Source organism: Quercus suber, unplaced genomic scaffold (genome assembly GCF_002906115.3).
Source record: "Quercus suber isolate HL8 unplaced genomic scaffold, Cork oak 2.0 scaffold_773, whole genome shotgun sequence".
NCBI lineage: Eukaryota > Viridiplantae > Streptophyta > Magnoliopsida > Fagales > Fagaceae > Quercus > Quercus suber.
In genome coordinates, this window is record NW_027070209.1 from 381 (window position 1) to 72,469 (window position 72,089).

General features: G+C 33.3%; 5 protein-coding genes and 1 long non-coding RNA gene across 8 annotated transcripts; 1 reads left to right on the forward strand and 5 right to left on the reverse strand.

Moving 5' to 3' along the window:
• Positions 1-12,406: 12,406 nt before the first annotated feature.
• Positions 12,407-13,044, reverse strand: LOC136064830 (uncharacterized). The gene is made up of 2 exons (XR_010626475.1): positions 12,808-13,044; positions 12,407-12,646 (listed from the first exon to the last, which is right to left on the reverse strand). It is a non-coding gene; the product is annotated as an uncharacterized LOC136064830 (long non-coding RNA).
• A 32-nt stretch (positions 13,045-13,076) lies between these two features.
• Positions 13,077-23,401, reverse strand: LOC112034160 (laccase-15). Of its 2 annotated transcripts, XM_065767121.1 has the most exons (10): positions 23,051-23,401; positions 22,836-22,946; positions 22,491-22,739; positions 21,419-21,570; positions 16,618-16,862; positions 15,537-15,662; positions 14,821-15,421; positions 14,354-14,712; positions 13,473-13,684; positions 13,077-13,311 (listed from the first exon to the last, which is right to left on the reverse strand). In XM_065767121.1, the coding sequence occupies exons 3-9, from the start codon at positions 22,581-22,583 to the stop codon at positions 13,479-13,481; spliced, it is 1,782 nt and encodes a 593-aa protein (XP_065623193.1). In that variant the 5' UTR covers positions 22,584-22,739; positions 22,836-22,946; positions 23,051-23,401; the 3' UTR covers positions 13,077-13,311; positions 13,473-13,478. The 2 variants fall into 2 exon arrangements, with proteins under 2 accessions (XP_065623193.1, XP_065623192.1); XM_065767120.1 differs by lacking the exon at positions 22,836-22,946.
• Positions 23,402-30,806: 7,405 nt separating this feature from the next.
• LOC112034311 (uncharacterized) lies at positions 30,807-31,478 on the forward strand. The gene is made up of 2 exons (XM_024067130.2): positions 30,807-30,863; positions 31,047-31,478. The coding sequence occupies exons 1-2, from the start codon at positions 30,807-30,809 to the stop codon at positions 31,476-31,478; spliced, it is 489 nt and encodes a 162-aa protein (XP_023922898.2).
• A 19,980-nt stretch (positions 31,479-51,458) lies between these two features.
• Positions 51,459-57,829, reverse strand: LOC112034398 (uncharacterized). Its single transcript, XM_065767119.1, has 2 exons — positions 57,302-57,829; positions 51,459-52,006 (listed from the first exon to the last, which is right to left on the reverse strand). The coding sequence occupies exons 1-2, from the start codon at positions 57,812-57,814 to the stop codon at positions 51,794-51,796; spliced, it is 726 nt and encodes a 241-aa protein (XP_065623191.1). The 5' UTR covers positions 57,815-57,829; the 3' UTR covers positions 51,459-51,793.
• A 1,229-nt stretch (positions 57,830-59,058) lies between these two features.
• LOC136064829 (uncharacterized) lies at positions 59,059-59,424 on the reverse strand. Its single transcript, XM_065767116.1, has one exon. The coding sequence runs from the start codon at positions 59,422-59,424 to the stop codon at positions 59,059-59,061; it is 366 nt and encodes a 121-aa protein (XP_065623188.1).
• Positions 59,425-65,307: 5,883 nt separating this feature from the next.
• Positions 65,308-71,272, reverse strand: LOC112034005 (MA3 DOMAIN-CONTAINING TRANSLATION REGULATORY FACTOR 2). Of its 2 annotated transcripts, none has more exons than XM_065767109.1 (5): positions 70,973-71,272; positions 69,036-69,552; positions 68,538-68,632; positions 66,517-68,356; positions 65,308-65,689 (listed from the first exon to the last, which is right to left on the reverse strand). In XM_065767109.1, the coding sequence occupies exons 2-4, from the start codon at positions 69,313-69,315 to the stop codon at positions 66,554-66,556; spliced, it is 2,178 nt and encodes a 725-aa protein (XP_065623181.1). In that variant the 5' UTR covers positions 69,316-69,552; positions 70,973-71,272; the 3' UTR covers positions 65,308-65,689; positions 66,517-66,553. The 2 variants fall into 2 exon arrangements, with proteins under 2 accessions (XP_065623181.1, XP_065623180.1); XM_065767108.1 differs by having other exon boundaries at positions 66,513-68,356.
• Positions 71,273-72,089: the final 817 nt, after the last annotated feature.

Here is a 72,089-nt window from a genome sequence, read left to right on the forward strand (position 1 = left end):
GAAAGTACTTGGTTACAAAACCCTATGGCGTATAAACGCAGTAGCTTTTACAGAGAAAATTAAACTCTTGGTCACTGTATCCGTATGTGATGGCTCTTAAAATAAGCCTTATATATGTTAAAGTTGTGAGAAAAGAAACCTTAAACAAATACATTAACATGGGCTGAAATTCAGATCTGGAATTTCTGAATTCTAAAGCTCGATAGATTGAGCTTGTGTCGAGCTGCCCAGTAAATCTCGATAGAAGCATTTTGTCGAGCTATTTGTCGAGCTTTAGTAAAATAGCTTTTCTTCACTTGTTTCTTGGATCAATCTTCATGTTTTTAATCAACCACTTCATATGCATCAAACCCAACTAGATCTATCCAATTTATAAGTAAATTGCGTTTTGTCGAAGATTAGCCAATTATATAGAAAATATAACCTAACATCCTTTCCACATCTCAAAAGGTGTGGTATGTGATTTTTTATGTGGTACCTTATTCAAAACATGACATGTAATTAAAATAGCTTCACCTCAAAAAATGTAAGGTGCACTAAATTAATTAACATGGTATTTGTTAATTCAATTAGAGTTCTATTTTTTCTTTTAGCCACACCATTAGAAGCAGGTGAATATGGTGAATAGTTTCATGGATAATTTCCAAAACTGAACAAATTAGTTAAAGCATTTGATTCATACTCATGACCTCTATCACTTCTTGTTCTTTTTATTTTTCTACCAAATTGATTTTCAACTTCTTTTAAAAAATCTTGAAAATTTTCAAAAGTAGCACTTTTATTTTTCAATAAATAAACAATTTATATTTTGAGAAATTATCAATAAAAGTGAAATATATCTATTTCCTCCACTAGTTAAAAATTCCCTTGAATTCACATAAATCAAAGTAAATTAACTCAAGCAATTGGTATTTTTTTAAACATTTTTATGAGGCATTTTTTAATCTTAGCTTGACTAAAAGTTTCATATTTTTCAAAATCTTTTGAAGTCTTGGAATTAATCCTATACTACTCATGATTTCCACATATCTATTATTTATATGAATAAACAAGCATAACAAAAATTAATAGAAGAAACATATAAACTAAACTGGTAGATGCTTTATTATTCTCAACATTTAATTTAAATATTACATCACAAGCATAACCATTGCCCACAAATAATCCATTTTTAGTGATTACATAATTATCAGATTCCATAGTCTGCTTGAAGCCAGCCTTGTTAAGCAAAAACTTAACATCAAATTCTTCCTCATGAATGGAGTGTAAAGTACATCTTTCAATATTAGCACATGTTCAGAAGTGAATTTCAAATCAACTCACCACTCCCAAGAACCTTGGTTTTGCTAGAGTCACCAAGCATAATTGTTTTTTCTTCTTAAAGGGAGTGTACAACTTGAACCAATTTTTTCATAGTAAACATTTCTATTAGCACCAAATTTGCCCACCACCCTTCAACATATTGCACTATATTGATTTGTAATCATAGCCACTAAAGGCTCCTGTTATGTTAGCTTGCGGAATAGATTCACGCTTTGAGATTTGCAAAATCGAGAATATGCCCACTTTTGCCAAGACAAAACAAGATCTATAAATTGATCTTTGAAGGGGTTCTTGGTTTTTATTGTTATTTTTATTCGGGTTTTCCTTTCCTTGAGGTCTATTATTATTTTTGAAAACTCTCTTTTTAGGCTTCAATTGACCATTTCTAGGAAAATGATTTTTGGCATATTATTATTGGCAGAAATAAGGTTTACTTTGTGGTGGAATTACATTCTCTCTTTGTCATGAGTGCATCTTGTCCTTTAGCCTCCTCCTCCACACGGATGCACATGATCAAAGTCTCAAGGATGTCTCCTTTTGTTTGTGCTGCAAAGTTTTTTGGAACTCCCTCCAAGATTGTGGTGCTTTGTAAATCTTTCCAAATTTTCTTAGCTTGTGTAAGCTCCATGGGTTGATTCTCCTTAAGGAGATTGCTAGATTTTTATGGTGTTGTAATGCTATAATAAGAGGATCCAAGAGGCTGATCCGTTTTCATTTTTGACACCTCCTCCCGTCACATCTCTCTTGCGCACTATCTAACCCAAAAGAATAAAAGAGTCTCTCTCATTTTCAATGTGGGATTAAACATTTTCACTAACTCTTTATCTTCCATATTAGCTTCCACATCTTTACATTTATATTGTCATATAAATTCATTTTAATTAAATAATTTTAAATGCTCCAATAGAAATCAAACCAAACATTCCAAGAACAGGAGAGAAACCAAAAGAGAGAGAAAAATGGTGGTGGAGGAAATGTGAAGTTCAACCTTGGTGGAACAAAGCAATACTAATCCGCATACATCGCAAAGACCTAAGACGAACCAAAGAGATGAAATGGGGAAATGTGAAGTCTCAACCTTGGTGTACAAAGCAATACAATCTACTCCAACCCAAACCCAAACCCAAGAAGAATAAGAGGATGAGTTGGAAGAGGAAGAGAGATCACAGGGGGAGAAGAAGAATTGAAGGGAAGTGACTCACCGTTGGAGCATTTTTGGACCTTCTGGTTCAATAACCCATCCATTAATAAGTCAGGGTAGTTCTATGAGACCCATCTACACCTTCTCTACTATTGAAGAGTTTTAGAGTGTTTCTTTCTTTCTTTTGAAAAATTTATTTTAAGCACTTAAATATTTTTAAATTTATTTAATTACATGTAATACAAAAATCCATGTGTCATATTTTGATTGGATCAACAAATCACACGTGGCAAGATGACATGGCACTTAACGGACACTTCAACAAAAAATGGATAGAAGGGGTAACAATCCCAAAGCATATAACTTTAGGGGGTAAAACCGTAAAATCCAAATTCTTAAATTATAAGATCTTAAATTTTAAGGGTATTGTTTGCAATTTAGTCTTATTTTTATGTTGATCAAACAAACATGTCACTATTCAGTTATTTTGGTAGTGCTTTGATAGACATAAGAGCAAGGAAGTCAATTTCATACTGGATGTTGTTTTGGTTTGGCTAGTGAAACGAAATATTTCGGTACCATTTGATACCGGAATACCGTTTGGGATTACCCTATTTATATATTTCTATACATATATATATATATATCAAAAAATATATATTTATTTATATTTATATTATTTATGTAAGTATGAATTTATGAATTTTTATGTTTATCAACATAAAATTTAAAATCCATATATTTTATAAGCCTACATATTAGCTTAAGCATGTTAACCAATATATTAGATTAAATAAAATGTTTTTTAATAATTTTTTTAATTGTACGCCAAAACGCCAATCCCAACCTTACAGGCCGATACAGCTAAAATAGGCTGGTATAACCCGTATTTCTTCTGGTACGCTTTGGAGGAGTATCTACTGGTTAATGGCTGGTACGGTATATTTTCCCGTACGGCGGTACGATTCAGTATTGACTTTCTGCATAAGAGTCAAAGAAGATTGATAAGAGAGAAGAAGAAGAAGAAGAAGAAACCAAGCTAAAGCCAATAACTCCATCGATTGACACAAGAGAGAGATGATTGAGAAAAAGAAGAGAAGAAGAATAAGAAGAGCAGAGAGAGAGAGAGAGTAAAAGGGATTTTACACACAAAAAAAGTGTTGGAGAGAGAGAGAGAGGTACAAGAAGTTGGTGAAAGACATGATTTGTCTATGTTATAGATAATAATTGACTGCTATCACTTTCATAACATGAACTATCACTTTTTCTTCATCACTCATAATCAGTTACATAAGATAGTTGTGGCAAAAAATGTGTCAAATTTGTGGTACTAAATTTTTTAAAGGACTAGATAGAGGATGAGAGAATAGGGGGTCTTGATGCATTTGGGGGATTAAGGCGAAAATTGATTATCTTGTTTTATATGCAAAATTATTATTATTAACAAGAACCACGTAAATTTATTTTATTTTCTAAACACAAAATTTGACTAAACTTTTTACATTTGTTAATGTGGTAGATCGATGGTAGTAAGTAAAAGAGTGATGTTAGTGGTGGACCTAGATGAAAACTATAAAGTTTGCTAACTCAACTATTGTGAATTTTTTTTTTTTTGTTGAGAAGTGCAATATTCACAATATTTTTCAAACAAATTTTAAGTGTTAAGTTGCTTCTTGTTTTCTATTTGAACCCACCACTAAAATTATTTTTTTACTATCAATAAAGCCTTATAACAACCTGCTAAGGCTATTATCTAGGTTTGTTGTAAAGCGTTGTGAAAAATGTTGTAGAAGTAACATTTTTTTTTGTTTGCTTTCATTTGATATCATATAAGTTCTTTAAAGATTTTTTTTAATACCATTAATAGGAAATCAAGAAACAATATTAGAGTCATACACAAATATGGTGTTATTTATTTTTATTTTTTTTCACTCAGGTTCTCTTCTAAAATCCCTTAATCATGCATATATCACTCTTATCCCTTAAGTGTCTTCCCTGAGGATGTTACACATTATGTCATATTAGTCTATGCAATGTGGTGTATAAAGTCATATCCAGGATACTTGTCGATAGACTAAAACCGTTTATGGACAACTCAAAACCCCCTTCCAAAATGCTTTCATCAAAGGGAGGAATATTACAATAATATTCTTATTGTGCATGAGATCTTTGATTCTCTATGCAAAAAAAGGGAAGGAAAATTTTTTTTGGTGCCTTAAAATTAAATATGAGCAAATGATATGATAGAGTTGATTAGAATTTCTTAAAACCTGTTCTTTTATCCATGAGATTTAGTCCAAAATGGGTGAATTAGATTATGGAATGTGTTACAACTGTGTCCTACACTTTAGTCATTAATAGTAGCACTTCTAAATCCTTTATACCTTCTAGAGGACTTAGATAAGGAGATCCTTATCCTCTTACCTTTTCCTCTAGTGTGCAAACATCCTATCACTTTCACTATTGAAAGCTGAGAACCTCAAGAAAATTAAGGGTGTCCAAATTGGGAGAAATGGGTGTTCTTTCACCCACCTTCTATTTGCTGATGACTCACTCTTATTTTTTCAAAATGATAGGCACTCTTTGTCCAATTTGCAGAAGTTGCGGATTGGTATTGCTCAATTTCAGGACAAAGTATTAATTTTTCAAAATCTGATCTCTATTGTTCCCCTAATATGCCTAGAGAGGACCAAGATATTCTTGCCCAAACCCCTCCAGTTAATCTAGTCCAAACTCCAAGCAAATACCTTGGTTTAAATTTCAGGCTTAGGGGGAAAGAGTGGTTGATTTTCATGTCCTGGTAGATAGGCTCCAATCCAAACTACAGGGTTGGAAAGCAAAACTGCTATCCCAAGCAGGCAGAACAACCCTCATCCCTTTGCCCTGATCAGTGAAACTATGACTTCCCCAGGAAACCTGGAATTTGATTTGGAAGAAACTCCCTGTGAAAATCATTACCTTTGTGTGGAAGATTCTACATGACAGTCTCCCATTGAAACTATTCTTGAAAAATAGGGGAATGCCAACTCCGAGTATCTGTCCCTTATGTGAGAAGAGGATGAATCTATATCTCTTCTCCTTCTTTATTGCCCGTTTGCCAGAGCTGTGTGGCATGGATCCCCTTTGGCTGTCCATACTTCTGACTTAATGATTTAACTTTTGAATGTTGGATTGGGACTATTTTCCAACGATTCAAACAGCTTGACCAAGAGATGATGTTCCACATTAAATCTTTATCATCCTCTTGTGGACAATATGGAATCACAGAAATAAAGTGGTTCATGAAGGTATAAACCCCAACCCAATGAAAGTTATTCCAACAGCTCAGTGTTTGACTGCAGGTACCAAGATGCTTTCTCCAAAAACCAAGATCCTGACAGAGCCAAAGATCATCAAGCTCTGAGTTGTGGTAATGGGAGTAACTGGCAGCTAATCATTAAAGTTGCTGGAGCCAGAAGAAAAATGCCTAACAGAGGTGGATATGCTTATGAAGCTACCACTCTGCAAGGAAACATCATATTCACTGGTGGAGCAAGTTGTGCAGCTATATCAGTTCATGGTGCTATTCAAGAAGTTATTGTGGAGGCGTTACTTAAAGCTACAAGTCTTGGCTATAAATAGATCCTTATACTTATCGATTGCAGAGATTGATCCAAGTTTCTAATGGAGAAACTTTTCCCACCTGGAAGGAGAAAATCATGCTCACAGATCTACACTATCTCTCTCAGAATGGACTGATCTATCAATCTATTTGTGTTCCAAAGATGATAAAACACACTATTGACAATTAAATAATTAATAATGTCTTTTATTATGACAAGAAACATAATTACTGATGAGTATAACTTTCCATGAATTAGAAGGCGCCAAACATTCCATGGAATTTCAAAACTGTGTTTTTTTTTTTTTTTGATAAGAGAAAGCCCAAACGTACCATAAAAATTATCAATAAAAAATAGTATTTCCCAAACTCCTCCTTTTTCATAACATGTCTATTTAACATACACGTTTACTAATATAATTGCATAAAACAACACTATGTATATAACGTTCATTTATTAAAATGTTATAATGCAATATAAGCTTTTCAAAATGTGTCATGACTGACCAAAAGCTTATAAGCAATTCATGTACCTGAAAGCAGAAGAAGCGAGAGCTTGAACCTGAAGGAGCTCAAACATGGGTTCTTGTAACACCAAAACAAAAAATAAAACTTACTAGTTATTACTCTTAGTTCACAAATCTAAAGGAAAATCAAACATAAAACTCCCAACCTTAAAAGCATATGTAACTCAAGAAATTCCTAGCCCATCTAAATTAAGGTGGTTCCAATAACAAAAATTACATACATCAGATGCACTACTTCAAAGAGTATACATTTAACAAAGCTATATCACACACATTATTCATGAATCATGAAATATTAAAAGCATAGATAGCGAGGCTTATGCCTTTACTTCACATAGTAAACATCAAACCCAAGGCATAATAAACTTCAATCAAGTAGTTTGCATATGTAAAAATGCGGACATAAAATTACAACTCCAACCAATCAACATAATTCCATATAGTACTGATATTTTCAAGCCCTCTTTAAGCTGATCTCTTGATTGTCTGCAGATCAGTACTTTTATAAAATTCATCTGATGTGTTTACAGTTATTAACATATTGTTAAATTTTTACAGAGATGTACTAATTTATGTCTAAATTTTACGACAAAAATTCCAGCTCAAAATCAATTCTTTACAAATGATTAGAATATATGTATTTTGCCAAACTTAAAATTGTTATGACAGATTTAAGGTTTGAAATAAAAAATCAATACTATTTTAGTACTCAGCCAAATGACGTGAAACTTGATTGAAATTAAAGCCTCAGATGTTGGTCTAACCATCTTAGGCTTTCAGACTCAACTAATAGAATTTACTATTAGATTTTTAATTACTAACTGCACCAAAGCTCTCCTGTAGCCAACACTACAGATTATTCTTGAAAATTTCGCAATGTAGGATCAAATGGTCTTATTGGAATATGAAATTTTAAACCCACTTACTAGATAATATGATTTGTTAATCCTAAACAATCCATTTTATATCAATGCGATTAAAGTACTTAGAAGTTTAGGCAGTTGCACTGTGTAGCAAATGAGCAAAGAACAGAGTTTATTTTCTTTCAAAGGGAGCTCCAGACATCTATAATTAGATATTAAAATACATCCGAAATGATGATGTCATGGTATTAATCCCCTAGTGCCCTATGCTCGACCAAAATTCATCCCACTACCACATACATAGCGATAGCAAGAGAGCTAAGAAATCAACTTTATACTTTATATGCGACTTTTCTGGGATCGAGACCCATTTTATACAATTTATTTTCTATCATAACCCATGTGAATATGGATCTTGTTAGGTCATTTCCCATGAGCATATTTTTGAAAATTTTCAAAATTTCCAGGTTTTTGTTCAGCCAAATTGCCCTTATAATTAGCCAAGTCACATTTGTCCTCTGGCTGGTTGATTCCTCAATCCGGTTATGGACAATTAAGTATTCTAAAGACATATCACGCTTCTTATGTTTCAGATAATTTTTGTATTCTTTCTATGAGGGTGGCAGGTTTTCAATTAAAGCTTGGAATGCATCATTAATGACCATTCATTCAGAAAAAATTTCAAGAAAAATATCCTAATACTCATGGACTTTTTCCGTGATGTGTTTGTCATCACCCATCTTATAATCTAAAAATATACCAACCACATATTTCTTAGTTCCAGCATCTTCAATTGAATATTTCTTTTTTAAAGCTTCCCAAATTTCTTTTGCAAACTTATAAAATCAATAAATATCAAATAAAGAGTTTGACTAATATTGCAAAATATGACCATAACATTTGCGTTATCTTTCTCATAAACCAAAGCAGATGCAAAACATGCAAGCTCAGCCATATTAGTAGGGACACAATCATCAAACAAAACATAATTTACACAGATTGCTTCCAAATATAGGTTAGAGTAGAATTTCTATTTTGTAAAAAAATAAATAAATAAATAATCTGCCCATGGTCATTTCTTTTATTAGGGGATTTGTTTCAGTTAGGTTTCCACGTGCTGGCTGACTTATTATGTGGTGGGCTTGGATTTAATCCAAACACATAGTTGGGATTTTGGTCAAAGAAGAAAGTAGAAGGCGAGCGATGGGAAGAAGAAAAGCAAAACGGTTTGTTTTACTAAACTCTTCAAAGCTTCTAAAGGACAAGTTTAGCATAATATTTTTTTGGGTAAACAACCTGTGGTTCAACTAATCAAAAGACGATGCTAAATGCACCATATCAGTCTAGTCAAAATGGCTGGATAATTTAATAGTATTTGATTTAGAATAAATACTAAAATCATGACTTGAAGTCATTATATCAATTTAAAATTTTTTAACTGAGTTAGAAAAAAATTTACACACAAGTTTATGTGTTACCGGGTGTGTGTAATAAACAGTCTTTTTTTTAGCAATAAACGCTATCTATTGATTTAAGAGAAATGTTATGTTCACATTATTTTCACAATAAATCTTAAGTAGTAAGTTATTATAGGTTGTTATTGGTGGGGCAAAAAAGTAATTTCAGTGGTAGGTTTAAATTAAAACTAATAATAACTAACCAGTTATAATTTGTTGTGAAAGTGTTGTGAAAATATTATGAATGTAACACTTTTCTTTATTTGTTGGCTCAGGCTTAACACAATGATATATGACAAAATCTACTATTTAGTTTTTGTAATTTATTAATTTTGGTAATCTTTTTAATGTAATTTTCATTATTTTATATTTAGGCTATTTCTTTTCTTAATTTTAGGTCCTTTTAATGGTTTTTTTTTTTTTTTTTTAANTCCAAATACATGGCATACTTAAAGACCACCTCTTATAGTGATTTCCATCAAAAGGCTCAAGTTTTGACATATCCGGAACAACAGATATTTTGTTAATTATTAGGAGCAGATATAGCTTCTTAAGATTCTTGAAAAAAACGTTTGATTGCATAAATTAATTAGCTAAAGTGTAAACCAGATACAATGAGAAATAGAAATTTATCAATCTATTGAGCCTAGGCATGGAACTGAATCCGTTGTCTTTAAAAAACGATTTTGCCCCCACTATTATGTGGTGCAATGGCTCAAATAGTCATTTTCTATATACAACGGCAACTTTGTTAACGTGTACTCACAAACAAAGTTTAAACTTGTCACAAGATGCCCAATCAGAATTTTTACAATACAATATATACGGCTTTTCTGTCCAAAAAAAAAAATTACAATATAAGAACCCACGTGTGTAGACTCTAGAGTAGGAAAAAGCTAGATTTACGCAATTGGGTGGCTTGATTTGCAATCTGCTCCCTATGGAAATAACCCCAATTTAAAAAACAGTAGTTTTTCTGAATGTTTGAAACTCTTTAAATTTTTCAAGAGAGAACAGAGTGAGTAAGGAAAGAAATAAAATGGAAGCTTAAGGAGACCTTGCTAACAGAGGAGGAATTTGTGAGATTTCATTTCTTTGATATTAGAGCTGTCTAAGGTTATCATCGCATGTTCTTAGTGTGATGGTTACTCCACAAGTATAAGTGCTTGTGGGTATAGGAGGGAAGGATCGGATTTCAAGTCTTTAGAAGGGAGCTTCACACACATATACACTTAAATTAGGTTAGAGTAGAATTTCTATTTTGTAAAAAAATAAATAAATAAATAACTGCCCATGGTCATTTCTTTTATTAGGGGATTTGTTTCAGTTAGGTTTCCACGTGCTGGCTGACTTATTATGTGGTGGGCTTGGATTTAATCCAAACACATAGTTGGGATTTTGGTCAAAGAAGAAAGTAGAAGGCGAGCGATGGGAAGAAGAAAAGCAAAACGGTTTGTTTTACTAAACTCTTCAAAGCTTCTAAAGGACAAGTTTAGCATAATATTTTTTTGGGTAAACAACCTGTGGTTCAACTAATCATTTTTTTTTTTTTTTTTAAGTCAAATTAGGTTCCTATTATGATAAGATACTAATTAGAATTTATTTTAGGATATATTTTTTGTCTGTCAAATTTTTAGGAAGTCTTTAAATAGGCTTCCAAGTCAATAAACGTTGTTTTTTTATTTTTAACAATTTAGATTCAATTTGATGAAAATTCATACTTTTGACTCTCTATTTTTTTGGTAGATTTCAAACCCTTTCCCATTTTGGATTCCAGACCCTTCCATGTTCACATCCAAACACCCCAAACATGTGAGCATGAGCAACCAATGGCTCGACGGATAATAATGTTCAAACACTAAAAACTGTGGACCAAAAAAAAAAAAAGGTGCTTGATAATGATGTTTTATTATGGGTGTTTGGGTTAAAATTCTCAAATTAGGATGTTTAAAACATGTGTTATGAAAACTTGTCAATACCAGTTTTTAGTTTACAAGTAATGTTGTTGGATGGTCTTTTTGTAAATAAGTTGAAAATCATGGAGCCCATTGACAATACCAAACTCTCTCTACCTTCTTTTTTATTTTTATTTCCTCTTCTCCCTCCTTAAATAAAATAGCATTCTTTTATTATAAAATTATCTCTTAAAAAAAAAAAAATACACATACACATATCAAGCACACAATTATATTTTTTCACATTTTGAAATATGTTATTTGAAACATTGTAGAAAACACTTTTTTTTTAGAAAGGCATAATGAGTACTTTAAACATGTATTATTATAACACTTTTTAAATCACAGTTTTCACATCATTTTGAATACTAATACTTGAACATTGCTACCAGACGGGCCCTAAGCATGTAGAAATGTGAATATCCAAGAATAGGAGCACACATAAGCATTCAAGCTTGTGAACATATTGATTCATGAATGTAAAGGCCATTAATGCAACATAGTATAATTGAGCTTGTTACAGTGGAAAGCTGCTCATAAATCATGAAAGAAGAAGTACAAAATGAAAATTTCATCACAGGTCGACATGTGGTCTAGTGTGTATAGTTGAAGTCACCAATAGCAGTATGGGTATGGGCTAGGCCCCTAATTGCGAGAGTAATCCTTAGATTATTGTCGTTAACACAAAAGATAGTGAAATTGAAGTCATTTGAAGTATGCTACAAAAGTAGTATATGACGAAAGGCACAACTACTGTGAGGTGACAAAAATGTGTACACAAATTAGCTAGGTTCACACATTGTTGTTGATCTTTATGTATCATAAATGAGGGTGGGTTTTTGACATGTGGCAAAATCATAGGGAATATAATGCATGTTGATCGATGATTATACCATAAGTGGGTTTTTGACATGTGGCAAAATCATAGGGAATATAATGCATGTTGATCGATGATTATACCATAATATGGTGCATCCTCACACATGCAATAACCCCACTTGGTGAATGGATTTACTTCACAAATGCAATATGTTTTTTGGTAGAGAGAAACCAATTGTTGGGTAAGGTTACAAATCTTTGGGTTGATGCATATGTTCATACAAATGGGTCTATTCCTAAGGGGTGCAAGTTTGACTATAAATACCAAGACCCTCATTTTCATTTAGGCATAATTTCATTCTCTTTGTAGATAAAAAAAGATTGTAGTTTGTGATCACCTCCTTAACGAGAATGCCATGCACGTTTAGGACCAACAATTTTAAGGTTCCATTTCATGAATTGACAGTGTGACAAAATCATGCTTTTATTATAAAAGAGAGGTGAAGACTTAAAATAGTACAATTCCTAAAATTTTTTAGGGGATTATATATATATATACACACACACGTGTGAAGATTATTTATTTATTTATTTATTTTTTAATTTCAACATGTAGGTAAGAAGGATTCAAATCCATATTCTCCACATAAGAAGAACTAAGTAATTACAAACAGCTATTGGGGTTGAAAGAACTCTTTTACTATCATTACAAAATATAAGTTGAATTAATTCTTGAAATAAACTCTTTTACTTTGTTTTCATTACTTAACAATACTTAAGGTCTATTTAGATATCGCATATTTTGCTAAGAACTAAAAACTTATTGCTAAAAACATTGTAGCAAAATAAGTTTTAAAGCAGAAAACACTGTATAACACTTATTGTTGCGATTTTCCTTGGGTGGTTGGTCCGTGAACAATGCCGTGGGACCCGGGCTCCAAAACGCAAAACGCAAATAATCTGTTGGCAAATGCACGCTTAGTTGAATTAATAAATGTCCAATATATTAGACTATCTCTACAAAGAGAAATTCTACCTATAGAGAAATATGTTACTTTATTGTGAAATCATATATTTTTAAATAAAGTAAAGTCTAACCGAATAGTTTATTCAAATAATACCTGACATTATTTTCTTTCATACGCCTCCCTGACTTCATGAGAATCATCGAAGTCCTTGGGCCAAGCGAGGGAAGGTGGTGGTCTACATGGAGGCATATAAGTTGGGGGTGGGCGGATACTTGTCTCAGGTGTGCCACCATTTTTCACTATCATTACAGTGTTCATGCCCCAATCAAGATGTCGTTCAAAATGACAATGCCAAAACCATACACCTATTACAAATCATCCCATGTATGTAAGACTCAAGCAAAAAAAAAAAAAAAAAGAGCTGAAAACGTAAACGCGCAACACCCAACGCGCTAGCCAAACGATTTCTTAAGGTCTATTTAGATATTGCATATTTTGCTAAGAACTAAAAACTTATTGCTAAAAATATTATAGCAAAATAAGTTTTAAAGCTGAAAACACTGTCAGTATAACACTTATTGTTGCGATTTTCCTTGGGTGGTTGGTCCGTGAACAATGCCGTGGGACCCGGGCTCCAAAACGCAAAACGCAAATAATCTGTTGACAAATGCACGCTTAGTTGAATTAATAAATGTCCAATATATTAGACTATCTCTACAAAGAGAAATTCTACCTATAGAGAAATATGTTACTTTATTGTGAAATCATATATTTTTAAATAAAGTAAAGTCTAACCGAATAGTTTATTCAAATAATACCTGACATTATTTTCTTTCATACGCCTCCCTGACTTCATGAGAATCATCGAAGTCCTTGGGCCAAGCGAGGGAAGGTGGTGGTCTACATGGAGGCATATAAGTTGGGGGTGGGCGGATACTTGTCTCAGGTGTGCCACCATTTTTCACTATCATTACAGTGTTCATGCCCCAATCAAGATGTCGTTCAAAATGACAATGCCAAAACCATACACCTATTACAAATCATCCCATGTATGTAAGACTCAAGCAAGGAAAAATCAAGGTTAATCTTTAAGGATCAAAGCATGAACTAAAACATGTTTATCATTCAAAAATAAGAAATATACTAAAAATCAAAATTAAATTAATACATGAAATTTCAACCTTCATCTATTGAACATTAAAAATATATAATCAAGATAAAAACTAAACAAATTAATTATTTCTTAACATATTTCAACGCAATCATTTATCAAAATGAAACTTGATGTTCTTTTATTACAAAGCCTAATTGAGTTTTCCATTATTTTAAAATGAAATTGAAGTCATATTCTCCTTCTTTTTTCCCTATTCAGTTAAGTGTAAGTAAGAGAATTCAACTCCGAACCCCATCAGATGAGACGTGTTTCCTAGTGTAAGTAAGGGAATTCAACCTCTGGATTTAAATTCCACATGAGAGGAAGGACTTATGACCATTGACATTCTCTTTATTGTTGTATTGCCTTTATCACTTTATTTTACTATTGTGTATATACTATAATTTCTAATAATATATACAAAGTAAAATTGTGCGATTTTGGTAAATGTTTGTGCCAAATTTGGCCTAGGTGAGAACCAAACACAAGATCAAGAGTTAGAGCAGCTAGGCGGAGTTCTAGTACAAGCCTAACTGTAAATCTTACCAGGATTATTTGCTTTGAATCTGATGGTAACCCATCCATCCTTTGGCACTTCAACACTATTCACTTCAGGTGGATCAACCAAGTTAAAGTTTTTGGGGTCTGTCTCATTATTAAAATTTCCAAAACCTGATCCAACCACATAAAAGCTATACCCATGCATGTGCATTGGATGATTTTGTGGTATTTTCAATACCGCAGTCCCTTGAAAAGTTATCTCCACCTCTTCATTGTAGTCTAAAATCTTAACCCTGGTCCCTTGAGTTGGTATTGTAGTGTTTAATGGCAACTCGTCCGCAGTGAAGTTAAAGAAAGATTCTGGCCAATTTGGAAAATCTGGGGTGTAAATGCCAGTCAAGTTCCTGCTTCACATTTAGAAACTGTGTTATGATCAATAATAAGTATTTACAAAATAGAAAAAATAAAAATAAATGATAATCCTCAAAGGGGAAAAGTAAAAATGGGAATACCTATAATAGGCAAGCAACACATCAGTGGTGGGGTTCACAAAACTCATGTTGCTTAAGCTACTTGCTATCATATTTCCATCTATACCCGCACAAGATGCATTTGGACAGGGAAGATAGTTCATAGAAATTGTGATAAACATTTTTGTAGTTATATTTAATGGGACATTTACTGGGTATTCTTTGCTTGCTAAGCTCCGTAGGCGACCAATAAATTTATATGCGGCATTATTGTCCGTATAGGCAGGAAGGTTGCTAGGAAAGAGTGGAACATCTGGGGCAGTATAGTTGCCACTATACATAAGAATTGCTGTAGCATTTGTGTCATCAAACCCGTTAAAAAACGACTGGTCAGTGTCATATTGTCTAGCGACAGCGTAGTAGTGGCCCAAAGGTTGATTTGCTGTTAGTAAGAGATTCATGGTTTGTCCCGGGCTTATCACTATAAAATCGTTGTTTAAGGGTTTTACATAGCTACCATCCACTCCAACAACTGTGATATTATGTTTAGCAATTCCAAAGAAGAGGTCAGCATTCATAGCAGCATTGATTACTCGGACAAGATATGTCTTCCCATAATCAACCACCCAACGATGAGTTGAATCTGTATCATATGAGTAACAACAATCAAAACAAATTTTTGGGTCTTTTCCGATCCTTGTTAGAAAAATTTTACACATACTTATTTGAAATGATAATGCTTCTTATTTTTTACTAACCTTTTGAGCATGGTAAGAAATCTCCCGGTTGGCCATTGATCACATAAGAATCTGATTCGGGTGCGGATGCACCAGTTTTAAGGTCCTCCAGTACCAACGCGTTAATGTTTCCAACATACCAAGATCCTGCGTATACAATATAATTAAGTGGATTAAGAAGTGTTTTTTTTTTAAACTAAAAAAAAAAAAAAAAATCCATTTCCTAAGGTGAGGATAGATCCATTAACAACAACAAAATATATGTACACACACATTCATAGTATATGATTGAATAAAATATTATTTTGGTCCCTAAATTTTACAAAAAATTTGTTTTTTTTCCTAAACTTTAAAAAATTCTTTTTTCATTATTAAACTTTGTAAATATTTTTTTTAATAGTTTTTTAAACAAAAATAGGAATGAGAAAATAACATTTTTCAATAGTTTAGGGATAATTTTTTTTTTTTTTTAATTTTAAGGATAAAAAGGAAAGCATTTTCAATAGTTTAAGGACAAAAGCCGGGCGTTTTAAAATTTATGAACCAAAATATATAGTAATTTACCCTGTAAGATTCTATTATATTAGTTAATCGTTAGACATTGTCTAAACATCAAGATGTCGAAGGTTTTAGAATACACCTAGGGGTTGAGGGGGAGGTGAGGGGTTCAAGTAGTGACCCGAAGATTTCTAGCCATTTATAAAAATAAAATAAAAAGATTAAAAACAAAGGAAAAGATGCTCTCGAAGGTTAAGAATAGCGCTGTAACACCCACGAAGAATAAAAATAAAAATCAAATAAAATATAAGGGTTGGTAGAAGATTCATATGTGAGCTACAATATTAATTATATGAGTGATGTCGTTGGTAAAATATTGAAGTCACACATTGGGTAGTAGTGAGAAGAACAAGTGATTAATATAACATTATTGGACATAAACATAATTTCTTATACTTTTAGATTAAGGTGGTTACCAAGCATGCTGTAATAAACCCTCACATAAAGGCTCCCTAAGATTTTAAGATGGTTTTCTATTAAGTTGTAAAATAGAAAAGAATTCATATTGCTTGCAAGATAAATGATCCATAAAAACTTGACATACCTAGTATGAAAATTTCTTCACCATCAGTCTTCGGGTATGGAGTTGTTGTTCCTTCTATGGGATAAATAACTATGGCACCATGGACACTTGATCGCGTCCAGTTACTATGAGCATGCCACCAAAGAGTTCCTTCCTCAGTAGAGAAAATGACTTCATATGTGAAGTTTGTTCCTGGTTCTATTGGACATTGTGTGATATACTCAGGACCATCAGACCATGGGTTTCTTGGTTGTTTTACTCCATGCCTGCAAATAGCTTCAATTTATCATTATTGAATCTTCTTGAGCATTTATTATTATCATTGTTATTGTTGTTGTTGTTTTTTAGCCTCTTCCTCTTCTTGGTTGATTATCTAAAGAAATTTCTAGTTAAAAAATTCAAGGGCAAAACAAAAAACATAAGGTGAATTAGATGCCTTGCGTAGGTACCTTAGACATGATTTTCTACTAGAAAAAGAAACATGTTGGTTTTGGGATGGAAATAACCTTTTCTAACCCAAAAATCTTTAAAAATATTGTACATACCAAAACCGACTAAAAGTTAGGAATTAAATTTCACGCTCATCCAATTTAAACTGAAAAATCTCAAACCCATCCCAAACCCCTTCATTTATCCAACAACAAGGCATGCACGAGTCGAATCAAGTAGATTAACAGAAAAATGAACATCTAAAATAATATTTATCCAAATTAAGTATTAGTAAATAATTTAGCATATTACATTAAACAATATGCTAAGAGAGAATAAGTCTCTCACACACACACACATATATTATATTTAAAGCCAAAATTAAGAGAAAATCCAATTAGAATTTTAATTGGACTCAAATTTTCAACCACATGTACTATCTAAATATGTTAATTTTTGTGCCAAGTAAGTTATTCAATTCAAAAAACGAAAAACTTTTTTATCATGTTAACGGATGTCCTTAAGACAATTGTTAGCAAATCATATTAGAAAAATTTTAACACCATTTTCATGGAAAATATAAAAAGCTATCAGAAAAAGTAATTGCTTTATCATTTTCCTATAAAATTTTTTAAAAAAAATAGTTCCTAAATCAATGCCCTTAATGCATATGGGTTGGATCTAGTTTTCTTCAACAATAAAGTTCCTAATGAGCATTGTCTTTTTTTTTTCTTCCATGTAAAGGTCGGGTCTTAGTGCAATAACAAGTTTCTTTCACAAAATAACAAGTCAATATGGTGTAAATCTTCACCTTCACCTTCACCCGGACTACCAATGGAACCACTACATCCAACTTACCAATTGTTTCGTGACCATTGCTGCCACCTGCTCTCTTCACTTAGACCTTTCCACCAAACCCCTCTCTAATTCTACAACCAAATATGTTTTATTAGTTGAGGTTTGAGTTTCATTTGAGACCGACATTTAGAGAGAGTTTAAAAGGCGGCCTGCATGTATCAAGAGTTTCTAAAATATTGTAGAATGGTTTTCAGAGTGCAAGGGGTTTCAAGGTTGCTCCAACTTCTAAGAGCATTAGCATTAGTATGGGTAAAATCTTGCAAAATAGAAAAAGTTGCTAATTTTATACATTTTGAGCAAAAAAACACCCACATCAGTGGGTGTAAAATTGTGCATTTATTGCTTCAATAACCGTGCATATATGCACAGGTATTATAGCTCTTTTATTTATTATTTTATATATTTTCTCTCTCTTATCTCTTGCCTTGTTAGACTCTCTCTCACCCACTCTTCAATGCCAAGAAGAAGAAGAAGAAGCAGCCGACCAACAACCCAGCACTGCTAACCATCACCACTGCAGCCCAGTACCGCCAACCACCACCACAACAACATGGACACACCACAAAATCATCAAAATTGTTCTAAATCTAGATCCAAGTTCATCAAACTCATATACAAATTCATATAAATAATCAAACTGAAATTGAAAAAAGAAGAAGGAGAAGAAGAAGAAAGAAAGAAGAAGATGCTGAAGAAGAGGAAAGAAAAACCCAAACCGAAATTTTGCTTTCTCCCCCCAAAATCACTGCCCTTAATCAAACCGAACCCAAAATCATCATCTATAATAAAAGTATCAAACTCAAATTGTAAAAGAAGAAGAGGAAACAAAAAGATTCTCAAAAAAAAAAAAAAAAAAAAAAAAAAAAAAAAAGAAGAAGAAGAAGAAGAAGAAGAAAGAAGGAGAAGAAGAGAGGTGGAGATAGAGATAAGGACAAGAAGAAGAAGAAGGGAGTGTATTCAGACTCTCAGAGAAAAAAGGAGTAAGTGTTAGGTGGGGGTGAGTGGGAAATAATAAAAAAAAGTAAGGAAAAATATTATATTAATAAAAAAGTATGCATAATAAATAAACTGGTGTGGGTACTTTGTAAAAGTGATGGTGTAAAAAAAAAAAAAGTAAGTTTTTGTGTGTAAAATAGACAGAATCTTTGAGACATACTGATGTGGTTGCTCTAAGATACCATGCAACACTTGTATGGTTAAAATTTAATTCTTTACAACTAAGGTAGAATCCTTAGGTGGCCACAGCCACAAGTATGAATTCACTTTAATCTTTATTTTTTATTTAAGTAATAAATATATTATACAACATAACATCATAATACATGAAAACTATAATTTTTTTTTTTTTTTTAAGGAAATGAAAACTATTATAAAACTATAATATATAAATGAAAAATAATGCAACGTGATTTTTTTGGCTAAGAAAAATAATTGATCATTATAAAAAAAATGAAATGTAATAGATCACTTGATTAGATTTTTTTTTATCCATTGAGATTTAAATGATTTTTTCATCCATTATAATATTTTAGACTATTTTACATAATGTGAATATAACTAAAATATATGGAGAATTTTTTTTAATTCTTATTATTTTATTTGGCCTCTCAAAAGCAAATTCCTGACTTCGCAACTGGATTTGTGTTGTAATAAAACAAGTTGTGTAGGTGCTTTTTAGAAGCTTCTTTATTTTTTTTTAATAGGAAAGTAAAAAAAGTAGCTTTTGATACTGAATATTATCTTTTTTTTTTTTTTAATATGCTTAATTGAGTTTAGATTATATTTAAATTCTCAATTAGAACTTTTTTTTCAAAAATTCTAGGACCATGTAAAATATCACAACTTTTGCTACAACTGTTTACATGGCAAATTATGAGTAGTAAAAAAAAAATAATGAGTCTATGTGAAAGTGAACAGAATAATTGTGACAAAAGTTGTAATTTTTATGTGATATTAGAATTACTCGTCTTTCTTTCTTTCTTTTTCTTTATTTTTTTGTGCTAAACTTCTCAATTAGAATCTTGTTGGTTTTATTTTTTAAAACAATCTTGTTGGTTGCTAAACTTCTCAATGATCATAATTATATATTTAATAGTTCCTTATAAAAACACAATCATAAAGATTACTTAATATTTCAATAGCCTATCTTAATAATATGCACTAATCTTTTTCTTTTAAAAAATAAAAAAAAATATTTAATAACTACTATAATTATCAAAATAAATATCTAATCTTTCACACACCCCCAAAAAAAAAAAAAAAACTGTTAAAAAATAAAAAAAATATTTAATAACTACTATAATTATCAAAATAAATATCTAATCTTTCACACACCCCAAAAAAAAAAAAAAAAACAAAACTGTTAATAACTATAATTATCAGAATTATCAAATTTCATATTCTATACAAATGAGTGTTTTTAGACTGTGTTTGTTTGGGTTAGCTAGTTGAAAGGGGTGTGGGCCCCTTTCATTTAAAACTCTGCCAGTCTCTCCTATTTTAATTTTTAATTTCAATAAATGACCACAAAAAATCCAAGGGTTAAGAAAAACCCCACGTCATCACTCTGGCCACAATATATGGTAGATAGTGGCATTTTGGACTGAAGCGGTAGTATGATTCACGGTTGAGAGCGTTGAGACTAGATCGACAAGGAGTTCCTCCGGCGAGTTGAATAAATACGGGTGGGTCTGGCGCTGTGTGCGATTGATGGGTCGCTTCACTTGTGCCTTTTTGTATTTTCAAACGGTGCAAGGTTGCATAAAATTAGACATGTTAGAGTCATATTTTCTGTCAGGTGCAGTTCCATTTAGAGCTTAGAAGGTTAAAAAACCCCCTGCACTGAAACTAATATATATATATATATATATGTTTTACTTTTCTTTTTGTTTTGACCCTTAAAATAAAAATTTGAAACTCTAGATTTTTTTTAAAACCCTGTTGAAATAAGTTTAAATATGATTCTCTTAATAATATCTTAGTCTTTTTAAACAAAAAATAAAAATAAAAATTCGTTAATCTTAAACCTTAGAAAAAAAACTCATTTAGATCTTAATAAATTTGAAATAAAATCAATCAAATAGGAGATCAATTGATAAATGATTGCTTGGCTGTGTATATTAAAAAAAATGTAACTTGTAAGATTAATAATAAAGATATCATGCAATAATTTTAAAATATGAAACATTGTAATTAAAAAGCACTTGTAAAAGCATAACCCCAATAGATAAAATGAAACATCTTCAAATAAGTTTGTTGATTGAGATTATATTATGTGTTTATGAAGTGGAAATTTCTCATTCATTATAAATAAAGAAAAATGTATATCAACGGGCAGATTTATTAGATTAGTTTATAACATCTTAATTAAAAATAAAAAATATATATATTAAAAAAAAAAAGAAGAAGAAGAAAGAAGAAGATTGGCAAACAATTAACTGGACTATATAAGCGCAACAGGTATTTATAGATAAAGCAAAATGCTAGTCATAACAAAATTAAATCTTGGATATTAGCCAGGAGAGAGAGAGAGTACCAATGAATAGTGACACCATAATATCCTTCATTATGAACATTAACAAATACAGTATCTCCTTTATGAACACGGATTACTGGTCCTGGAAAACTGTCATTTACAACCAGCATGCTTTTTGTGCTGCACAGCCTCGTAAAATTTTTCTCCCTCAGCTACAAGAGGAAAAAGGAAGAAAGAAAACCAAAATAATAATAAATATTATAAACCCATACTTTATTTAATATCTTAATCGCTAGTTAAAATGCTATTTCATTAATAATAATAATAATAATAGATTTATTATTATTATTTCAGTTTTTTTGGGTATAGAGGCAAAATTATCAACTTTTAGTATTGTTTAAAAAATAAAAACATTAAAGTTTGAATTTTAAAATGAAGCTCAGGTGGGTTGTGAGGCAGATTACACACAAAACTAAAAAGCAAGTTTGAAAAGAAGCAAAAGAGATAAGAGACGCAATGATGGAACGCACATTTCCGTACGGTCTTGCGTTTGCTAAAAAATGTGCGTAAGACGCACATTTTAGTATTGTTTAAAAAATAAAAACATTAAAGTTTGAATTTTAAAATGAAGCTCGGTGGGTTGTGAGGCAGATTACACACAAAACTAAAAAGCAAGTTTGAAAAGAAGCAAAAGAGATAGGAGACGCAATGATGGAACGCACATTTCCGTGTGGTCTTGCGTTTTGCTAAAAAAATACTGCGTCTTATGTATTATTTATGAAACTTATAAGAATTTTTTTAGTTAAAAAATTTTAAAATTAAGTCTTACAGTATTAATATATTTAAAAATTATTTTATTATAATATTTTTAATTTTTAATTTTCAACTATAAACAGTTTAAAATGCTAAGAACACACAAAATTTTACAATTATTATCACAATTTACCACATAAAGAGCTGTGAATGGTAAGGTTAAATGATAAGTTCATATCTTCATCATTTACAACTCGCCACATAATAAGTTTAATTAGCCTCTAAGTACAGTTATTAATTAAATGAAACAAAAAAGGCAAGAATTATATCATGAAATAGAAAGTTTAAACACAAAAGCAGTGGATTGTTGGACACTTACAACAAAGTCGTAATAATGAACTCTACTTTCAGCCATGCGAAACAGAAATATACTCAAACAAGCAAGCCATAGGAGTTTTGAGAGCAGACCCATCTTGTTCAACCCAAATCTATTTTAGATAAATTTGTTTAACGATTCTTATCTTTACATAACATTGATTAGATCATCATTTGAAACACATTTCCATGGACTGAATTGTTAGCTGGGAGTTCTTTCGTTCGTTGAAGAGGATGACTTCTTGTTAACAGCCTGAAAACACAAAGAAACAAAAAGCTGAGCCTGCATTTCTTACTTAGTAGTTAATAATACCATTATATAATCCTTATTTTTATGACTTTATGAGACCTTGGTGCAGAACTGTTGCTTGGGAGTTAAACAATAAATGTCCAAACCCATCCGAAGACCCGACCCACCCAAAGAAACTGACCGGATCCGATCCGACAACGGCCTACCCGACTAATAAAAAAAAAAAAAATCTTAAAAACTAAACAAATCTGTAATCTGTACACCTAAATACCTCAAAAAGGAAAAAATGAAAAGAAAAGAAACGAACAACGTACCTATACAGCTAACAAAAAGAAATTCGTAGCGAGAACTGGAAAAGATGCTTTGGTACTGATAGAAAGACGCGGAGAAGTGATTCTGTGGTAAACTCATAAAAGTGAAGATGAAGATGTAGGTGTGTTGAAATTCAAAAGCGGGTAGGGCATAAATAGAGGAGACGGAAGACGACGTGTCTTATCATTGACTAGATCATCATTAGAAACACATTTCCATGGACTCAATTGTTAGCTGGGAGTTCTTTCGTTAGTTGGAGAGGATGACTTCTCATTAACAGCCTGAAAACACAAAGAAATATAGTTGGAGAGGATGACTTCTTGTTAACAGCGTGAAAACACAAAAAGAAACAAAAAGCCGGGCCAGACTTAAAGGGGAGGATTTGTAGCTGAACACTTGTTGCTTGGGAGTTGGTGTATCTAATAAAAGTTGTGAGGAGGGGAGGATATGTTTAAATGACGCTAATAACTAATGTTGAAAATTAAAAATATTGTAATAAAATAATTTTTAAATATGTAAATAGTATTGTAAAATTTAATTTTAAAAATAAAAATTTGTTAAAATTAGTATTTGCAAGTTTGGTAAACAGTGCATGGGATAGCACAAATGCAAATGCGTTTGTATTCAAACCCACGCTGAGTATCTAATATAATATTAGATCATCCTTTTTGTTAATTGGGTTATGTTAACGAATATCTTTAAGGTATTAGTTAACAATTTATTTTTTAAAAAGTTGACACAACTTTTATGGAAAATGAAAAAAATTATCAAAATATTAATTGTATTTTTTTTTCTTTTTCTTTTCTTTTTCTTTTCCCATAAAAGTAGATGATATAATAAGTATAAGTGTATAACACCACTATTGCAATAACTAACTAGTAAACTACCACATTACCGCACACTTTTAGTGTGATGATTACTATACAAGTATAGGTGTTTTTGGAGTGTGAGGAGCAAGGGTTAAAATTCAAGTCTACAGGAGGAAATTTCACACACATATACACTTAAATTAGGTTAGAGTAGAATTTCCATCTTAAAAAAAAAAAAAAAAAAAAAAAAAAAAAAAAAAATTTATATCTTTAAAAAAAAAATAAAAAAAAAAGTAAACTACCGATATCAATTTTTTCAAAAAAAAAAAAAACCACTACCAAATTTAAATCTAACATTAAAATATTATTAAAATAGGGGGGCTTAGAAAGCTTAAAGCCGTAGTACGTACTGTAGTAGCAGTGGTGGTACTGTAAAGTCTACAATACACTAATATAATATCAACAAAGATAAAAACTAAATATAATAATTAATAAATATATCAATTTATGTGTTCTGTGGTGATACACGAGGTTGGCCTTTTTTACTAAGCATAACTACTTTACATCTTTACCCAACCGAGAAAGATTTCAATAAAATTCGCTACAAATGTCCTAGGGTATTGGTTTTGTTTTTGAATAGCCCTAGGTATCGGTTAATAATCAATTTAAAGAAATTTTTTATGAAAAAAAAAATTAATGTTTTGACAGTTTTTTTCATTTCTCATAAAAGTTGTGTCAAAACTTTTCTAAAATATATTGTTAATCAATGCCCTAAGGGGCATGACACAACATTTAAAACAAAACACTAACTAAAAAACGCTAATTATGAATGCCCTAGGATATTGATTTTTTTTTTTTTTTTTTTTGAATAGCCCTAAGGTATTGGTTAATAACCCATTTAAAGAAATTTTTTATGGAAAAAGAAAAAAACAATTAATGTTTTGACAGTTTTTTTCATTTCTCATAAAAGTGGTGTCAAAACTTTTCTAAAATGTATTGTTAATCAATGCCCTAAGGGGCATGACCCAACATTTAAAACATAACACTAACTAAAAAACACTAATTATGGTTGCATATAGTATTATATATTGCCATATACATTAGCTTTTATAATTGTGAAATAGTTAAAAAAAAAAAAAAAAAATTCTTTTTTAAGTACATATCCTCTCTTACAAATCTTATTCAAATTATTGAATTGTACTCGTCTTCAGCAAATAAAATGAAGATTAATGGTTGAGTTCACTATGTCCTTAAGCTTGGCATAAAACTCATCAAATGACTCATCCTCCTCCATCTTAATCTCTTTGAAGCTTGTAGTAAGTTTATGAAGTTTCGAATCCTTGACAGCCTTAGTTCCTTCATAGGTTGTCTGGAGGATGGTGCATGCTTCCTTAGTAGTTTCAAAAGAGGATATCTTCTTGAACTCCTCATTCGTGACCACACTGAATAATGCATTTTTTTTTTTTTTTTTTTTAAATTTTTGAATAGCCCTACGGTATCGGTTAATAATCAATTTAAAGAAATTTTTTATGAAAAAAAAATTAATGTTTTGACAATTTTTTTTCATTTCCCATAAAAGTTGTGTCAAAACTTTTCTAAAATATATTGTTAATTAATGCCCTAAGGGGCATGACCCAACATTTAAAACATAACACTAACTAAAAAACGCTAATTATGAATGCCCTAGGATATTGGTTTTTTTTTTTTTTTGAATAGTCCTAAGGTATTGGTTAATAACCCATTTAAAGAAATTTTTTATAGAAAAAGAAAAAAACAATTAATGTTTTGACAGTTTTTTTCATTTCTCATAAAAGTGGTGTAAAAAATTTTCTAAAATGTATTGTTAATCAATGTCCTAAGGGGCATGACCCAACATTTAAAACATAACACTAACTAAAAAATGCTAATTATGGTTGCATATAGTATTATATATTGCCATATACATTAGCTTTTATAATTGTGAAATAGTTAAAAAAAAAAATTCTTTTTTAAGTAAATATCCTCTCTTACAAATCTTATTCAAATTATTGAATTGTACTCGTCTTCAGCAAATAAAATGATTAAGACTCTTATTATCAAAAAAGAAAAAGAAATTGTAAAAGGATTAAGAAAAATAATAATTAAAAAATATATTTTATTAATCTTAAATCCAAATCCAAATCTAAATCTAAATCCAAATTTAGATATCCAAACAATTTTATTTCAAATGATGAATTTCAAATCCTTCATTATTTAAAAAGACCCAAACAAAGAATTTTAAAATCAAGGGATTTCAAATCAAGGTATTTTAAATAAATGGATTTCAAATCCAAATCTAAATATTGCCATCTAAACACAACCTAAAGGAATTCAAATTGCTTTTCCCCCACCCTAACTTGGTTTGCAGGGTTTTGCACATAAGGTAGCTCTCATAGCCTAGTAGGATGCGTAGGCCAAAAACTGTCAAATAAAATGCATCCCAAGCTGAAATATTAGCAAATCTTATTTACCAAAATGAAACAGTAAGCTCAAAAAAACAACATACAAGCAGCCTAGCAGCCCCAGGTAGCCAAAGTAGCCAAAGCAACCAACAAAACATATGCCTCCTTATGCACAACCCTTTTTTTTTAATGTACGATCTTTAAAACTTCACTCTAAGTTCAACTATAATTAACAATCTTCCAGCAAACAAGTAAATCAATAAAAAGTTGCATCCAAACCAAACATGAAGATATTTTCTTTTCGTTTGTATGTAAGCAATCCAAATTTAGAGAGAACATGTGTGAAGATTTCTTTCTTTGCATGCCCAAATTAATAACTTGAACTATTTCTTTACATGCGACTTTTTTTTTTAAGTTCAAATTTTAAAAAAAAAATAAAAATTTATTGGCCATTGTTAATTTTATACTTTTAGATGTCACACGGAAAGTCATTAGATTTTTAGGCTGAAAAGATTATCTTTTTATTTTACTGTTTACAATTTAGTTATTATGTGTAATACTAAAGTTGTTAGGGTTTTATTGGTAAGTGCCACAAGGTCATATTATATACTTTGAAGCCTGTTATTATGGATTCAAATCAATTAGTATGGAACATTTTCTTTTCTAATTGAAATCCCTAAATATATTAAAAAGTAAAAAAGTGATTCAGTTGTTATCGAATAAAAGCCATAGCTAGTTACTCTGTTGCTAGTTACATGTGCCTGAAGAGCATATCTTCTGAAACAAGTACTATTACCTCTATAAAAACATTTCTTTCATTTTTGTCCACAAGATCTAGTTTCGTCGGGGTCATAGTTTACGGTTGTCAATTTTATCTCTACTACAAATCAAACATTAAAGTTCCACGAATTCAACTGGTTCAATTCTTCTTATTTGTATGATACTAATAGGATTGTAAGATTTAGGTGTAGAAATATAAGTAGAAATAAGTTTTTTACTTTTTTTGAGAAAAAATAAGTAGTAATAAGTAATAACCCCTTTCTCCATCGAAAGAAATTAAATTATTAAGGATATGTATGACATAAAATTTACCATATATGTCCAATATAGAGAAATTTGATAATGTAAGTAGTTAGTCAAATCCAACCATTCTTTCTTGCATAGTGAAGAAGAACAATGGGTTTATCTTCTCATCATATCAAACCCAAAATCTAGGTGGTGACTGATAAAAGTTACTCTAATCAATCTTTCTTGCATAGTGAAGAAGAACAATGGGTTTATGTTCTCATTATATCAAACCCAAAATCTAGGTGGTGACTGATAAAAGTTACTCTAATCAACCTCTCTTGCACATTAAAAAGAATTAGTTTGGGTGGCACATACAAGGCACGTGCTGACCCTAAAGTGAGAAATTTAAGACAAAGAAAGTGAAACAATGATTTTTGGTTCACAAAAATTGACTAAACCAAAAAAATTTTAGAGACATAACAAAATATCATAATATTTTTACAATAATTTTATTTTTAGTTGTGATGGTTTTTGGTCTGATAGTTTATTATTTTATGTTGACCTATAAAAAACTTACACCTTAGTAGTAGTTGTGAAAAATATTGTGACAACAACAAAATGTCACAACATTTTCACAATATCTTTATTTTCAGTTGTGGTGGGTCTCAATATAATAATTGTTGTAGGGATAAGGGCCCAAAATTATATATATATTGGGTATTGGGTCTTATCTGAGGACGAGGGAATGTCCGAGAAGGGGGAAATAATTGTGAGGGGTTCAAATTTCTAAAGTCTCATAAGTAAGAAGCGAATGGAAGGTAGTCCGAGGAGGAACTCCTCCTCGGAAATGGTAAACGCAGCTCAAATCTGTATTTCAAATGATCAAGGCAAACTTCCAGGAGACTCCAGTGATAATGACGTGCAACATACATATACAAGAGCGATGGGAACTCAAAACATATTTAAAGAAAAGCTGCTACCACCACGTTAGATGCACTGCAGCTACTTTTCTGGCCGCATTTATGTGGAGAAGACCCTTAAACAGTGCAGTCTTAGCTACCGCGACTCACAGAAAGCCAAAGAGGGTGACTAATGAGACAGACACTCAAGTAAGGGCTCAAATAATCAACAAGTGTAGGATTAAGATGGTTCGAAGGGAGTTATATAATGAGAGAGACTCTCCATGAGAGAGGGATAGGAGAAATAGAGAGAGAATATTGTAACAATCAAAGTTGCACTTATAATCAATTTTATTGATTCATAATAAAAATTGGCTTTCTCGGATAGGGAATTCATTCAGTCCTATGTGCTTTATTTTTGCTTAATCATCTTCTAAACTCATACTAGCGGTTGTTAAGTTCATTAGGCCTTAGTTCTTTAACCCACTCTCTGCAAATTTATTGTATTGGGCTCATTGGGCCGAGATCCCACACATCTTGGGCCTAAATTGAAAAACGTGTCCATACAATTGTTTTTAATTTTATTTTAACTTATAAAGAACTTACACTTCAACAATTATGAAAATATTGTTACAACAACAAATTAAATGTTACATTTTCACAATACCTTTCTTTTATGTTGTGGTAGGTCCTGGTATGGTATTTTATTATTTTATTTTGATTTGTGAGAAACTAATAACTCAACAGTTGTGAAAATATTGTGATAATAACAAAACCACCATCCACTCTCTTTCTTCATCCTCAAGAAAGAAAGAAAAAAAGAAAAGAAAAAACTGAAATTCACAACAACAATGCCGATGTATATTTGCACAAGTACTATAGCTAAAATGCATTTTGCACAATAAATGCATAAGTCACTGTGGGTGACTTTTGGGGTTAATGGAAAAATTGGCTCTTATACCATTTTTCATGAGCTTATACGAATGCTCTAAAACACTTAAGTTGTTCACAAGTTTCTTCCACCTAATTGTTAAAATACTATGTATTGGGGACGTTTTTGCGACAAGGGCTGAAAACGTGAAAATGGCCCAAATCTCCCCTTGGGTTCTTTAGAAGTGTTTATTTGTGGAGAATCAAGCTCAAAATTCACAATGTATAGAAAACAAAGGCTAATGTTGCTTTGACAATAGAGAATCAAATTGCTAATAACAAAAGTGCAGAAAAAGCATAAAAACATAACATGTCTGAAACTTCGACCCACAGTCATCGAGAAGAGCAAATTGAGAGAGGTTGTGAGGAAGAGAGGGAAGCTTCCCCTGTACCCATATTTCCACCCCTAAGTTTTAGATTTATGAGAATGTTTCCTGGCTCAGTGGGTTTTGGCTCTCAAGTTTCAGCTTTATAGGGAAAACGTGGTTCAACAGGTCTGAAACTCCGACCCACAGTCACCGAGAAGAGGAAAATGAGAGAGGTTGTGAGGAAGAGATGGAATGTTCCCCTATACCCATATTTCCACCCCTAAGGTTCAGAATCGTGAGAATGTTGACTAGCTGAATGGGTTTTTGCTCTGAAATTTTAGGTATGTGGGTAGAATGTGGTTGATCCTTTTTTGAGCTAAAGAGAGAGTTTTATATAGAGTTTGGGGTGTTGCTAATGACTGGTTTTTAAGTAGTGGAAGAGACTTTTATCCCCTATGATACTAATTTGGTGTTTTGGCTTGGGTTGCTTTTGTTTAGGGAAGAGTTTAGCATGCTTTTAGTATGATTTTGGAAATAAAGTGGCTGACTCCATTAGCTATTGTTTCCTTGTCATTGTAGGATTTTGATAGTTGCATTTGGTGGCTACAATAGGCTAGCTAATTAGTTTAGGGTCAACTATGTTTTGTAGTGGAAAATAGGGTTGGGCTGAAAATTAGGGGCGCAGTCACCCAAAGCATGAAAGCTCTTTTGAGGTGGAAATTTTGGGTATAAGACCTCCTCCATGAGCTTGAGGTGCTACCGGTGTCCCTTGCTCACTTGGTAGCACGCATGGGTTGGGCTCATGCAAAAGGTTTGAAAGGAACTGACTTATACCCTCCAAACCACCCCTCTTCAATTTCTCCCAAGTTGCATAGGCTTGGGCTATGCTTAAAAGAATAAAATATAATATAATATATGAATTGAACCCACAAGGAAGTCGGGCTTAGTTGAATTGGGCTTAGTTGAATTGGGCTTGTAGAAAATGTGTCGTGAAAATGAGTATCAACACTATGATAACAAAAAAATGTCACATTTTCACAATATATTTATTTTAAGTTGGGCACGTTCTCAATCCCAAAGAATAGCTCAAGATTCAGCATTTTGGAAGAATCTATGGGGTTTGGAGGTGCCTAGTAAGATCAAGAACTTTGTGTGGAGAGCTAGCAGAGAAGCATTGCTGGTGAAAGCAAATTTATGTTGTCGACGGATCACTCTGGAGGGCCAATGCGAAATATGCAGAACAGGGGACGAAGATTGCTTACATGCTATTTTCTTTTGCTTTGATGTGCAGGTAATGTGGAATGCTAATCCTCAATGGTGGTGGCTTTCGAAGATGATAGGATGAAGCATCAAGGATATTTTCAAACGAGCCTTTGAAGAAAAAATGGATGTTGCTCTGCTGGCTTTCACGAGCTGGGCTGTGTGGAATAGACGTAATCAGGTGCGGCTCAAGGAAATGGCATGCCCACTGGGTTAGATACACGCCTTGTCAAAAGATAGGATGTACGAGTTTCAGCTACTGCACCAAACGGTTGGAGCACCACAGCACAGGAACCATGTTAGATGGAAACCACCAGACCGAGGCTTATACAAAGTTAACTATGACGGAGCCATCTTTGCCTAGCAAGTGAAGGCTGGTATTGGCGTCGTAGTCAAGAATGAAGATGGCGCTGTATTGGCTTCGATGACACAACAACTGCCACTCCCAACAACAGTGGCCCAAGTTGAAGCGTTAGCTGCGATGAGAGCAGTTGAATTTGCACTTGAACTTGGTATGACTAAAGTAATTATGGAAGGAGACTCAGAAGTTATTTGCAAGGAACTCCAAGATCCCAGCACGTCTCTGGCTTTACACGGGCATATTCTCCAGGATATTAAATGTCTGTCAAATGCTTTCCAATGTATTAGCTTCTCTCATGTACGCCGTCAGGGGAATAATGTAGCACACACTTTGGCTAAAATGGCTGTCAGGGAGCCAAATCAAACTGTTTGGATGGAAGATGTATCACCAGACATCCACCATATTTTTCAGGCTGATTTAGCCACCTTTGAGTAGTAATAATAGAAAGCTTCATTCTCCAAAAAAAAAAACAAAAAAAGATTGGGCACGTTCTAGTATGATATTGTGACAATACCAAAATGTTATAATATTTTCACGAGAGTTTTATTTTTAGTTATGGTTGGTTTTAGTATGATAGGTTTTATTTTAGTTTATTTTATTTTGACTTATAAGTAACTGACACCTTTAAAATTGTAAAAATATTGTGACAATTTATTTATTTAGTATAATACTCCTCAATCAAAACACTGTATTACTGCTATAAATATTTAAAAAATAAAAACGGTACACCAACTCAAAGGAAACTGGTATAAATGGTTATTTGTCGTACTACACATATTTTGGTGTTTGAAAGTAAAAAAAGAGGCCAGCTATGGTGAAACTGTGAGCCTTTTTCTCACCAAATTTACTCTGCCAAAAACACTATAGGCATGCCGTAGTACATCAAGTTTTGTTTTGGACCTTTTGGTCTATCACCGAAAAGAAGACTATTGACTTTCAAAAAAAAAAAAAACTATTGCTTTTTCGCAATTAGACGCAACGTTCGGACTCACAAAAAAAGACAAAGTACTTGACTAAACCAAATACAAGGTAGAAAGTATCATTGACACTTTTTATATGGTTAGTAGAAGTAGATAATAGGTTTATCTCCTCGTCAATCGTCATTAACACTTTTGGACTTCTAAGGCTACCTTTTGGACTTCTAATAAGGCTAGGTTTTGGGCTTTTTAGAGATTCTCTTGGTGGGCCCTACAATCAAAAAAGACAAAGGTTTTTTCCCCTTTTTTTCTATATGTTACGTTGCTTGGTTTTTTTTTTTTTCTTTTTTTTTTTTTGACAAACTTTTATGATAATTTTGATAAAGAGGAAATTAGCAGCATGTTCAAACGGACTCTTTTTTTGGGTAAAAATTTTTTCTATATGTTTCGTTGTTTGGGTTTTTTTTTTTTTTTTTTTTTGACAAACTTTTATGATAATTTTGATAAAGAGGAAATTAGCAGCATGTTCAAACGGACTCTTTTTTTGGGTAAAAAAAATAAGTTAAGAGAGGGTGATTATACCCTTTAACCGCTCCCAAGTTAAGACCTCATTTTGATGAAATTAGTAGCACATTCAAATGGACTTTGGTAATATATAAAAAATAATTAAAAGTGGACGACCAATGTGGCTTCTTGTGGACGCCCCCAAAATTTCTTTAGGTTTTGTCGCACATTGGGTTCTTGGTGACATAACTCTTGTGTGATTGTATCTCTAGGGTGGAGTGTGTGTATGCAAGTCCTTTTTTCTTATTTTTATTTTTGAAGTCACCACAAACCATTGATTTTGTATTAGGTGTGATTGGTCACTTGAATATTTAATACATTTTAAGTTACCTAATTAACCAAGCCAAATTTTAAGAGTTTGTTAATTAAGATAAACCAAAAAGTCTTTGAACCAAAGATCATGAACTCGGAAGTTTAGTTACGTGTGGGGAAGGTGTTAGGCACCCTCACAACACCTATCAGAGATAGTACCTGATTTTAATTTATTTCAAACGTTAATTTTTTAAGAAGAATTAGAATACTTGACTCTTTTTTTTAAAAGATTTTTGCAAACAATATACATACATACACATATAGCATGTGAGTATTTATTTACCATATAGCTAGCATGTGAATACTAAAAAAAAATAAACAAACACAACACAAAGAAGGGAGAGGGTTGGAAGAGTAGCATCTTGTTATCATCCACCATTTTCTCATTTTATTCTTGCAAAAAGATGACAAAATGTAACTCATTAGTGCCAAGAAATATTAGGCACAATGTAAACTTATAGGGTGTTTAAAAACTCAAGAAAATGAGACTTGAACATAAATCCTCAAACTACAACTATTCTAAGAATAGGCTTGGAAGTAAAAGTTACAACATTAACTTTTATTATTTTGAAAAAGCACGTTTTTCTTAGAAAAGATTTTATTGTGAGGTTTTGAGAAAAACATTTTTCTTATGTAGTAAAAACATTTTGAAATCTTTTTTTTTTTTTTTTTTTTGGGGAAGAGAGAAAACACCCTTTAAAAAAATAAACATGGCAAAACACTTTTTTTTTTTTTGAAAATATTTTGTTTTGAAAAGCACGTATCTTTTTGAAGAACGCATTTTTGAAAACACACTTTTGTATGTAGAAAAACACTTTCGAAAAAAAATTTATTTTTTTAAAGCACTGTCTTAAAAAAAAATTTGAAAAATATTTATTTAATTATTTTTTTAGTTTCAGGACTCCTCTAAAAAAACAGATTTTGATTTTTTTTTTTTTGTTTTTAAAAAACGTTTTTGGAAAAAATTTCTTAAAAAAACAGATATTTGGTTTTGAAAACAGATTTTTATTTTGAAAAACAGTTTTATATTTAAAAAAAAAAAAAAAACTGTTTCTGGAAACAGTTTTGGAAAACAGTTTCAGAAATCAGATTTTTATTTGAAAACAGTTTTATAAATCTTTTAAAAAAAAGTTTTGGGAAAACAGATTTCAGAAACAGATTTTATTCTTAAAACAGATTTTTAGAAAAGCAGATTTTTTTTAAAATTTTGAAAACAGTTTTTGAAAACAAAATTTTTTTTATTAAGAAAGCAGTTTTTTTTTTTTTTTTAAACAGATTTATAAAACAGTTTTATAAAAAGAGATTTTTTTTTTTTGGTAAAAACAGTTTTAAAGAAAAAACAGTTCTACATTTTAAAAATAGTTTTGAAATTTTTTTTTTTTTAAGTTTCGGGTTTCCCCTTAATTTTTTTTTTAATTTGAAAACTTTCTTTTATAAAAAAAGAAAAAAAAAAGCATAAAGAAAAGTTTTTTTGTTTTGAAAACTTTTAAGAAGAACAAAAGACATTTTAAAAAGATCCTTTTTTTTAAAGAAAGAGGTGGGAAAGATTTTAGAAAAAAGCATTTTCTTAGAGTAGTGTGTAGGGAAGTGTTTTACCCAAGCATATTTTTCTTATAGCACATTATTAATGAGAAATGTAAAGGAACAAAAAAAAAAAAAAAGTGCAGAAAATAAATTGTAAGGAAAATGAAGAGCTTCAAATTTAAATGAGATAAAAGTAAGAACTTAGAATTTAAATGACATAAAAGTAAAGAGCTTGGAATGTTGTAAAGATTGATTAAAAAGTTTTTTTTTTTTTTTTTTTTTTTTTTTTTTTTTTTTTTTGTTTCTCTCTTAAATAGATTTTAATCTCTTTCAAGCCTTATGGATTCTTCAACATAAAGAAATGAGAGTTCTATGCTATCACCATACTTAGAGACATACCCATATTTTGTTCTAATGGAGGTTTAAAAACCATTTAAGAGAGATAGTAGAAAATCTTTTTTTAGGTGTCTAGATATAGTGTGTGTGTGTGTGTGTGTGTGTGTGTGTGTGAATAAAATAAAAAGGGAGAGGGATGTGCAAGAAATTAAATGGGATGACATAAAATAAAAGGTACAAGTAATAAAATACTAAAATTGTAGATGCCTAGGTGGGATGGGATTTCTTCCCCCTAAAGGTACTTCCCATAATAGTCTAGAGATGGTCCAATGCCCATCTAGGGATACAAACACAATAATATAAACCAACAACAATAATATCAACATTGAAATAAAGAGATAGATATATACACAATATGTACAAGAACATTGTAAAAATAAAGCAATTATGAACAACAAGCAAAAGAAATGATTTTTATATATGTGGAAATGATGTTTACAAGATGATAAAGGGGTGTGATGGGTTCAGTTATTAAGGAACTAACCCATCCCTATAGCCTTACCCACAAAGATTACAAAACGAAAAAAGGATGAGGCTTTTTTGTAGGGTTTCCTAGAGAGAGAGAGAGAGAAGAAAAGGAGGAGAAAGATAATTTTTTGAATTTTCTAAAGCTATTTTTTCAGAATTTTCTTACTCTTTTGACTTTTCTTCACTTTTTCTCTCTGTTTCTTTATTTTTTCCACACTTTTTCTCATAAAAAACTCTATATTTTCTCAAAATTTAGGGTGAGGGGGGGGGGGGGGATATTTATAGTAGAATGAAGAAAATGGGAGGCCAGTATTAGTGTATGAAGATGCACTAGTGCTAACCACCCATAGCAAGGGGCAGCTAGCATTGGTGTATCCTGATACACCAATGCTAGCCTCCCACTTTTGCCACCTCCTAAACCATTTTTCATCTTTTCTGATTTTTGGCACAATCTTCATGCAGCTGTTTGGAGGCCTTTCTGGCCCCCCGTTTTCTTAGAATTTTATATGCACTGAAAGCTTTGGATGTTAGTTTCCAATGGTCCTAGCCACGCTCGATTTGAAGCTATGGTTGTTGAGATATCGCGTTCAAAGTAGATATCATCGAATACTTTTGATGAAAATTATCTAAGACCTTGTTCTTCGAGATGGTCCAACCCGCTTGTTTTAGTTCTTGCCCCATCGGTAGAGTTTATTGTGTGAAGTCGGGCGGCCAATTTTCCTGAAAAAACAATGAAGATTTTACTAGGATTTTCGGTATTTTGGTGATATACCATCCATTTTAAATCTAATTTTGGCCCGTAAACTATTGTTTCGAAGGGAAAAATATGCCCTACGAGACATTCCAAAATTCAACACAATCATCCGGTCAGATCATAAAGTCAACTTTTTTACCATACCCAGTTAGGGTTTTGGTCTTAAGTTCTGTAAGATGGATTTTTCAAATGTTGTGACTTTTTGATCCACCATCTAGTCATGTTGTACTTATTTTTACCCTTATGAACTTTGAAATTCATGACTTTACACATTTTTATTTTATTTATTTATTTATTTATTTTGTCTTTGTCATTGTCTTTGTTTTGACGCGTGAATTGGGGCTGGACAAAATATGATATCAACAGCACCCTACCTTGGTGTGACTACTCTTGGGCTAGGACCTCATTTTAATGAAATATAAGAAGCACCAACACATCGCTAGGGGGGAGGAAGACTCGAACCCAAGACACTCCACATAGCAGAGTCTTATTAGCCCAAGAGCCCAGCCTCTAGGTCACCAAATTAGCCAAATGTGTGCATTCATAAACTTAAGTTGAAGTTCAAATCAATTCTTAATATTATCCATGCCAAGAAATTAAGATTATAAATCTAGTTTTCAAATAGGGTAAATCCCACTAACATACCCTGATATTTGAGCTAATGCCAACTAAGTTCAAGACTTTTCAAAACTAGCCAATTTAGTCCCTAAAGCCAACTTAATCCATAAACAATTAGTTATTTTTTCTCAACTATTTTAGGAACTGAATTTGCTTTAGGAACCAAATTGGTTAGTTTTGAAAAGTCTTGTACTTGGTTGGCATTAGCCCAAACCTTAAAGGGTGTGAATGGAATTTACCCTTTCAAATAAGATGTCCAAATAACAACATCCACACCCAAACTCATAAACTATTCATATCAAAAGGATTATATATACATAGATAAGTGTAAAAAGTTAGGATAATAGATTACCTAGATAAAAGATTTAAAAGGAAAAATAAATTACAAAAGGGCCTTACTTATTTGGACTATATTAAGGAAACCCATTTCCTATCTGATGAGGAAAAATTAGAAAATGATCAACTCAAAATTAAGTTGAAAAGACAACTCTTCCAAGTTGCAACTTGCCTGTATGAGTAGCTACTAATTGTCAATCAGCCAGAGGAAATACGCTGGAGGTAGAAATCTAGAACTCTTTGGCTTAGAAAGAGTGATAGAAATACTAAAAATTTTCATTGAATTGCGAACTCTCATAAAAGGTTCAACACCATAGATAATCTATTAGTGAATAGAGAGTTGAGATCAGACCCGATTTCCATAGTAGAATGCATTTCCTAGTTCTATAAGCAATTTTACTCTAAGAATGGAGGATAAAGACCAGAGTTGAATGATTTGGAGTTCACTAGGATATCAGAGGAAGAAGAAACTTGGTTTGTAGAGGATGAGGTGTTTAGGGTGATCCAAGGCTTTAATGGAGATTAGGCTCCAAGCTTGGATGGTTTCTCTATTGCCTTTTCATGTTGGCACATTTTAAAATTGAAAATCATGGAATTATTTCAGAATTTCCACGCCAAGCTATTTTTGAGAATGGTATTAATGCATCTTTCCTTGTTCTCATTCCAAAAAAAGTGGATACTATGGATGTAAGATATTTTAGACCAATTAGTTTGGTGGGAGAAGTTTATAAGATCATTTCTACGGTGTTGGCTAATAGGCCAGAAAGTGTATTGCATGGAGTTATTTCAAAGCCCATAATGCTTTTTGTTGTAAATAGGCAAATTCTAGATTCTGTTTCAATTGTAAACGAGTGATAGTAGATTGAAGGCAAGTATTCCAAGAGTGTTGTGCGAATTGGATGTGAAGAAAGCTTTTGATCACATGTCTTGGGACTTTCTTGTGTATATGCTTCAAACATGCGAGTATTCAAAAAGATTAAGGAAGAGGATTATGTTTTGTATATCTACTATTCACTTTTCCATTTTGATAAATGGTAGCCCTAGTTGTAGACATCGCATTCTGTACCCTTAAGACTCAGGCCCCTCGTTCCTCAATGATGTTGGAATTCTAAAGCCTAAGATTGGTTTATGGCCCGATCAAATTGAAATTGACATGAGGAAAGTATTTTTGGAAAATATAACTCTTTTATGAATAAAATAAAATATTTTTGGAAAATAAGGACCACGAAAACGCTAAGGCATGCATACACATACATGCGTATGCGCATGCATGCTTAAGCTCTACGTATGCATGCGTACGCATGCTAGGGTTCTAGAAACTATGAAAGACAAGTTTTCTACATTAAAGTTTGGGTTTTGAAATAAATCTCACATCGTCTGGGAGCCGTTCCAAACCCTCATTTTCAAACTATAAAAAGCCATACATGGTACATTTTCAAAATACATAGAAAATCATAAGGGAAAACACAAGATTCACTAGAAATAGTGAATCAAAGAGGGAGTTTTTCAGAACATCCTTAAGTCAATATTTTATGATTAAGACCTTTTCTGGCCCTGATCTTCAAGGTCAAGCTTATAATCACTTCTTTTATTTAATTGTGAATAGATTGACTAAAGGGAATGATCAAAATCAAGCTAAAGAGCTTTGTGTTTTGAGGTATAAGTTTTAGTCCCATTTCTTTTCTTTTCTTTGTTTTGATCTTCATTTCCTTTGCTTTTCTTGTTTGTTTGTGTTGTAACATGTTTGTTTAGTTTAGACTTTGTAGTTTTTCTATTTTCAAGCATGCTAGGTTGTTAGATTTTGGAGTTTCTATGTGTTGTGTTCTTGTTTTCTGGGTTAGGGTTAGGGCATGTATGCGTATGCATGCTTTTTGCATGCGCACACATACTTGAAGTACACGTACACATACTTATGCCCAAAAACCCTAATCTGAGTCATTTTGCTTCTGTTTCCTTATCATATTTATATCATATGCCTATGCCTTGTCTTACTTTATACTTTTGAGTCTGCTTCCATGTTGTTTGCTTTGATTGTTCTTCACATGCTAGATTAGGTTTTTATCTTCCAATTTTGTTGTTTTGCCATGAACATGCATATGACATGACTATCCATTGATGCATAGGTGCTGTGATGCAGTAAGGTAAGTGAGGTAAGTCATACATTGACATGAACATGCATTTGTTTGAGATATGATCTTAATCTTTCTTTGAGGAACATAAATGATATTTGCAAATGCTTTGCCTTGGATGTGGTAATTTGTTCATTTGATCTTTACATGCTTACATTTGTGCCTTAGATATGATATGTTTGTCTGTATGCTGCCTTGAATATGATGTGTTAGATTGCATGATAGATGTATGTTAGGGTTTTAGGATGAAAATTCCATGTTGATTACTAGATGTACGCTAGTGTGCATTTGAGTCTAGAATGACAATATTGAATGTGCCTTTAAGGATTGAGTAAGACACAATGAGTGGAAGTCGACCCACGGGTCAAGTGGGGTTAGGTTTCTAACACCTTCCCATCCTCATACCTAAACTCTAGACACGTCCTCTAGTAGTAGATCAGTCCTTCCACGAAAGGCGCTGTTTTCATGGTTCCTAGACCTAATCTAGGTGGCAATTCCATTGCTTTTCTCCGCCCCAGTCCACTCAGCCAAGGCGTACTCCCCTCGTTGCACCCACAATAGTGACTTTCTTGGGAGCTCTAAGGGACTACGTCAATGAGAACCTCTTTCTCCAATGGTATTTGACATTGTGATGGAGGTTTTAAGTCATTTGTTGTCTAAGCAATAAATGAGGGGTTTATCTCAGGCTTCTTAGTAGGTATCGTAGATAATAGGTCATTAATGGTGTCTCATCTTTTTATTTGCAAATGGCACCTTAATTTTTGTGATGTCAATTTAAGTCAAATAGCAAAATTGAAGGATATCATCTTGTTATTTGAATTTGTATTAGGTTTGAAGATTAATTTGGGAAAATCTAAGGCATTAACAGTGGGGGGAAGTAAGCAATATAGGAGATTTAGTGATTCTGTTGAGATGTAGACAATCATTACTTCCGGTTAAATATTTGGGTCTTCCTTTGGGTGCTACATTTAAGGAGAAAATGATTTAGAATCCGATTCTTAAGGAATTAGAATGAAGGTTAGCAAGGGTGGAAATAGCTATATCTATCTAGTTTGCCCACTTACTTACTTTCTCTCTTCCCTATTCTAGTGAAGGTGGCTAATCGTATCGAAAAGCTACAAAGAGACTTTTTATGAAGTGGGATTGGAGAGGAACATAAATTCCATCTAGTTAATTAGGCTCAAATTTTTGAACCAGTTGGATATTGGGGGGAGGGGGGGCAAAAATGTGTCGAGTCCCCATGGTGTGCGTCTTTGGAAATTTTTCGTATTCTTTAGTTTGATGTGGGTGATGGTACTAGAGTGAAATTATTGGATGAGGTGTGACATAGTGATCATGGTTTTAAAAACCGAACAGGTTAGTCTGACTGGTTCAACTGAGAACTGGCCACTAATCCGGTCCGATTATGACTAAAAACCGAAAAATAGCCAAAAACTAGGAATAATCGAGAACCAGCTGGTTCAACCGTAAAAACCGGGAGCTGGTATGGTTGAACCAGATATTGGCCGGTTGTGTTGACTATAATGACAAATCAACTACAATGACAACGGCAATAGAAAACTAGACTTGGAGCTCGTCGATCTGGACTTAGACTCATGGAGGTCAACATGGCTGTCTAAATCTCTAAGTTGCAAGCTTGCAACTGTTTTGCTACACCTTGTGGCCTTCATCGATTGTAATGGGTTTCTCACTGTCTCTTTCTCTTATGGGATTTTTACTTTTTTTTACAGACAAAGAAAGAAACATTAGTATGATAGAAAACTAGAAATAAATGAGAGTACGAAATTGATGAGTGGTGGCTGTTATTTTGTTTTTTATTTTAATATATTTTATTGTTGATATGCTGTAAGACTAAAAGCATCCACATCAATGGATACAAACTTATCATCTATTTTGAACACAAAAAAAGCTATTTTTTCTATTTTATACACCCATTTTTACAAAACACTCACATCAGTCCATCTATTATACACTATATTTTATATAAATAATATTTTTAAATTTTTATATATATATTTTTTAATATTATTTTATCTCTCGATATCCATTATCCTATTCTTCCTCTTCTTTCTTCTTCTTTCTTTTTCCTTTATCTCTGTCATTTCCTCTTTCTTTTCTTCCTCCTCTTTCTTCTTCTTTCTCAACCCACCCAACCGTTCAACCTAGCTAGTGTGCAACAATATCGGCGCCTCCCATTCAACCAAATACCCAGCTCTGATCGACACCAAATCGAGTTCTTAACTTCACCTTGGTGTTGATCGACACTGACCTTTACTAGTGTAGAGTTCTTAACTTCACCTTGGTGTATATTAAAGTTGTTTGTTGGTCTTGGCAGTAGCAATATCAGGTTTGGGATGGGTTTTTCTACAGGTTTGAGTTGAGTTTGGTATGATTTTGGTTTTCCATGGGGTGGTGGTGGTTGGGTGTTGCATCTTATTCTTCTGTCAAGTGCTATGGTGATCGGCGGTGGCAAGAGTGAGGTAATAGTGAGAGGGTCCAGAGAGAAAAAGAGAGTGAGGTGAAGGAGAGAGAAAAAATTAGTAAAATATAAAATGCAAGAGCTATAGTAACTGTGCATATATGCACAGTTACTATAGCACTTGTGAATTTATGCACAATTTTACACCCACTGATGTGGGTTTTTCTTTTGTTAAAATGTGTAAAATGAGGAGTTTTTTCTATTTTGCAAGACTTTGCACCCACTGATATGGATGCTCTAAGAACTTTGCTGGCAAACATTGGAGAGAGTAAAAATATTATAAAATAATAAACTTTTACCACACATACATCATCTGCCACACTTTGGTTTTGATGTTTTTCTTTTTATCTTTTTCCTCTCTCAAATACTATGTTCATAAAACTTTGTATGATGTTATCTAAAAAACAATAAACTATATTAAATATATATTTACTCTAAAGATAGAATAATTTGTCTCTAAACATTAAAATAGCTTGAATTTCTTATTGAAATAAAATAGCTTTAATTTAATCTTGGAGTCCAATTAATTCCTTTTAATTACGTTGTAAAACATATAAAGACAAAAGTTGTCATAAATTTTTTTTGATCTAAGAGATGATCCTTGACCCCTGTTATCATGGATAATTTGAAGTGTCTTTCTGCTCATGCTTCTGCTGATTTTATTGATGCCTGTGATGTTTTGAATAAAAAGGACACTATTGTTTCTGTTGATCTCTTTGATGCTTTTGAAACTCTTCGTAAGGAATTATCTAAATCTTTGATAATTTCTAAGAAATTTAAAGAAGAGTTAAAATTGGCTAATCTTGAAAAAGAGGATTTGATTGTGAGATTAGATGAGTCTAATAAAAAGAATGAATTTTTGAAAAATCAAATTTCCTCTCAAGATGAGAAGATGAAAAGTTTGGAACAAGAGTTAGCTGAGTCTAAAGCTAAACTTGAAAATTTGATTAGTACCAAGCCTGCTGGTGATAACAGAATTGTTTCTGTTTCTCTTAAGCCTAAAATTAAAAAAGTTTATATCCCTCTTTTTAAGAGGAATAATAAAGAAAAGGCTTATTTTGCTAGGTTAGACAAAGGTAAAAGTTCTGATGTTGACGCTGAAGTTTCTAAACCTAAGTCTAAACCTACTGTTAGAGAGCATAATAAATCTGTTTTTGTGCCTACTTGTCACCATTGTGGTGTTGTTGGTCATATTAGACCAAACTGTTCTTTGTTGAGGCAAAAACCAAAATCTGAGACTAGATTTGCTGTTAGGAATACTGATGTTCCTAAATTTGTTCCTGTTTGTCACTTTTGTGGTGTTCATGGTCACATTCGTAAGAGGCAAAGTATAGGAATGAAAGGGGGGGGGGGGGGAAATGTGTCAAGTCCCCATGGTGTGCGTCTTTGGAAATTTTTCGTATTCTTTAGTTTGATGTGGGTGATGGTACTAGAGTGAAATTATTGGATGAGGTGTGACATAGTGATCATGGTTTTAAAAACCGAACAGGTTGGTCTGACTGGGTCAACTGAGAACCGGCCACTAATCCAATCCGATTATGACTAAAAACCGAAAAATAGCCAAAAACTAGGAATAATCGAGAACCAGCTGGTTCAACCGTAAAAACCAGGAGCTGATATGGTTGAACCAAATATTGGCCGGTTGTGTTGACTATAATGACAAATCAACTACAATGACAACGGCAATAGAAAACTAGACTTGGAGCTCGTCGATCTGGACTTGGACTCATGGAGGTCAACATGGCCGTCTAAATCTCTAAGTTGCAGGCTTGCAACTGTATTGCTACACCTTGTGGCCTTCACCAATTGTAATGGGTTTCTCACTGTCTCTTTCTCTTATGGGTTTTTTACTTTTTTTTACAGACAAAGAAAGAAACATTAGTATGATAGAAAACTAGAAATAAATGAGAGTACGAAATTGATGAGTGGTGGCTGTTATTTTGTTTTTTATTTTAATATATTTTATTGTTGATATGCTGTAAGACTAAGAGCATCCACATCAATGGATACAATCTTATTATCTATTTTGCACACAAAAAAGCTACTTTTTCTATTTTATACACCAATTTTTACAAAACACTCACATTAGTCCATCTATTATACACTATATTTTATAGGCGAAAAGCACATTTTAGTCCCTACATTTTTAGGCGATTTCCATTTTAGTCCCTAAATTTTATTTTTACCGTTTTTAGTCCCTATCTTGAAAAACGCTTTCCGTTTTAGTCCCTGCCGTTACATCAGAGACGGAAAATGCACACGTGGCAAACGATAGAATTAAAAAATATTAAAAATATTTTATTTTATTTTAAAATAAAATAAAATTTTAGTTATCAATAATTTTAAAATAAAAATATTAAAAATTTTAGTTAAAAATATTTGTTCTTCATGTTCATGTTCTTCCTCAGAAACATGATTGCCCAGAAATTCAAGATTTTCTTCTCTTTCATTTCATTTTCTTAGCATCCAAATAAGCAAAAGCATATTAAAAACCATCATCAAACCCAAATACTCTAAGACCATCATCAAACCATCATCAAACCCAAATACTCTAACAAAACCCAAAACACTTAAGCAGTCCCACCTATTACTATCGACCCAGAGTTAGCGAAACGAGGACATCGGTGAAGACGTTGAGACAGACATCGGTGAAGACGTTGACGGAGAACTTATCGTCGTCCTGATCGGCAGTGGTGATTCCGAGCACGTAGATTGAGTTCACGAGACGGTACACAACGTGGTACCGACTTTCCACTCCTACGGTGACCTAGCCGCTTGAGGCGATGAGAGGATCATCGCCGAGAGAGGCAATGGAGTCGGCGTCAGCATCGGATCCGTTAGCAAGTTTGGGTTTGGATCCGTGTTGGGGTTTTTGATCGATTCGGATCCGTGTAGGGTTTGGGTTTGGATCTAAGTGAAAATGAGAGGAATTGGGTGGGGGTTTTTGAAGGAAACGAGATTGAGATGGTTTTAGTGTTTCATTTTGATAGATGATTCTTCTATTTCCTGTTTGGTGTAGAGATATGAAATCATTTCAATTTTTTCAGTTGGGAAGAGAGGAGAGAGAGTCGGTTTTTGAGTTTGGTGGGTGGGTGATATAGAAGGAGGCTTGCGTCATTCAAATGAATTGGGTTTCTGGAATTTTTTGTGTTCATGGTTTAGTGTGAAGTGATTTGGGGGTTTATGGTGTGGATTTTGGAAGCTAAATTTTTTTTTTCGTTGAGCAATATTGATATGCATTTGGCTGATGGCGTTGTCAGTTGTTCTTCTTTTTTTTCTTTGCTTTTTTTTTGGATCGTTGTTAGTTGATTGTGTTAGAGTATCTGGGTTTGATGATGGTTTTGAATATGTTTTTGTTTGTTTGGATGCTAAGAAAATGAAATAAAAGAGAAGAAAATCTTGAATTTTTGGGCAATTATGTTTCTGGGGAAGAACATGAACATGAAGAACAAATATTTTTAATTAAAATTTTTATTTTAAAATTATTGATAAAATTTTATTTTATTTTAAAATAAAATAAAATATTTTAAATATTTTTTAATTCTGCCATTTGCCATGTGTGCATTTTCCATCTCTGATGTAACGACAGGGACCAAAACGGAAAGCGTTTTTCAGAATAGGGACTAAAAGCGGTAAAAATAAAATTTAGGGACTAAAATGGAAATCGCCTAAAAATGTAAGGACTAAAATGTGCTTTTCGCCTATTTTATATAAATAATATTTTTATATTTATATATATATATATATATATATATTTTAATATTATTTTATCTCCCGATATCCATTATCCTATTCTTCCTCTTCTTTCTTTTTCCTTTATCTCTGTCGTTTCCTCTTTCTTTTCTTCCTCTTCTTTCTTCTTCTTTCTCAACGCACCCATCATCAACCCACCCAAATACCTGTTCAACCTAGCTAGTGTGCAACAAAATCGACGCCTCCCATTCAACCAAATACCCAGCTCTGATCGACACCAATTCGAGTTCTTAACTTCACCTTGGTGTTGATCGACACTGACCTTTACTAGTGTAGAGTTCTTAACTTCACCTTGGTGTATATTACAGTTGTTTGTTGGTCTTGGCAGTAGCAATATCGGGTTTGGGATGGGTTTTTCTACAAGTTTGAGTTGAATTTGGTATGATTTTGGTTTTCCATGGGGTGGTGGTGGTTGGGTGTTTGCATCTTATTCTTTTGTCAAGTGCTATGGTGATCAGCGGTGGCAAGAGTGAGGTAATAGTGAGAGGGTCCAGAGAGAAAAAGAGAGTGAGGTGAAGGAGAGAGAAAAAATTAGTAAAATATAAAATGCAAGAGCTATAGTAACTGTGCATATATGCACAGTTACTATAGCACTTGTGAATTTATGCACAATTTTACACCCACTGATGTGGGTTTTTTTTTTTTTGTTAAAATGTGTAAAATGAGGAGTTTTTTTCTAATTTGCAAGACTTTGCACCCACTAATATGGATGCTCTAAGAACTTTGCTGGCAAACATTGGAGAGAGTAAAAATATTATAAAATAATAAACTTTTACCACACATACATCATCTGCCACACTTTGGTTTTGATGTTTTTCTTTTTATCTTTTTCCTCTCTCAAATACTATGTTCATAAAACTTTGTATGATGTTATCTAAAAAACAATCAACTATATTAAATATATATTTACTCTAAAGATAGAATAATTTGTCTCTAAACATTAAAATAGCTTGAATTTCTTATTGAAATAAAATAGCTTTAATTTAATCTTGGAGTCCAATTAATTCCTTTTAATTACATTGTAAAACATATAAAGACAAAAGTTGTCATAAATTTTTTTTTTTTTTTGTAATGTTAATATTATAATTTATAATCTTTTTAATATTATGAGGTGTAAAAACTCACTTAAAATTATTTATGTTCCTTGGATAAATTTTTAATAAATATTATGAGTTATTTTATTTTTGTTTTATTTTTTAAAATTATATAATTATTAATTAAATTATTTATGACATCACCGGTTGAACTATCGATTCGGCCTCGGTTGGATAAGAAAACCGATACCCATTCCCTTTTCCGGTTCTTCGACTATTCCGGTTTTAAAACCATGGTGGTGATTGCCCACTTAAGGTGGCTTTCCTAGAGTTATTTAGTATCAATTGTAATAAAGAATCCTCAATAGTTGAGGTTTTACATCTCTCTAATGGGGTGCCCCATTAGGATGTTCCTTTCTTTAGACTGAACCAAGATTGGAAGTTGGAGTCACTAGTTATTACATGCTTGTTAGGGGTGAGGGGATGGATAGACTTTGTTGGAGACCTACCATGAGTATGGGTTTTGAGGTTTAAAGACATTATCACTCATTTTCCCTGTCTGATGGCATTTTGTTTCCTTGAAAATTGGTGTGGCAATTGAATGTCCCCTCTAGGGTTGCCTTTTTTTCTTGGGCTACTACTCTAGGAAAGATTTTATCTACTAACAATCTCTAAAAGAAAGGTATTTTGTATTGAATTGATGTTGCATGTGTAAAAGTTGTGGGAAGTCTGTGAATCACCTTCTTCTTCATTGTTCAATATCTTATGAGTTTTGGACAATGGCGTTTTGTTTATTCTCCATTGGGTTAAGCCAAAAATGCTCATATTTGCTGTTTATGTGAATCTCTTGTGAGATCTTAGAGGAGCTTTCCTTCACATAAACTTAGGGTTTTCAAGGTAGAGATATTTTCTACATCTTGATGATCAACAAGGTTGCTACCATTGAAGATTAAAAAGAAAAGTAAGCGGGGAGCTTGTAGCTGATTGAAGAATTCAAGAAAGAAGTAGTCCGTGGATTCGGAGCCTGCGCGTGGTCGTGTCAGGAAGTTTTACTGGTGGGTAGCATTAGGAAGTCGAGCGGGGAGCTTGTAGTCCTTCTATAAGAACTTCAATTCTTTCATAGTGAATTCTGTTATGCCTTGAGGATCGGTGGGTCAAATCCTTCCCAGGTTTTTACTGAGTGGTTTCCTGGGTGATCATATCTTGTGTTATTTATTATTCCGCTGCTTTATATCTTGATATGATTATTTGATTGCTTTAACCTAGAATTGCATAATTTGACTAAGTAACAACTTGGCTAATTAATCTAGGCTACGCAATCTGTGTGTTTAAGGGGTCTAAATTTTCAACAATGAGTATGGGTTTTGAGGTTTAAAGTCATTATCACTCATTTTCCCTGTCTGATGGCATTTTGTTTCCTTGAAAATTGGTGTGGCAATCGAATGTCCCCTCTAGGGTTGCCTTTTTTTCTTGGGCTACTACTCTAGGAAAGATTTTATCTACTAACAATCTCTAAAAGAAAGGTATTTTGTATTGAATTGATGTTGCATGTGTAAAAGTTGTGGGAAGTCTGTGAATCACCTTCTTCTTCATTGTTCAATATCTTACGAGTTTTGGACAATGGCGCTTTGTTTATTCTCCAATGGGTTAAGCCGAAAAGGGTTATTAATATGTTCCCAGCTTGGCAGGGTTCTTTTTGGCAAGCATAGAAATGTAGCTTTTTGGAAGGCTATGCCACATTGCATCATGTGGTGTCTTTGGTGGGAACAAATTGCTAGAATTTTTGAGTGATATGAATCTTCTCGATGTTTCACTCTTTTAGATATGTTTGAGCATTGTAATTTGAGAGTTTGATTGTACTTCTTGAGCTCAACCCAGTGTATGTTCTCTTTAATTAAAAATTTTCATTGCTTATAAAACAAAAATTAAAAATTAAAAGCATTGTTAAACTCCTTTTTTCTTTTTTATTGTAATACCTAGATTCTTTATGCAAGGATATTTCCATATATAAAGAAATAGAAATTGATAAATACAAACATCTCTTATACCAATGACATCAAATAGATATTAACTAAATGGAAATGATGATTGCATCAAAGATGCACTTGCTAATACTAGGACATATTTGGATACTTAATTGGTTAGTGGTAATAATGCCAAACGGAGGAACAAAGTTTTTTGCTAATACTTGGGGTGTGTTTATATACCGATTATTTTGCTGAAACTGAAAATTATTACTGAAAGTATTATAAATAAAGATAAAACTTAGTTGAAATAGTACAATAAGGCACATAAATAGTAGCAAAAATAAGTTGAATAGTAAAATAATTTTAATTTTTAAGTGTAACTCAAACGCACACTAGACAAGCTGAAAATTTCAGTTTATTTGCAATTTAGCTTATTTTTGCTACTATTCATAAATCTTACTGCACTTTTTAATACTATTCATGGGTCTTACTGTACTATTCAGCTAACTTTTACTTTTATTTACAGTACTTTCAACAAAAACTTTTCAATTTCAGCTAAATAAGCTGTTTCCAAACGGACACTAGGACATATAAGGATTCTTAGAGCATCCACATCAATGGATGTAAAATTTTTGTCTATTTTGCAAAAAAAAAAAAAAAAAAGTACTTTTTCTATAAAAAAAAAAAAAAAAAAAAAAAACATTAGTTTGTCTATTCTACCATTTATTTTATTTAAATAATAATATTTTTTAAATTTTTAATTATATCAAACAAACAACTACCCACATGGCCCCACCCACCTCTTTCTTTCTTTTTCTCACGCCAACCCTCTTTCTTTTCCTCTGAACCATCTCCCTCTTTCTTGTTCTCCTTTTCCTTCTTCCTTCTTCTCTTTATTCTTTCTTCTTTTCTTCTACTGATTTCTCAAACTCGAACCAACCTCACTGCTGCCATCATCACACTGCCACCAACAACCCAAGCATGCCCCAGTTGCAGAGACCTACCACCGCCACCTCCGATCTTGATGTAGTGCTGCCATGGTCCTCACTTGACTTCATCTGGGTTTTAGTTAATTTTGGGGTTTGATTTCATGTGGTTCTTGCTGGTTCTATGATGGGTTATTGCTAGTTTTAGTTTTTGGGTTTTTGTATTATGATGGGTTATTGCTAATTTTAGTTTTTGAGATTTTGTATTTGGGTGGTACCACCTTGATCTGTGGTTGAGGTTGGCCCGAGGTCGTTTTGTGATTTTGTTGTTGGAAGAAGATAGAGATCAGTGGTTGAGGCTGGCACAGGGATGATTTTGTGGTTTTGTTGTGAGAAGAAGACAGAGGGGAAGAGCAAGATGAAGGGGGAGAGAGAAGAAAAAAAGAATAAAAAAAATAGTTTACACATGAACAGTAATTGTGCATATATGCATGGTTATTGTAACACTTTTGTATATATGCCTAATTTTACAAACACTGATGTGGGTGTTTTTATTGTTAAGATGTGTAAAATTAACCATTTTTTGTATTTTGCACAATTTTGCAACCTCTGATGCGGTTGCTCTTAATTGGTTAGTGGTAATAATAATGTCAAATGGAGGAACAAAGAGGGTTAATGCCACATTACATCATCTTCTGTCTTTGGCAAGAATGAAATGCTAAAAGTTTTGAGAGGCGTGAACAGTCTAACATTGAATTAAAGCCTTCTTTTTTTATACCTTAGATTGGAGTAAGGGTCATCAATGGGCCAGGTCAGGCTAGCCCGACCCATTTTTACTTGGCCCATGGGCACAATGGGCTAGGTATAATGGGCTATTAACTAATTATCAAGTCAGGTCGGGCTGGGCCAAAAGAGAAAACCTCAACCCATGACCCTGACTATAGGCAATGCCCATTTTGTCTTTAGCGAGCTAGGCTATCAGGTTGGGCCTAATGGGCTACCTATAAGCTTGTATTAACATATTATTTTATTATTTTTATAAGGAAAGAATCAAATTTTTATAAGAGAATAATCATTCTATTTTTTAAAAGGAAAGAATTAAAGAATTTAATACAAATTACAAATTTTTTTACTGTCAAATCTATTTAATTTTTTGTTTTGTTGATGGAAACCTTTTTTTTTTTTTTTTTATTAAGGCTTTAAATATATATAATATATATATATATATATATATATTTTTTTATCTTTAATAAAAAAATTGTCAAATGGTTAATTCAAATTTGCTAAACTACTAGAAAAATATATATTTAGTAAACTAAGTTTAGCATAATTACTTTGAGTATCTTAGTAGTTGAAGAAGTTTTCTTAAGAAATTCCTCTATAATATCTCAGAATCAATCTGTCATACACTTCCTATATATTTTTGTTGTGAATTATGAGTTATTAGGTTGGGCCAACAGATTAGGCCAACGGGCTGGGCAATGGATTGGCCTACTGGGCTAGCCCTCCGGGTATCCATGGGCATAAAAACTAGCCCATGGCCTCACCCACTGGGCTAGTGAACTACCCACGAGCCTCAATAACAATGGGCCCAGTCGCCCATTAACCCGATGGGCTATCGGGTTTCTAAATCGGGCTATAGGCCATGGGCTATTTAATGACCCTTTGATTGGAGTGTTGTTTTTCATTCCCCTTGTTTTACACTTTTAGATATGTTTTCGCATTGTAATTTGAGAGTTTGACCATATTTCTTCCTGAGTTCAACCCGGTGTACTTGATATGTGTCTTCTTTAATAAAATTTTATGTTACTTATCAAAAAATAAAATAAAAATAGAAAAGCATCACAAAACCACCCTTTTTCTTTTCTATTGTAAATACTAATACCTAGATTATTTATACGAGGATATTTTCATATATAGAGAAAAAGAATTTGATAGACTATAAACAGCAATGACATCAAATGGATATTGACTATATGGAAATGATGATTGAATGATAGATGCACTTGCTAGTACTAGGACATACAAGGATTCTTAATTGGTTAGTGGGAATAATGCCAAACGGAGGAACAAAGAATTATCCCAGACCTAAACTGAGGTATTGTTATTGATTCCCAAAAATTGGGAAACATAATGTGTGATATAATGAAATATAATGCAATAAAACAAAGACATAGGAAATTGCATGACATATAACATATTAGATCCATTCCATGGCTTGAAAGAAATATAATGCAATAAAAACAAAGACTGAACTGAGGTATTATTGTTGATTCCCAAAAATTGGGAAACAGAATGTGATTAATGAAATATAATGCGATAAAAACAAAGAGATAGGAAACGTCATGACATATTTCACTTATCTAAATCCATTCCATGGCTTGAATGAAATATAATGCAATAAAAACAAAGACAGGAAATTGCATCGACATATTTCATTTATCTACTTAAATGTGTGGATTATCTAGAAAACTTGATTTAGCCAAAACTTGGAAAGAGTTGAAGAAACACAAAAGCCCTAAAAGAAAGAAGGAAAGAAAAGAAAAGTAGGCTGAAAAGCCAATGTTGTTTATTCACCAACCATACTTTTTTAACAAGTCCTTGGTTCTTTTCCTCATGCGAGTGAATACGATAACCACACAAGCAAGGATCCATGGAGGGAAGCTCCCACCAAATATGTTGAATTTCTCAATCCATGCCGGAGTTTCCTTCAAAACCAATGCTATTAAAATGGTTATAACCGCTACCCCAATCAAGATCTTGGTCACTGGTTGGACCAGGGAGTCCTGCAATTAGAGATTATATAAATACGAAAAGTCATAATCAGCGAAATATAGCTTAAAAATGCCTTTCTGCAAGTTCTAACATCAAGCACACAAACGTACATGCAAAGATGATGAAAAAATAAACGCACAAGATTAAGGTAACATTTTACTATCAATGTCCAAGATACTTTCACCAGGCAAGAAAGATCAGGTGTTTATTGATCCTAGTATACCTGAACAACCAAACCTTTTATGAGATCATTAGTTTATTACACACATAACAGTGGTATGGGAAACTTAAAGAAAAGTAAGGTGGACAACATGATATGATAGATACATAAAAGGTAATAGAGAGATCAGGAAATCCTTAATAACATAATATCCTATAGGGAATTTATGAAATAGAAAGAAAGAAAACAAAAGCAAAACAAGAAGTTTCCGGGAAGATCAGATTTCATAACTTTCATTTTCAGGTGGTATGATTGTGCTGTTCATAAGGTTATTCTCCAAAAGATCCAAGCATAAGAGTTGATCACTGAGATGTCCTTGATGCCAGTTTCATTATTGGGGTAGCATTGTCTTGATGCTCATAAATCTTTCTCTTTTCTTTTTTTTTTAATAAGTAAATAATTTCATTAAAAACCAAAAAAGATGGTGCCCAAGAATACGGGCAGTATACAACAGGCAGCTCAAAGATTCCAAAACACCAAGAAATGCATCCACAGAGAATAAGGGAATTGGTGAGGTCCATTCATACAAGGTCTTGATGCTAAATCCTTCTTCTTTTGATAAGTAAATAATTTCATTAAAAGAGGGTGCCAAAGAATACGGGCAGTATACAACAGGCAGCACAAAAAGAACAAGAACAGAAAGAACAGAAAGGGAAAAGAAAAACACCAACTAATGAGAAGTCATGGGATTCCAAAAAACCAAGAAACCCACACACGGAGAATGAGGGAATCGGTGAGGTTCATTCATACAAGGCCTTCAGGAAGAGATACTTTAATTTAACCACACTGATTTCATCCCTCAAAGCACCACCCATTCTACTCATGCCAAATGCACCAAATAGAGCACTAACAAGGGGGCACAACCTAGATAGAAGATGTAGACATTAGATAAAAAAAAATATGTCCTAAGAATAAGAACTTTAGATGGATCAAAGAGTCCTCAACTCCTTCAAACATCCAAGAATTATGTTGCCTCCAACTGCACCACATTAAACATAGAAGAATACCGTTCCATACATCAGCACTTTAATGCCTCCTAATCCTCCACTCCAACATGCTGTAAAGATTCTCCACTGAACATGACCCAAAATAAAACAAACACAAGCTACCAAAGTTTCCTTCCATGATAGAATGCAAAGAGAAATGAGGATCTATCATTTCCTCATCAGCTTTACTCATGAAGCACCACACTTTTTAAAGGTTATCAGTAGTTAGGATTTTATCACGTGCTGTTTTCCAAGCAAAGAAGCTACCTTTCTTGGAACCTTTGTCTTCCAAATGGCTAGCCACGTAAAATCCCCCATAACTTCCTCACAAAGAACCCAATGATAAGATCTAACATCAAACTTCTCATTCTTAGATGCCTTGCCCTACACTGCAAATTGCATATAGTGCAAAAGAAATTCTCCAGGGATTCAAGCTCAAATCTTGCAAGGACAGGACTCTGATGGATAGCATCACCACTTCTGCATATTCTCTGCTACTGTAGCATTTTTATCAATTGCAATAGCCAACAAATTCAAAAAAAAGAACTTTAACTGGCACATCACCACACCCCAATCTCATGCCAAAAGAAGATACAAGACCCATCTCCCACAAAATATCTAAAATATTATTTTACACTCCAGAGTCGTCCCTAATCTGATCTAAGCTTGCCATGAAAATGCCACTTGATCCAATCTAAGCTCACTCTCCTCAATCTGATTGAGATCATCCACTTAGACATAAACACACGGAGAGAGAGAGAGAGCTAAGAAATGACATTTCTTTGATTCATTAAGCACTAATGGTGACGACCACCATGTGAAAACCCACCACCACTCACCCACCATGCACCCCGTCAACGGTGACAACTACATCTATGACCCCCAGCTCCCCTTCCTCATTCATCCCCTTTGATGACTAGGGACTCACCCATTCCCTTAAATGACATGAGCACTAACTCAAACGGTACAACAATGACATTTAAGCCCTCCAACATGGACTATGTTTTGCCCTTCAAGCCTGCTGCTAGCAATTGGGGTGATGATGGGGCCTTTGTTTTGGATGGGCCCATTTGACACAACTGGAGGAGAAACACAAGAGGCTTTGCCACGTTTTCTACTAGAGAAAAACTCTGCACACCCCCTCCCTCCCCCCCCCCACGCCCCCCCTCTCTGGATATGGACTTTTGAAGACCAGATGCAGGAGGAAATGTTGAAAGGGGAGAAGGAAGAAACTTAGAAGATTATTGCAAACAAGGCAGAGGAGGACTAAGAAGTACCAGCTTGATCTAATCCCCACTCCATTCCACACACACACACATGTTGAAAGGGGAGAAGGAAGAAACTTAGAAGATTATTGCAAAAAAGGCAGAGGAGGACTAAGAAGTACCAGCTTGATCTAATCCCCACTCCATTCCACACACACACACACACACAAATCCCACTACCTGCTCAGGATTCAAAAATCCCTTGATCATGAGATAATTTTCTTCTTCTGGACTAAGTTATCCTAGGACTAAAAAGGCCTCAAACATTAGTTGTAGCATCTAAATTGTCTAAATCATTAATATGATGGAACAGGGAGGATTCAAGGCGGTAAGAGAATAGTCTTGATATATCAAAGTATGAATGCGCTCTCAATGATTTCCCCTTTACAAATGTTAGTTTTTCTACATCTAGCTATTAGAGGGGCAAAAAATGTTGTTAACAGGAGAAGTCACATTTTTCTATTTTGATAGATAAATGCAACTCATGTAGGCGTGGGTTGAACCCATGAATTCACCCCATTCATTTATATGGGAAGGAGATGCCATTTGGTCAAAAGGCTATTATGAATTGAGTTTCAAGAAGGCTTATATGTTGAAAAATAATGATCATCCACTCATTGTTTTAGAGTCAACCCAAATAAAGGGCCATTCTCTACTAGTTTGAGAAGATGTTGCTTGCTCTAGACATATCTACAAGACTGCAATCAAATTCAAGATATGGTTGGAGAACTTTAATGTGGTTGGAGGAAGAGATTAGATGAATATGAGGTTTAAGGAAGAGCCCCGTTAGTATAAAATCAAATTTTAAGAATCTTAAACACAAGTAGGAAGAAACCACAATGAGAAGGGAAAGGAATGGGCATTTCACAATCTTCCCTTTTGCACTTTGCTGCAATTTCCATTCTTTAAGTACAGAAAGAAACATCAAAGGAATTTGACAAATGCTAAAATTTACCTTAATCATGTGACTTAACCCGGACAGAGAGTTGAAACCAAATCTCTTTTTCTTTTTCTTTTTTTTTTTAAGTAATGAAAAATTTATTAAACTATCAAAAAAAGGGTCACCCAAGTATACAAGAAGTATACATTTGGGAGAAATACAATCAAACAAACAAATTACAAGCATCCATCAAAGTTGAAACCAAATCTTACTAGTGGATATAAGGCTTCGCCTCTGGGAAGACCTTTACATAAAGATAGCGAAAGGAGTTTCACTTTTGTTGATTGGTTTTGTATTTTTCATTGTTGTGGGGGAGACAATGGATCATCTACTGCTTCATTGTGAGAAGGCTTATCAGTTGTGGTGTTCTATCTTTAGATCTTTTGGGATTTCCTAGGTCCTACAAAGAACGGTACTAGATCTTCTTTTTGGTTGGAGGAATTGGTTGCAGAAGCACTCATCAGACATTCGGAATTTGGTACCGTTGTGCCTGATGTGGTGTACATAGAGGGAGCATAATAGACAAACGTTTGAGGATGTGGATAGTTCAGGAGACTGATTGCTTGCTTCATTTAGTGGTTATTTTTTTTATTGGTCTCAGGCTTGGGGATATCTAGTGATTCCCTCCCTCTGTTCATAAGTTCACTTCTCTCTTGTATTTAATTTTTTGTTCTTTTTTTTGTTTTTGCTTGCTTGTACCATTTGACTACTTTGTGCTCTTTTTGCATAAGGTAGTATTTTCACTAAAGACTTTTCTTACTTATTAAAAAAAAAAATGACATTTGGCTTTTTATCAAACATATAGAATACAATTGTTTTGTTTCTGTAGACTAAAAGAAAACCAGCATCAGGCCCAGTTGAATGGAGTTATTTGCCTTGAATTAAACTTTTCTGAATAACCAATCAGAATTTTTTCAGCTACATTTATATAACCAATTGTAAAGATTTAGTCTGTCGAGGACCCCTTTGACAATGACAGCTACATCAACTACAATCAGCTCTCTTCCCAATGCTACAACTCCACCTTGCTCAAACCCTTTGATGGCTAGGATAGGGGCTTATTACCAACACCACCTATTCCCTTCAATGACATCACAACTGACAACACAAATGGTTACAACAATGGCATTTACAAGGTTCCTATGCCATCCAACCTCAACTACATTTTTTCCTTCAAGTCTACAAGGCAATGGGGATGATGCTGATGATGGGGTGTTAGTTTTTGGTGGGTCCATTTTGCCACCATTGGAAGAGAAACACAAAAGGCATGCCATGCCTTTAACTGGGGAGAAGACTCCAAGCCCCTTGGTATGGAATACAGACATAAGATCCCCTCTAACTGACTTTAGAGGTAAGACATGTGACATTTAAAAATCAAATAAATGCCACGTGTTGCACATCTGACTTAAAATTGGAGGGAATTGGAGGATTGAAAAGGGAGAAGGAAGAAACTTTGAAGATGATTGCTAACAAGGAGGAGCCCTAAACATGATCTTAATCTAGTGTACCAAATGGGACCTTACAGCATCTAAACTTTCTAAAAGTCATTACCATGACTTTGCCGTACATAGAATTTGGCTTTGGCTTTGGCTTTTTATCAAACATATAAAGTACAATTGTTTTTGCTTCTGTAATTAAAAGAAAAACCGCATCAGGCCTAGTTGAGTTAAATTATTTGCCTTAAATTGAACTTTTCTGAACAACCCATCAAAATTTTTGGGGCCGTAGAGTATCTAAATTTTCTATAAGTCATTACGATGACTTTGCCGTACATAGCAATTGGCTTAGGCTTTTTATCAGTCATATAGAGTACAATTGTTTTTTGCCTTCAATTGAACTTTTCTGAATAACCCATCACAATTTTTTATATAATCAAAGTTTTGTTAATCGTTTACCTTGGGTTCGCCATCGATGTAAATGGTTGCGCCGTCTCTGTAAGTCAAGATAGAGCGTCCATTCCTGGAGTTGAAACGTATGGCGAGGCCACGGCCGCAGGAACCGGCGGGATTTGGATTGGGATTGAAGGCGAAGATGGATTTGAAGCTGTATTTGTCGAGGATGTCACGGACGTCGAGCTGGTCTTGTTCATACCCTACTAGCTTCGACTTCAGCACCTCGATTGGACCCTTGCCACTCCTGAATACATGGATCTCCACCTCCGGAACTCGAGTCCCAACGCTTCTCGAGTCGTTACTGCTTTCCTCGATTTCTCCCTTTTCCTTCTCCTCTGTCTTCTCCATTTGGCTCATGCTCGCTCTAACCAATTTTGATCGTTTTGTTTCTTCTTGTATTGTCTCAAGGGTCCAGAGAAATGCCACTTCACGACATGCTAACAATTTCACAACAAATCCCTCCTGTTGATACTGATTGTAACGTGAGCCCACTAATAACATCAGTCTTTTATCCATTCATCAAAGTTCACCGCTAAGTTTTGTTGTAAAATTGTTGTAGATTTAAGATTAGTTTGAAACTTTGAATATTGTTTATTTTATTAAAAATTAAAAATACTGTAGTAAAATAATTTTTAAATATGTAAATACTGCTGTAAGACACATTTTTAATTTTTTTCTTGAATAAAATACTTATGGGTCCTATGAACAGTGCACAGGACCTAACGAACAGTACATAAATAAAAAATAAAACGCCAAACATGAAACATAGACGCAATTAGCTAAATCCAAACATATACTCAGCATCTCTCTTATCTCAATCCTATCCACCAGCTCATATGGAAACTTATGAGAAGGTAGAGAGAGAAATGCTAAAAATATAATTTATTACATAATTTTTGTCACAACTCACCTATGCCATAACTTGCCACATAGTGAATTGCATGGAAACTTATGAGAAGGTAGAGAAAGAAATGCTAAAAACATAATTTATTACATAATTTTTGTCACAACTCACCTATGCCACAACTTGCCACATGGTGAATTGCGAAGTGATGAAAGTGTGGACCTATATGGACACACCAATTTTTCATCATTACTTATAACTCGCCACATGGTGGCAAATTATGGCAAAAGTTGTGTTATAAGTTGTGTCCTTAGTATTTCTTTAGAAGGTAATGTATGAAAGCTCGAGTAATTACTAGGTATTCAGTTCACTAATTAAATTCATGGCATATGGGTTCCAGTTAACTCAACTGGTAAACTCTTTTGTTATCGAATAAGAAATCTGAGGTTTGATCTTCACTTACACCAAAAAACCAATTGGTGTTTTGGTCTGAAAATAAAGTAAAAAAAGGTTAAAGAGCTATCATTAAGATGCCATAAGTTGAAACTATCTTAAAAAAATCTAAACTTTCTAAAAGTCATTACCATGACTTTGCCGTACATAGAATTTGGCTTTGGCTTTGGCTTTTTATCAAACATATAAAGTACAATTGTTTTTGCTTCTGTAATTAAAAGAAAAACCGCATCAGGCCTAGTTGAGTTAAATTATTTGCCTTAAATTGAACTTTTCTGAACAACCCATCAAAATTTTTGGGGCCGTAGAGTATCTAAATTTTCTATAAGTCATTACGATGACTTTGCCGTACATAGCAATTGGCTTAGGCTTTTTATCAGTCATATAGAGTACAATTGTTTTTTGCCTTCAATTGAACTTTTCTGAATAACCCATCACAATTTTTTATATAATCAAAGTTTTGTTAATCGTTTACCTTGGGTTCGCCATCGATGTAAATGGTTGCGCCGTCTCTGTAAGTCAAGATAGAGCGTCCATTCCTGGAGTTGAAACGTATGGCGAGGCCACGGCCGCAGGAACCGGCGGGATTTGGATTGGGATTGAAGGCGAAGATGGATTTGAAGCTGTATTTGTCGAGGATATCACGGACGTCGAGCTGGTCTTGTTCATACCCTACTAGCTTCGACTTCAGCACCTCGATTGGACCCTTGCCACACCTGAATACATGGATCTCCACCTCCGGAACTCGAGTCCCAACGCTTCTCGAGTCGTTACTGCTTTCCTCGATTTCTCCCTTTTCCTTCTCCTCTGTCTTCTCCACTTGGCTCATGCTCGCTCAGTCGCTCTAACCAATTTTGATCGTTTTTGTTTCTTCTTGTATTGTCTCAAGGGTCCAGAGAAATGCCACTTCACGACATGCTAACAATTTCACAACAAATCCCTCGTGTTGATACTGACTGTAACGTGAGCCCACTAATAACATCAGTCTTTTATCCATTCATCAAAGTTTACCGCTAAGTTTTGTTGTAAAATTGTCGTAGATTTAAGATTAGTTTGAAACTTTGAATATTGTTTATTTTACTGAAAATTAAAAATTCTGTAGTAAAATAATTTTTAAATATATAAATACTGCTGTAAGATCTATTTTTAATTTTTTTTTCTTAAATAAAATATTTATGGGTCCTATGAACAGTGCACAGGACCTAATGAACAGTGCATAACTAAAAAATGAAACGCCAAACATGAAACATAGATGCAATCAGCTAAATCCAAACATATACTCAGCATCTCTCTTATCTCAATCCTATCCACCAACTCATATGGAAACTTATGAGAAGGTGGAGAGAGAAATGCTAAAAACATAATTTATTACATAATTTTTGTCACAACTCACTTATGCCACAACTTGCCACATGGTGAATTGCGAAGTGATGGAAGTGTGGACCTATAAGGACACCAATTTTTCTTCATTACTCATAACTCGCCACATGGTGGCAAATTATGGCAAAAGTTGTGTTATAAGTTGTGTCCTTAGTATTTCTTTAGAAGGTAATGTATGAAAGCTCGAGTAATTATTAGGTATTCAGTTCACTAATTAATATCATGGCATATGGGTTCCAGTTAACTCAACTGGTAAACTCTTTTGTTATCGAATAAGAGATCTGAGGTTTGATCTTCACTTACACCAAAAAACCAATTGGTGTTTTGGTCTAAAAATAAAGTAAAAAAGGTTAAAAAGCTATCATTAAGATGCCATAAGTTGAAACTATCTTTAAAAAAAAAAAAAAATTTCATGACGGGTCCATTAAGAATATGAGAAGATAGAGCATCATATCACTAAAATTTAGACTACTCAATAATTTTCCATGGTACCCACACATATTGTAAAAGGATGTCTTAATGGATGCCCTAAGGGCATTTGTTAATGAACCATTTTAAGAAAGCTTTTATGGGAAAAGTAAAAAGTAAAAATATATATATATATATATATAATATTTTGACAACTTTTTCTATTTCTTATTAAAAGTTGTATTAAAATTTTCTTAAAATGGTTTATTAACAATTGTCCTAAAAGCACCCATTAACATGACCCTATTCTGAATAATACACCCTACACTACAGAGCATGTCTCTCTATTCTAGACTTATGCTTTGATTTGATTTATCAATTCTTCAATGAAATTTATAAAAGAATTAAAGTGTGCTTTTGAAGCTTAACGTCCATAACATGTATTTTTACCTATAACTATAAGTATGGGTGTTAACAAAATCACACAAACCTCAAAAACCACACTAAAACTGCCCGCAAAATGGCATAACTGCATCACACTGCAAGTAACAGTGCACTGCACCACATGGTACAGTGCAATTTACGATTTTATAATAAGAAAACCGCACCGCACCCCATTACACCCTCTCTATATATTAATATATTTATTTACTTTTAATATTAAATATATTATTAATAGTTTAATAACCCTAGTTTAAAAAAATATATATATATATATTTTGATAACCCTAGCAAGTGTTGACTAGGAAAGCTAACCAAAAATAAAGAAAAACTAGCTCAATAGTTTAAAACTTGGCCAAAAATATAGGGAAAAATTAGTTTTCAATTGGGTAGGAAAAACCCAAAATTTGAAAAATATTCCAACTTCAAACCATTCAACCCGCATCTTATACATCACACGGCACATGTGACTCCAAAAATGAGATACAGTGCAGTTATAGTTTTGAATAAACTCTAAATTGCACCGCACCACATGTGACCACAAAAAAAAAAAAAAGTGCGGTGCAGTTATGGTTTTGGTTAAACCATACCGCAAAATGTGGTGCTAAAAATGACTCAAAATCACACCACAAACATCCCTAACTATAAGTCTATAACAATGAAATTCTTGCCTTCGACAGCATAAAATGGACCATAAGGCCAAATGAAAACAAAATCAAACATTAAGGACCAAAATTTAAAAAAAAAAAAAAAAATTCAAGTTTTCACATACTTTAAGAGTCAAAATTGTACTTTCATTGTTACAACTATTTTTTTTTTTGACAAACTAGTGTAACCAAACCTTATCGATATCATGAGACCTTAAGAATCACTAAGCCAACCCTTTAGGGTTTAGTCACTACATTTATACCTGATGGAATGTGTTTACTCCAATAAAAGCCTATATTTACACAAAATTGATTGGGAGGAAACCATGTAAGCTTTTTTTCTCTTTCCCGAGAATCATTAAACCATCTAATCTAAATAATGAATCCCAAGCATATTCCTTGAAAGCCCAAGTCCTAATGGGTAACATATTGCATTTGGGCCACAAAACTATAAAATCATGAGGCTAATGCGCGTTTCTTAAAGGCCATAAAAGTTGTAAAGGGTAAAAGTATTGCATTAGGTCCAAGACAACCCAACCCTTTAAGCCCTACATCACTAGAAAACAAAACTGTTAAATTGGGCAATAAGCTAGTTGTGTGGGAGGCTTGAAGAAGCAAAAGACCAAGACTACCTCCACTGGAAGACTAGTTGCTAGCTCAAAGTGCACTCATCATCTTTTCTTCACGCTTCATCTTCCTTCTTTGGAAAAGAATACCAAATTTTTGATACAATGCCCACGTTATTACAAGATATTGGTAAACATTACCCTCTTCTCTCCTCTCTCTCGAAACTTCCAAACAAACTGTTAAAAAGTAAGCTATCAAAAGTCCACTGCCCCAAGGGAGAAGAAAACCAGTCCTACACATTGGTCTTTACCTCTCATTCCCCTATTTTTAGTACTTGGATCCATTAAGGAAAAGTAATAGAAACCTACACCAATCAAGATCCTATTAATCACCTTCACCATCATATCCTAAAACAGAAAAACTATCGTTCCATATTTCTGCTCCTAGTTCAAAATGTGTCATTGAAAATTATGTCCATTCTTCCTTACCTCATTCCTTACTTCACATCACTAAAAAAACCCTTCTTAAGTGAGGAAAAGAGCTCTTTTTGAGGGATACGTATCTTTCTAAGCCAGTGATCAACAAGGGAACTTGGTCAACTCATCCTTGTGCACAATTAGACATACTCTCCCTCCAATCACACACACAAGTTTGCGCCTTTGATCCAAGAATATCATGGAGGAACTTATTATGGTTCTATCTTTGAATCCATAGTTTTGTTACCGTAGGACTTTCTATCACTTTACTAATATTTTATTGTTGAACTCATAAACTGCTTTTATCACTATATTCATGATATAAGCTAATTATTTTATTATCTCAAACTTTGCAGCTTTAACCGCTAACAAGCAAATTCACTTTTACATCAACGCTGGGTGCAAGTTACTTTACTATATAGTCTCCCCCCCCCCCCCCCCCCCCCCCAAAAAAACTTTTGAAATCCTCTTATAGTGCTATATAAAAATAAACTGGGCCTCTACAAATTATAATGATTGGCCCCTCCAAAAAATTTCATAGAACCTTCTTGCTGTCAATGGAAGAAAATTGGTCTAGCATAGTTGGATAGGCCACCTAATACATAAGTCTAGACTACTCTTAACTCAATTTAAATCATAATAAAAGAGCAAGTAACAAAGTGGCACCTACTTGCACAATATGCCAAGAACCTGGAGTTTCCAAACTATTGAATAGAAGATAGTCTCTGGTTTTAGAGTTCCAATTAGCTATGGATATTCATCATCTTCACAGTTCATGCTATTTTTTTTTTTTTTTTTAAACTATTGTTTTGCTTAGTTTTCTCTTTACTTTGATTTTGGATAATGACTTTCCTTTAAAAAAAATGTCATAGAGATCTATTCATTGTTAGTTTTTATGTTATTTCCCTTTAAAATATAACAATGATTACATTTAGCCATTTACAATTTCAATATTTAGTTAGTTTCTCAAGTGGACTCCACACAAACAATGCACACACTTTTACCAAAATCTTATAAATCCCTAAACTTTTACCAAAATCTTATAAATCCCTAATTTCTAGGTGTCTTTCTTTTTATTTTTTCTAAGAATTGAAAAATGACATTGTTCCTATTGTTTTCAATTTTTAAATGCAATGTGCGTTGCTCAAATTGGTGTGTTTTTCTTTTCATTCTTAGCCTTCAAATTCATTTATTCTGGTCCCATCATCATCATTTTTTCACAAAATTTGATCCTTTTCTCATATTTCCAATTTTTTTTCCTCATATGTTTTTCTCTCATTATCATCATCTCATTTTTATATATTTTAAGTTGATTTTTTGTTTTCCTTTTGAATCCGGGTGCCTTATAAGTTGTACCAACATTGATATGTTTCTACTATTCTAATAGGAGATGCTAAGGCTTTTAAAAAAAAAAAATTCTTTTATATGTTTATAGCAAATTGAACAATTTTTTTTTAATCTTATTTGAGTTTTAAAATTTTAAATTTGACTATTTTATATAGAATATAATTATTGTATTAATTATGAGTTATGACTAGCATATAAATATATAATTCAGCCCCCTAAGTGGAAAATCCGGTTACCGCATAAACATGTGTTACTTCACTAATACTTAACCACTAAACACATGCTATTTACAGATCTTTAAATGCTAGACAATGAATTGTAACCGTTGGGACTGTTATATTTCGTTTTAACTTTCTGCTGGAGACTCACTGAATCATTGTTATGTTTTCTTTTTAGTGTTGAACCTATACTATTTTTTTTTTTTTTTTTATAAAAGTCAATTTATTGTTGGTACTATTTTTTCTCTTAATTTTGGGCTTTGTTTCTGTTGTAGGTCTAAAGGTGCATTGGTAGCCATCAATCTTCTCTGCCACATAATATACACGCGTAATACATAATAAATTAAGTACAATGCATGCCATTGAGCTTGCCAAATCTATTCTATTTGAGTGCATCATTTATGGTTTCCCCTTCCAATAGTTGTTTATACTTCCTCAAAGAGAATCAATCTAAAGTATCTAACCCTCTTCCTTTCTTAAATTAAATAAATAAGGTTACAATTAATTTTCAAACCAACCTGCAGCTAAAATTATGAGTGTCACAAAATTTATTTAAATCTTCAAAATCACCTTCCAATAGAGCCCATGAAACTTTTACAAGTTTGCTTCAGGATGGAAATATTTTTTTTTAATCTTATTTGAGTTTTAAAATTTTAAATTTGACTATTTTATATAGAATATAATTATTGTATTAATTATGAGTTATGACTAACATATAAATATATAATTCAGCCCCCCAAGTGGAAAATCCGGTTACCGCGTAAACATGTGTTACTTCACTAATACTTAAGCACTAAACTCATGCTATTTACAGATCTTTAAATGCTAGACAATGAATTGTAACCGTTGGGACTGTTATATTTCGTTTTAACTTTCTGCTGGAGACTCATTGAATCATTGTTATGTTTTCTTTTTACTGTTGAACCTATACTATTTTTTTTTTATAAAAGTTAATTTATTGTTAGTACTATTTTTTCTCTTAATTTTGGGCTTTGTTTCTGTTGTAGGTCTAAAGGTGCATTGGTAGCCATCAATCTTCTCTGCCACATAATATAGACGCGTAATACATAATAAATTAAGTACAATGCATGCCATTGAGCTTGCCAAATCTATTCTATTTGAGTGCATCATTTATGGTTTTAGATGCTCCTAATTAATCATGAAGCTTTTCTATTAACTAAAGAGAGAATTAACTAATAAAAAAAATATTAAAGATAAGAATTGCCCCTTCCAATAGTTGTTTATACTTCCTCAAAGAGAATCAATCTAAAGTATCTAACCCTCTTCCTTTCTTAAATTAAATAAATAAGGTTACAATTAATTTTCAAACCAACCTGCAGCTAAAATTATGAGTGTCACAAAATTTATTTAAATCTTCAAAATCACCTTCCAATAGAGCCCATGAAACTTTTACAAGTTTGCTTCAGGATGGAAATGAGATGCATGTCTGGATTCTTTCTTAATGAGTGGCATAATGACTATCCAAGATAGGTTCTGAAGTACATATAGACTTTAATATCTGTACGTAATTTGAGTATCCAATATCCACTTGGTTGTAGTCTTCTATTGACCAAGAAGTTGAGTAGTGAAAAAAGATACAAAAACAGGACCTGCATGGAATATATATGAATTTCAGCAAATATGCAAGATCTTATTCATTGACATTCCCTTCTCTAAACATAATTTTTTTTCCTATAATTTATTTCCTTATCACCAAATTCCCATCCTTGTAAATGAAAGGAAGCATATATTGCACAATTTCAGCTACTGTATTCCTGCCATGCAACAACAACAGCAAAGCCTTTGTTCCAAAACATATTATACAAATATGAGAATAATGTAGTATGTTTGAACTCATTTAGATCCCACATAAATCTCATGTTGGCTTCACACACTTGAACGGTACAATTTTGCTTTGCCTATAAATGTAAATTCAGTCGATATGTTTCCTAGTGAGAACTGCCAAATATTAACAAGGAACAAACTTCATAAATTGTCTCCATATCCTGGCCAATTCTTTAGAAAACATCAATGCCACATCCTCCTATTTCTTCACAAGACTAGCATAAATGGAGGTATCAGGTATGAGTGTGCGACTGTGAGGAGTTGTCTGCTTATATAATAACCCAGAATTTCATACTTTATTTTGATTTTTTATAAGTAAGTTATTGCTGTTAATAATTAAAAACCAATTTTGGAACTATCTCAATGAAAAGAAATATGAAGCCAACTATTTCTAGTTTGCTAACTGATATGGAAGCAACTAGTCAACAATGGAAGACATGCTGAAAAAACTGACCAGAAGATTCAAAACTGAAAAATGTCTGTGTGCCTGCCTGCATGCCCATGTCTACGTGTATGCGTATACATATGAAAAAGCATAGTAAAAAATTTACCAACAGTATCTTGTTTTTTTGCTGTAAAGAATTTTACCTACAATATCATTAGCATGTGCCAATCTCTGTTGCACGTCCTCATCTGCTGAGACAGTATGACGAATCCAACCACCCTGCAATCTTCGCTTGTTCAACATAATGTGTAAATTGTTGATTAGCATCAGGAACATCCAAAGCCAAGTCATCAAGAGATTCTGCAACCCTCCCAAAACCCTTAGACATCTGATTCATAGTTATGAGCCCAGAGCCGAAACACTCCTCAAGCAAACCCCATAATCTTTCATTCTTCTTCTCCATAGTTGTCACCAAAGCTTTCTTAACAACCTCATGGTGAAAAAATGGCATGCCTAACTCCTTTATGCAGCGACAAGCCTCTCTAATGTCTCCTCCAGACTCAAACTCTTCAAGCAGCTTTCCAATCTTGTCCTTGACATCCTCGACTGCCCACCCAGGACTGCTGCTTCCTCCACCACCCCAACACCTCAAGATGCGTTCCCCAGAAAGTCGAGCCTTTAGCAATGACCTTGCCATTTGAAGCACTTTGCTCCCAATCGACTCTGGCCCCAAACTCTGGCTTCCAATCTCTTCCAAGTGTTGGGGGGCTAGGACTTCATCCACTTCTGCTCTAGCTAAAAACATTGCAAGATCCTCAACAACAACTGGATTATCCAGAGCAGTGTCATCTGCAGATTCCATCAGCATCACAAAACCATTTACAACATCATCAGCTGGGAAACACAAAGATGACAGTAATACAGAAGCCATTTCCTTCTCCCTATTCTTCCGGTCCATTGCTAGAGTTATCAGTTTCTTAACAAATATAGCATTCAATTCTGCTGAACAAGTCTTGTTGTCTGATTCTAGACAACTGTTTACCTCTGAAATATCAGCAGACAAGAAGTACTCTTGAATAATGGATTGAGCCTTCATCTTGAAAATTCTAGCTTCACTGACATCTAGTGCTTGCTTTTCTGGCTCCAATGAGAGGGCCTTCAAAGATGAAGCACACAGCCATCCCTCTGATGCTGCCTTAGAGATCAATGACTGCAATATTGCCTTCGCATTAGGTATGTCAAGTGATAAGTCCTCAGCAGTGTCAATCATCCGACCAAATCCCTTTGATATTTGACTTGAGTTAATTAATCCTTCTTCAGCAGCTTCCTTCAGCAAATCCAGTAGCCGGCCTTCAGCTTGCCGCCTCTCCATTGCCATTATAAGAGCCCTTTTAACTATTTCATGGTGGAAGAATGGAACTTTCAAATCATTGATGCATCTGCAAGCCTCTTTTTTGTCACCACTCACCACATATTCAATTAACAAATTGTTTATCCTAGCCTTCACGTCCTCAACTGTTTTATTCTTGCTACCCCCCCATCGCCGCTCAATAAAATCGGCATGGAGAGGGGCTGATAAATATCCCTTGTCAGCTCTTTTTAAGACTTCAACCCCTTTAGAATCTTCAGGTGAGGAAACCAATTCTTTAGTTAAAAATGCCGGAGGAAGTATGTCATCAACCACAGCTCGAGCTATGAACAGTGCAAGAACATCAACTGTGTCAGGTATATCTACAATCAAGTCATCTGCAGATTTCACTAATTTACTGAAACCTTTGTAAACTTGTGGGGGGGTAATGACGTCCGCATAAAGTGCAGATAGCAGAGCAGCAGCCATTTCTTTCTCTTTGTCATGCCTATCCATAGCCATAGACACAAGCTTTTTCACAAAATAGTAGCTATATCCAGGCCTTCCAAGTTCTCTCAGTTCATTTGAAGTAGAGGCAACATCATCAGTGGCGAAGTATTCCTCCACTATTATGGTAGCCTTCTTTTTGTACTCCTCAAATTCCTCCGTTGACTTTCTTGCATCTGAATGTTCACATTCCTACAAAGAATTATATTTTCTTTAGAAGTTAGTAGCTGCAATGACAAAAGTAAACTTTCAGCAGAAGGAACTATTCAAATTGACCTTTCATCTCTTCATAATGCTTTCAATGTTTCCAAGGAAATTCCCAAAACAAAATTCATGGAGAAACACATATAGATAAAATTTATTAACTATGTACCTCACTGCTATCATAGTTTGGGTCATTAGGGTCAATAAAATAGTTATCTTCTATATCAAGTAACCCTCCCCAGGTACCTTTTCCCCCCGAACCACCTGCATCATGAAAGTAGCTCATTAGAAACTGATCCGCAAAACAATCTTTAAGCTTAAAATGAGAGAACATTACACATTCAGTCAGTTTACTGTACATTTCAATTACAAACAAACACAGTAATGAAAGCATTATTTGCCCAAACTTCAATTTTTATGCATCTCTATGTCATCTGAAAAAGCAGTTGAATAATACAAATATGCCTGTGAGACCAAAAAGCAGCCCAAGCAACCAAGAAAAATCTATTCTGTGAAAGCTATTTCTGAACTATGACTTGAAGACCATCAGTTCTAACATTTTCAAGCTCTGAGTTCTCAAGCTATTAGTTTTGTCGAGTCAATGTATAATGACAAATAAAATTTACATACCAATCTAGTAACAAGATTTCAAAAGGGTACAGTTTACCTTTTTTAGGACGCCCATCTATCAATGAATGTGAATGCCTATCATTCTTGAGTGGACTTCCCTTGCCATGCACCCTTGGGGACCTTGGAGACTTTGGAATAATTGGGGACCTCGGAGACTTTGGAACACTTGGTGACCTGGGGGACCTTGGTGAGTTTGGGGACCTTGAAGACTTGGGAGAAATCCGCAATGAAGAAACAGATAAATGATGTGCACCCTCTATAGCAGAATTGTGAAGCTCCTGATGCTCATTTGATGCAGAAACATCTCTGAACTCCATCACACTTGAATACTGAACTTCCCTTCTCGCTTACTTATACTTACGAGAACATATAATACAATTGATTTGCACAGACTAACAACACTCAATTAATCACAAACCCCGGCCACTATAATCCCTACCTCTTATAACACATTAAAAGAACTGTACATCCCCAATCTATTTTTGCGATGTTGATTCTTTGCTTAAAATGAAGCTCCAGAAAAGAGGCACGCATTGCCAGTGTGCCATGAGAACCTTCAAAGAATTCGTTTCAACATTTTAGGAAAGCCTTGTTATTTTATTGAAGAGACATCAAATAGAAAAAGACTAGATTATAATGTTATACAAATTCCAACTGGAACTTCATATGTTAGCCAAATTCAGGTGTAACAAGCAAGTTTAAAAAAAAAAACATTCCCGTCTATCAGGATTTTAAAAAAGAAAAAGAAAAAGGGTCATCCTCCAACATTTGTCCCACAAAAGCAGGATCCTCAAGTGGGATATCTAAGATATGGATGCCTATCAGCTTTCTTCCAGAATGTGAAAACACCCCAAATCTTATTGGACAGAAGAAGATATTCTTAAATAAAACTGAAGATTAAAGTGAAACTATGATATGAACTAGTAGACAGAATACAATCCAGCAGAACAAGGGATAAGGATCCTCCCCATTTCACTATTAATATTTTATTTCTTCTATTTAAAAATGTACATGGAGCCACATCATATAAAATGTTAAACGGTGTGATACTATTACTGAATACACATTTAGATTTGTAATATTTAATCTAAACTGTGAAATGGGCAAGAAGCCGATTTTTGGAATAAGCAACAAATAGAATGAACAAATGACATTAGGCCATAGTATAAGAAGCACTCTGACATTAGTTGACACCACTATAAAAAAATACCAACTATACAAGAGTGCTAGTAAAAAGTCTATCCAAAGAAACTACGTTTTCACTTTCCTGCATGTAGAAATAAATTTACATAATGCATAGATAGATACAATATTTTGGACATCTTATGGCAAAAATGTGACAAGCTCCATTCTTAATCACAAAACTATGACCATAAACAATTTGACAATAACCTACTTAAAATGGGCAAGAAGCCGATTTTTGGAATAAGCAACAAATAGAATGAACAAATGACATTAGGCCATAGTATAAGAAGCACTCTGACATTAGTTGACACCACTATAAAAAAATACCAACTATACAAGAGTGCTAGTAAAAAGTCTATCCAAAGAAACTACGTTTTCACTTTCCTGCATGTAGAAATAAATTTACATAATGCATAGATAGATACAATATTTTGGACATCTTATGGCAAAAATGTGACAAGCTCCATTCTTAATCACAAAACTATGACCATAAACAATTTGACAATAACCTACTTAGTTTTAAAAAAGGGATGATGTAAAGTATTGGCATTCATAATCAAGTAATTATTCAGTCGTCCTGAAGTACCTTCAGCAATTATCTCACTAGCCTTACTTTGACACTAACTACATAAAAATTTGGCTTTCGGTATTGCTCAAATGGAGATCGTCACTCAGGTTTAAAGAAGCATTTGTCTAGTAACAATAACACCAAAAAAAGTGATTGTAAAAATCAATAAAAACTAAACAATTGGGAGAGAGAGAGAGAGAGAGAGAGAGAGACTAAGCAACCTCAAAATATTGTGGCAAAGAGATGGATATCGCCGGAGCAACAGGGCACGCCGGTGACGAATAATATAATATGATAATGATAATGATAATATGCTTGTTTAAGGTGTAGGTGTGTGTGTCGGTATTTTGGTTCTGGTTTTTTGTTTTGGTTGTTGTTGGTTCCGTTGGAGAGAGGAAAAAAAATAATTCAGAGGTTGTTGGTTGTTGCAAAGAATAAAACAGTAAGGGCAATAACGTTATGGAATATGGCGTTGGAATTCAATTCAACGCGGATCTTCAGGAATTTTCTAGTCATTGGGCGGCTGAGATCATCTCATATTCTGCCTTTTGAAACGGAAACAAGAGTGCCCGCCAAAGCCGCGGGTCAAGTAACAGTTTTTTTTTTTTCTTGGGTTCTTTTCGTATCAATTTAATTTGCTATTTCTTTCTGAAAAAAAAAAATAATAATAATTTGCTATTTATAGCATTTTAATATTCTCTCTCTAGGAATTAACTGTTGGACTAGAGGCAATATCGAAACAACACATGTCTTAAAATGATCACATACGTGTCAATCTCATGTCCGATTCAATGTATATGAGCACAAAAAGAAAACCTTACCCTTGTTTAATATAAAGGATGGTAAATATTTTTACCAAAACCTAAAACAAAGGAATGTAAATATTTACAGTATAAAATATGTTTGGTCTTTGTTCAAATCTCTTGCCACATGGTGCACTTCCGTCCGTCAACCCATGCCACCACAAAAATTATACCATAAAATAAGGTTGTTAGAGCATTCACAACGAGCTCAACAAAGTTTCTTCTCAAAAAATAAAAAATAAAAAATAAATAACGATAAAAGCTCAACAAAGTTCTAACGAAGTTGATTTAAAAAAAAAAAAAAATTCTAACCAAATTTTGTTAGAAAGTCATTTTTATTAATTTATTTTAGCTTCTTACCCCCTTCTGGATACACTCCCCAACAAACTTTATATTATTTCTATTCAATTTAATTATTATTTTTAAAGTAGTGTTTATTACACATTAGCAAACACATGATGAAAGTAACTGAAATTGTGACTTCCAAGTTGACAATTGTGACTTAAAATCATGATTTCACTTGCTTTTTCGCATA

Coding starts and splice junctions, on each gene's coding strand:
- LOC112034160 (XM_065767120.1), bottom strand. CDS start 22,583: ATGGGTCTGCTCTCAAAACTCCTATGGCTTGCTTGTTTGAGTATATTT. Junction 15,663..16,617: donor TGAAGAAATTTTCATACTAG/GTATGTCAAGTT, acceptor TTGTATACGCAG/GATCTTGGTATGTTGGAAAC. Junction 15,422..15,536: donor TTTCTTACCATGCTCAAAAG/GTTAGTAAAAAA, acceptor CATATGATACAG/ATTCAACTCATCGTTGGGTG.
- LOC112034311 (XM_024067130.2), top strand. CDS start 30,807: ATGGATGTTGCTCTGCTGGCTTTCACGAGCTGGGCTGTGTGGAATAGA. Junction 30,864..31,046: donor TGTGGAATAGACGTAATCAG/GTGCGGCTCAAG, acceptor ATCTTTGCCTAG/CAAGTGAAGGCTGGTATTGG.
- LOC112034398 (XM_065767119.1), bottom strand. CDS start 57,814: ATGGATAAAAGACTGATGTTATTAGTGGGCTCACGTTACAATCAGTAT. Junction 52,007..57,301: donor ACATCGATGGCGAACCCAAG/GTAAACGATTAA, acceptor CTCTAATTGCAG/GACTCCCTGGTCCAACCAGT.
- LOC136064829 (XM_065767116.1), bottom strand. CDS start 59,424: ATGAGCCAAGTGGAGAAGACAGAGGAGAAGGAAAAGGGAGAAATCGAG.
- LOC112034005 (XM_065767109.1), bottom strand. CDS start 69,315: ATGGAGTTCAGAGATGTTTCTGCATCAAATGAGCATCAGGAGCTTCAC. Junction 68,633..69,035: donor AGATGGGCGTCCTAAAAAAG/GTAAACTGTACC, acceptor TTCATGATGCAG/GTGGTTCGGGGGGAAAAGGT. Junction 68,357..68,537: donor CAAACTATGATAGCAGTGAG/GTACATAGTTAA, acceptor AATTCTTTGTAG/GAATGTGAACATTCAGATGC.